Below are 72,089 nucleotides of genomic sequence, written 5' to 3'. Positions count from 1 at the left end.
GGGTTCAAATGTACCATTCAGAAAGAGATTTCACAGTGTGGAGCGATTTCAGAAAATTTCACTCAACTTGGTGGGAAAATGGAAGAACTTTTGTTACATTCACATAGCAGCAACACCAATAGTAAATATTTTTATTCTTTTAAGCGTTGGCAACAGTTTATATCGAAAGAAGGAGGGAAATCTATTCCCGGTTCTCCAATTCACGTTGCGTTATACTTAACTCATTTGCTGGATAAAGGCTCGTCTAAAAGTGTAGTACATTCTGACGTTTACGGGATCAAATGGGCGCATAACATTCAAGGAAATCAAGATTACACAGATCGAAAGTGAAAAAGATCACATTACTGTAGATGTTTTGATAAATTTATGTTCTAAGTACAAAGATTGTAATGATTTACTTGTTAAACGGGATTTAACTATGATTATTTTATGTTTTGCTGGTTTTCTTCGTTATGATGAAGTAAGCACTATTCGTTGTAAGGATAAAGTTTTCAAAGATGATCATTTTTCAATCAAGATATTTAAGAGTAAAACTGATCAATATAGATTAGGTGACTAAATTGTCATTTGTAAAGGAGAGTCAATTGCCTGTCCATATTTATTATTGAAAAAGTATTTTCAATTAGCTATGATTAATTCTGAATCAGATAATTTTTTATTTAGACCAATTTTCAGATCAAAACATACCAAACCAAAACATCTCATAAAACCAAGATGGCGACCTCCAAAATGGCGACCACGACCTGTTCCTGACCGATGCCGGCAAAAATTATTTAAATGCTCATCAAACGCCTTCGGGCACCGAGCCGACCGTGCGAGGGCTGTATGGCCAGTCAAGGTCGTTAAACACTTCCATTTCGTTGATGCTGTTTTATGAGGGGAATTTATTTTTGAGCTAAGGTGCCTAATGAGGGGGGTATTTCTTTTAGCGAAGATGTCTTATGATGTGATCTTTCAATAAGTGAATATGTCTTGTGAAGGGAGTGTTTCTCTGAACGAAGATATCTTATAAGGGGAATATGTCTATGAGCAAAGATGTTTAAGGGGGATGTTTCTATGAGTTAAGATGTCTTGTGAAGGGAATATTTCTATCAGTGAAGATGTCTTGTGAAGGGAATATTTCTATCAGTTAAGATGTCTTGTGAAGGGAATATTTCATTTGTTTTGTATCGTGATCGATCATTGATAATGATGGTTAATTAACAACATGTTAAATCGTCCCCTTTTTTCTCCCACGTACTTACATACTACAGGTGTTGCATGTTAATATATTGAATGATTACAGCATGAATTGACGTACATACAGGTTTAAGTGCTTGATAACAAACTATTGGTATAGGCAGCTTTTTATAAACAAATCCTAAATTTTTAAGGCCGTGATAAACAATTTTGAATTATTAGAGTCAACTTAAGTGACCGGTCAATATTTATTGGGGGGTTGGGACCGGTGCAATTCATATTTCTCCCTTTAAAAAAATCTATGTCCTATCCTCTGAATATACCAAACAAGTGTCCGTCCTATATGAAATATCTACTAAAAAAGTATAATGTCCTATCTAATCTATAAATAAATCTAACAAACCTTAACTTCATTTTTAACAGATTAACATAGATCACATAGTAGTCTTTGAATTTGTCTGGAATTTATATAAATATATCAAAACAGTAGAACTGTAATTCTAAAGGAAGATTTTTACATGAAGAGTAATACTCTACAATATTATAAACTATTTCTATTATCTTGATGTACATGTATATTTTATTTAATCCTACCTTTATTGGAGGGTTTGCATTTGGTTAATTTATGATGGCAGTATATCACATCACTTATTAAAAGCTCCATATTAAAATGATCTCTTTTTACATTTGTTTATTGTCGTTTATTTTGGGGGTTTTTATTAATTTTATGGGTATTTTGTTTGGCGGAGGCCATTTGAGCGCATTGATAGGACATTTGAGCAAAAAAATAGGACGTTTGAGCGCCAAATTAGAACCCATTTGAGCGCCAGAATTTTAACCCATTTTAGCGAAAATTAAAATAGTCATAGCCCATTTTTGCGAAATATTTTAAACCCTTATTAGTCAATACATAATATATAATAAATTTTAAAAAGTTTAATAGACTCAAGACATGTCCATTAAAATACAGCACTAATAGACTCAAGACAGCACAACACAAAACAATGTATAAGTTTTCAATTAAAATACAGAACGAAAAGTTTAATAGGTTAAATCAAATGTTAAAAGTCTGTTCTAGCCTGGAATTTATAAGCTAGAGAACGTACGTAATTGGCTCTAGATATACCCCCTGTACAATACTGTTCATAGAATTGCATTAGGAACTGCTCTTTCTCTTTTCTCGATTGTGGTGCACATTCTCTATAAATACTTTGTCTATCCTATATCGGAATCCATCACAAATTAATGTTTTCCTTTGTTCGTTTCAACAACTTTTAGGAATTTTTGGGCCTAAAAGCTCTTCAACTTTGTACTCTGTTTGGCCTTTTAGGCATTTTTTGATTCGAGCGTCACTGACGTTCGAAACGCGCGTCTTGCGTATATATAAAATTTTGATCCTGGTATCTATGATGAGTTTTCTTGTTTGTTCCTCAATAAATCTTGTTTATTTTGTTGTAATTAAATTTGTATATATATAGCCTAATTACTGCATTCATACATATGCCATAAAAATATTGCTGTCATATCAGTGTTGACAACTAAAAAAGTAGAAGTCCTATCGAAAATTATTTTTTTTTAAATGTGTGTCTTACTGCGTTTCGCACCGGTCCTAACCCCCCTAATAAATATTGACCGGTCCCTAAATGATTGAAATACATGTGTTATTGCACAAATAGCAATACAAGGAAATGTTGCCATTTTTCAAAATGTTTTACTCACAAATAAACAACTCATCTCTTTATGGGATTTTTATTTCTAAATACAAATTAAGATCTAACTGATTCTCCTGTCTCTGTACTACTACTTTTGAATAATAAATTATAAAGGTTCCATAATATGAATTGAAAAGTATGCTTCAGTCACTGAAATCTATATTGTATATATGTGGACCATGCATGAGGTCATATATTTTTAGTGTCTGTTATTTATGTATTGCTTGAAAATGGCTTTGAAAAAGCTCTAGTGACGAAAAAGATATAATCAGATTCAAGCTACCGAACAATAATCCACCGAACAATAAGCCATCAAATATTGAGATATATGAAGCTAGCGAACAAGAAGTTGTATCAATCTAGCGAACAAGAAGTTATATCAAGCTAGCGAACAAGAAGTTGTATCAAACTAGCGAACGAGGAGAAGTATTACGCTAGCGAACAAGAAGTTGTATCAATCTAGCGAACAAGAAGTTATATCAAGCTAGCGAACAAGAAGTTGTATCAAACTAGCGAACGAGGAGAAGTATTACGCTAGCGAACAAGAAGATGTATCAAGCTAGCGAATAAGAAGTTGTATCAAGCTAGCGAACAAGAAGATGTATCAAGCTGGTAAACAAGAAGAAGTATCAAAGAAGCGAACAAAAACTTGTATCAAACTGGCGAATAAGAAGGAGTATCAAGCTAGCCAACAAGAAGATGTACCAAGCTGGCGAACAAGAAGAAGTATCAAACTAGCGAACAAGAAGTTGTATTAAGCTAGTGATCAAGAAGTTGTATCAAGCTGGCTAATAAGAAGGAGTATGGCAAGCCGTTCTCGTCAAAACTATGTTTAAACCATTTTTCGAAAAATTTACACACTGAAAATTACAACAAAGCACACTGAGATTAAGAAACTTCAAAACGCACATTGAGAATTGAGAATTACACACTGAGAATTGAAAATTACACACTGAGATTTCATAAAGACGCACTGAGGTTACAAAAATGAAAAACGCACACTGAGAATTGAAAATTACACACTGAGAATTGAAAATTACACACTGAGATTTCAAAAAGACACACTGAGAATAAATAAACTGAAACACACACTGCGAATTTTAAATTACACACTGAGAATTTTAAATTACACACTGAGATTTGTGCGCACTTTTTATGCGCACATATCTAATCTGAATCTATTACAAGCTTAAAACAACAAGGGGACAAAACTCGTTATACCCTTACCGAAAAAAAGCCCTGCGGCAAACATTTGCCGCAAGTTTGCAGCAAACATTGCCGCAAGCTTGCAGCAAACGTTTGCTGCAAACTTGCCGCAACCATTTTACCATGCAAATGAAGTTTGCGGCAAGCTTGCTGCAAACATAATTATGCAAATTAGATTTGCCGCAAGCTTGCGGCAATTGTTTGCGGCAAGCTTGCGGCAAATGTTTGTTGCAAACTTGCGGCAAACTTGAAGGAACTACACATATACTAATATTATGTGTGAAGACACATTCAATTTATCTCTTTCAAATTACACAGCAACATTTCTACAAAGTCAATTCCTGTCTTTATACAAACAGTCATTGAAAGAATTCTTGCAAACTCGTGAGATTTACGGAAATAAATACATGCATTTGAGTTTTGAAATAGGGGCAGGAGTCATTCTCAAATGACATAATATACCTGTATTAAAAATGAACAAGGTAAAATCTCAAATGTGTTTTGAGACTATAAAGCTAGGTAATAATTGCATTACAGAATTTAACTTAATCTTAATAAACATGGTCATGATGATGCAGTACATCAGTTAAAAATTCAAACTTGTAATAGCTTAAGTTTTTCAATCACACATACATGTATATATAGTTGCTTACTTTATAATTATGTATGATGATAACATTAATTATTTCATTAAAGCATGAAGTTCTATTAATCATTTGTACTTACAAAATTACATACTGATTATCCCATATTATTGAACAAAAATGCCTCCTTGGTCTCTTATATGTGAAATGCATTTCCAAACACAACCAACATTGACCTAGCCACAATTTCAAATTGTTAGCATCCAGGAAGTGCCAACTAGGCATGCCCCAGTCAAAATTGTGTAATTCCTGCAATGTTCTGGCAAACATATAGAATGGTCAAAGTTTTCTGCAATCTTGCGGCAAACATTCTTTATTATTTTAAACTTTCTGGCAATCTTACGGCAAACATTGATGTTTCTGCAAACTTGCCGCAAGCTTGCAGCAATGTTTGCCGGAGATTTGCAGCTAGCGGCAAACATCTGCAAACACTATTTTCTGTGTTCCTGCAAACTTTTTGTTTGCCGCAAGCTTGCAGCAAGTCTGCTGCAAGCTTGCGGCAAACAATTCAGTTTCATAAGGGTAAGTCCTTCGATTTGGTTCCAAATTATTAATAAAAAAAAACTTTAGAAATACAAGAACAAGAAAAATACCCACTTACTCTTATTACAAAATATAACCAAATGGTGAAAAACTTTATTAAAATTATAAGAAAACATTGGAACAATCTGCAAAAGAATGCAGTGAAATTTTTTCTCAAGTGTCTATTATAGCATATATAAACGTAACAAAAATATAAAAGCCTGATTAACTAGCGAAATCAGGGACACATGTTTAATTACTGGTAGTAATGCTCTGAATTATAGGCATGAATATGAGCGATGTTAGTCTTGAAATTTATTACGAATGTTGGTTGAAGGAATCGCATTTCATTATAATGACGAGAGTTCTTGAGATCAAGATCGATATAAATCTGTTGAATTATTCATCTCATGAATATTCATTAGTAATTTGTATATTAATCTCAGTGCGTATTTTTGAAATCTCAGTGTGTAATTAACAGTTCTCAGTGTGTGTTTTCCAATTTATTTCATCTCAGTGTGTCTTTTTAAAATCTCAGTGTGTAATTTTGAATTCTCAGTGTGTGTTTTTTATTTTTTTAAATCTCAGTGTGTAATTTCGATTTCTCAGTGTGTTATTTTAGGTTTTTAATTCTCAGTGTTAATTTTTTTTCGAAAAAAGGGTTTAAATATAGTTTTGACGAGAACGGCTAGCCATAAAGGAGTATCAAGCTAGTGAACAAGAAGAAGTATCAAGCTAATGAACAAGAAGATGTATCAAGCTGGCGAACAAGAAGTTGTATCAAACTGGCGAACAAGAAGTTGTATCAAACTGGCGAACAAGAAGATGTATCAAGCTGGCGAACATGAAGAAGTATCAAGCTAGCGAATAAGAAGATTTATTCCATATTGGTTTTATTTTAGTAAGTTTCTCTATATGAATTTGATTTTAAATAAAAAAGCATATTCACCTGAGAAAGTGTTATTCACCGCGCTAAACGTCACGCGCTTTTACATGCAACGTTATGGTAAAATGTTTCATGTAAAATTTGTTTTGGTATATATATATTTGTCATTAAATACATTTTCTTTTCTCGGAATATCGAATAAAACAATTACTGTCTTTTGTTTCGGTAAATATGGGGTTTAATTGACTTTTGAAAAACTTATATTCACTTCGGCCGTCGGCCTCAGTGAATATCATTTTTTCAAAAATCAATAAAACCGCACATTTACCTTATCAAAAGACAGTAATTGTATAGTATCAAACTAGCGAACACGATGATGTATCAAGCTAGCGAACAAGAAGATGTATCAAGCTAGGGAACAAGAAGTTATATCAAGCTGGCGAACAAGAAGATGTATCAAGCTTGCGAATAAGAAGGAGTATCAAGCTAGTGAACAAGAAGTTGTATCAACCTAGCGAACAAGAAAATGTACCAAGCTAGCGAACAAAAAGTTGTATTAAGCTAGCGAACAAAAAGTTGTATCAAGCTAGCGAAAAAGAAGATGTATCAAGCTGGCGAACAAGAAAAAGTATCAAGCTAGCGAATAAAAAGATGTATCAAGCTAACGAACAAGAAAAAGTATTAATTAAGTTAACGAACAAGAAGTTACATTAAGCTAGCGAACAAGAAGTTGTATTAAGCTAGCGAACAAGAAGTTGTATTAAGCTAGCGAACAAGAAGTTGTATAAGCTAGCGAACAAGAAGTTGTATCAAGCTGGCGACCGAAAAGATGTATCAAGCTGGCGAACAAGAAAAAGTATCAAGCTAGCGAATAAAAAGATGTATCAAGCTAACGAACAAGAAAAAGTATTAATTAAGTTAACGAACAAGAAGTTACATTAAGCTAGCGAACAAGAAGTTGTATTAAGCTAGCGAACAAGAAGTTGTATTAAGCTAGCGAACAAGAAGTTGTATAAGCTAGCGAACAAGACGTTGTATCAATCTAGCGAACAAGAAGTTATATCAAGCTGGCGAACAAGAAAAAGTATCAAGCTAGCGAATAAAAAGATGTATCAAGCTAACGAACAAGAAAAAGTATTAATTAAGTTAACGAACAAGAAGTTACATTCAGCTAGCGAACAAGAAGAAGTATCAAGCTGGCGAACAAGAAGATGTATCAAGCTAACGAACAAGAAGAAGTATCAAGCTAGCGAACAAGAAGAGGTATCAAGCTGGCGAATAAAAAGTTATATTAAGCTAGCGAACAAGAGGGTGTATTAAGCTGGCGAATAAAAAGTTGTATAAAGCTAGCGAACCAGAAGATGTATCAAGCTAGCGAACAAGAAGTTGTATTAAGCTAGCGAACAAAAAGTTGTATCAAGCTAGCGAACAAGAAGTTGTATCAAACTGGCGAACAAGAAGATGTATCAAGCTGGCGAACAAGAAGAAGTATCAAGCTGGTGAACAAGAAAAGTATCAAGCTAGCGAACAAGAAAAATATCAAGCTGGTGAACAAAAAGTTGTATAAAGCTAGCGAACAAGAAGTTGTATTAAGCTAGCGAACAAGAAGTTGTCTCAAGCTAGCGAACAAGAGGTTGTATCAAGCTGGCGAACAAGAAGAAGTATCAAGCTGGTGAACAAGAAGTTGTATAAAGCTAGCGCACAAGAAGTTGTATTAAGCTAGCGAACAAGAAGTTGTATTAAGCTAGCGAACAAGACGTTGTATCAAGCTAGCGAACAAGAAGATGTATCAAGCTGGCGAACAAGAAGAAGCATCAAGCTGGCGAACAAGAAAAGGTATCACGCTAGCGAACAAGAAGAAGTATTAAGCTAGCGAACAAGAAGTTGTATCAAGCTGGCGAATAAGAAGGAGTATCAAACTAGCGAACACGATGATGTATCAAGCTAGCGAACAAGAAGTAATATTAAGCTAGCGAACAAGACGTTGTATCAAGCTAGCGAACAAGAAGATGTATCAAGCTGGCGAACAAGAAGAAGCATCAAGCTGGCGAACAAGAAAAAGTATCAAGCTAGCGAACAAGAAGTTGTATCAAGCTAGCGATTAAGAAGTTGTATCAAGCTAACGAACAAGAAGTTGTATCAAACTGTCGAACAAAAAGTTATATAAAGCTAGCGAACAAGAAGTTGTATCAAGCTAGCGAATAAGAAGTTGTATAAGCTGGCGAACCAGAAGAAGTATCAAGCTGGTGAACAAGAAGTTGTATAAAGCTGGCGAACAAGAAGATGTATCAGTATCACGCTAGCTACCAATAAGCCGTGGAGTGAAAGAGACGATGTATTTCTAGTGGACATTTAGCCAGCGAACAAGAAGATGTATTAAGCTAGCAGACAATAAGCCAGCGAATGAGAAGCTGTTTTAAGCTAGCGAACAAGAAGTTATATCAAGCTAGCGAACAAAATTATCAGCTAGCGAAAAAAAGATGCATCACTGATGCTAGTGAACAACAAGCTATCGAAATAGACAAAGGATTAATGTAGTTATTTCTAGATAACAAAATGTATAACGTAATAACTGTTTTGTGTCAAACATAACTACAGATCTAGAGCATATAGCATGTGTTTTTGTTTTTTGTTTTTTATCTATAATAAAATTGAGAAAGGAAATGGGGAATGTGTCAATGTATAGACATTCTTTATTATTTTCCTTATTTTAAAGTGTCAAATATTTGAAGAATATATATTGCATCTTTTTAAATGATGACTTTGATGAATTAATTGATTTTGAAAAACCCATGCTTCATTAAGAAGAATCCTATATATATCATTTTAAAGTGCACGGCACTTTTAAAATGTATTTTTAAAGTTTATACATGCAATATTTCATATATGAAGAGGAAGACATTTTGTCATTTAAATTCTATTGCAATTTATATATGTAGGACTCTAAAGTGCGATGGGGACGCTAAAGTACGATGGTCACGCTAAAGTGCGATTACATACGCTTAAGTGCGATTCCTCCATACGCGAAAGTCAGATGGTCCGCGAAAGTATAGACGTACGAATAGTACTTGGATTATGACGTTAACAGTCGTTTATACAAACCAAAAATGAATACTTTAGAGTACCATCGCACTTTAGAGTCCTACATATACAACTCTTCATGTTTTTTCAGAATAGATACGTATTTTGAACTTCAAACAACAAATTTATTCATCCCATATTTCAATTAAAGGGATGTTTATTTTATCAAATGTTTCGTGAGTTAGTGTGGGTTGATTAGATATATTGCGTCGTGTTTCAATTATTTTGTAAATTTACTCATGGAAATTTATCTATTTTATTATTTTATCTTATACCAGAACTAATCACTCAGCGTTTTAACGAATAATCTTTTAAAAAATATCCGCTATTTGTTAAACGACCATATACTGACAGCATATCTTAATTCATCTGACAGCATAAAAGTACAAATCTTAATTCATCTACACAGACAATTCGAAAGACAGATAATAATGGATCACAGCTTATGCTGAAGATTTATAAAATGTTAGACATCAAATGACATGTTTTTCAAAAAAGATATCAAAATGAAAAATGCCAAAACAACTTAAATTTCCCAGATGAATATTAATTTTATAAAATTAAAAGAGTTACACATTTTTTAAAAACGATTAAAGTGACACGCACATGTATATCAGCATCCGGTCATTTTAAAAAGGGAGGTTCCCAACCCAAGACAAAAGGGGGGGGGGGTTCCAACTATATGTCTCCATTCAAATGCATTGATCGTCAAAAAAAGGGGGTTCCAACCCCCGGAACCCTCCCCTGGATTCGCCACTGAGGTTCATAATATTCATTTTTTTTAAGCATTGTGACAAATCATAAAAATCAAAACGTATGACCTGTTTCGTGAGATATTGTTTTATGAGATTTGTTGTAAGTTTTTTTTTATTGACCAAATATTACACAATTTTAGAACATTTTAGTAATCAAATAGATCAAAAGGAATATGGAAACCATAATTTGATCAAATAAATGAAAAATATTTTAAGTTAAGTTCAGATGATAAAAGTATTTAAATTTGGCTTAAAAACAAGTTAAAGCAACTAAGACACAACAGAGTGTGATATGTCATAGTGAAATTACATAAATTGTCACTGCTACTGTACCAAGAAAGAGATGCACTAAGGAATAAATGTATCTAATGAGTATGTAATTTTGTTTGTTCCAATTAGTAAACCCATTGCTCAGTCATATGTGATCATTTGTCAGTGTTCAATGGATTTTTTTGTTTACATTACTGCTATATTTGTGAGAAACGTAAATATCATTTAGGTCTCAAACAGGAAATATAATGTAAATTCCCGGCTAGGGGTTTATATGACAAGTAAATGATGAATTTTCTACAAGAAATCTTTGATCAAATATATATTGTGTTGTGTTTCAATCAATCTGTTTGGTTTTGTAGCTGAATTTTTTTTGATAATTACATTTTCGGATGAATAACTTTCAAGTTGAAAAAGGAAATAAGGGAATGCGCACGGTGTCAAAAAGACAACAACTGTGGCCGACCAAAGAGCAGACAACAGCCGAAGGCCACAACCAATGGGTCTTCAATGCAACGAGAAACTCCCGCACCCGGATGCGTGCTTCAGCTGGCGCCTAAACAAATGTATACTAGTTCCGTGAAAAATGGTCGTCATACTTAACGCCGAAATACTACACAACAAATTTAAATTAAAAATCATACAAGACTAACACTGAAAGGCCAGAGACTTGGGACAGCGCAAAATGCGGCGGGGTTAAACATGTTTTTTGCACACACACACCCCCCCCCCCCCCCTATGGCAAGCCGTTCTCGTCAAAACTATGTTTAAACCCTTTTTTCGAAAAAAATACACACTGAGATTTAAAAACATAAAATAACACACTGAGAAATCGAAATTACACACTGAGATTTAAAAAAATAAAAAACACGCACTGAGAACTCAAAATTACACACTGAGATTTTAAAAAGACACACTGAGATGAAATAAATTGAAAAACACACACTGAGAATTGTTAATTACACACTGAGATTTCAAAAATACACACTGAGATTAATATGCAAATTACTAATGAATATTCATGAGATGAATAATTCAACAGATTAATATCTTGATCTGAAGAACTCTTATCATTATAATATGAAATGCGATTCCTCTAACCAACATTCGTAATAAATTTCAAGACTTAACATCGCTCATATTCATAAGTTTGTTGCCTAAAATGCAGATCATTACTACCAGTAATTAAACATGTGTCCCTTTTCAAAAGTCTTCCAACTGTTTCCCTGATTTCGCCAGTTAATCTTTTATATTTTTGTTACGTTTATATGCTATAATAGACACTTGAGTAAAAATTTCTTTTGCAGATTGTTCCAATGTTTTCTTATAATTTTGATAAAGTTTTTCACCATTTGGTTATATTTTGTAATAAGAGTAAGTGGGTATCTTTCTTGTTCTTGTATTTCTAAAGTTTTTTTTATTAATAATTTGGAACCAAATCGAAGGACTAACGAGTTCTGTCCCCTTGTTGTTTTAAGCTTGTAATAGATTCAGATTAAGTATGCTAATTAGATATGTGCGCATAAAAAGTGCGCACAAATCTCAGTGTGTAATTTTAAATTCTCAGTGTGTAATTTTAAATTCTCAGTGCGTAATTTCAAATTCTCAGTGTGTGTTTTCAGTTTATTTATTCTCAGTGTGTCTTTTTGAAATCTCAGTGTGTAATTTTCAATTCTCAGTGTGTAATTTTCAATTCTCAGTGTGCGTTTTTCATTTTTGTAATCTCAGTGCGTCTTTATGAAATCTCAGTGTGTAATTTTTAATTCTCAGTGTGTAATTTTCAATTCTCATTGTGTCATTTTCAATTCTCAGTGTGTTATTTTCAATTCTCAGTGTGCGTTTTGAAGTTTTTAAATCTCAGTGTGCTTTGTTGTAATTCTCAGTGTGTAAATTTTACGAAAAATGGTTTAAACATAGTTTTGACGAGAACGGCTTGCCATACCCCCCCCCCCCCCTTTACATCTCTAGCTAGCCAATGTAGAAAAACAAACACACAACAATACGTACAGCAAAACTCAGTTCAAAAGAAGATTCGGAGTTCGATGTCAGAATAGGTAACAAAAGAAACTAAACAAAATGACAATGATACATATAGATTAACAAAGGACTATACTAGCAAATACTGACATGCCAACTCCAGACCTCATTTAAACTGATTGAGAGAGTATGTCTTCATCATATTAATATCAAGTACAATCCCTCCCGTTAGGTCTTTACTTATAGTATCATACCATCATAAAATATGATACATCTTCTTGTTCGCTAGCTTGATACAACTTTTTGTTCGCCGTAGCTTAATACAACTTTGTGTTCGCTAGCTTGATACATTTTCTTTTTCGCTAGGTTGATACAACTTCTTGTTCACTAGCTTGATACTCCTTCTTATTCACAAGCTTGATACATCTTCTTGTTTGCCAGCTTGATACAACTTCTTGTTCGCTAGCTTAATACTTCTTCTTGTTCGCTAGCTTGATACTATACGTGATGAGGTAAATGTGCGGTTTTAGTGTCATGCCAACAACTGGTTGCAGAATAAATGTGATTATTTTCGATGCAAAGACCCTATTAGTGAATCAATATTGTATTCAAATAAGTGCACTCGGAGGCTTGAATTTAACATGACAGTATAATCAGCAATGTTGCCTTGAGCAGTGTTTTCTTTACCGGGAACCACTGTTATCCTATCCCGGTATTTGGTTTTCTAATTATATGTAGTTATTTAAAAAAAAAAATCCCATTCTATTTTTAGCTTAAATAAGACGCTTCTGAAAAATTGAAAAGTGGAGTCTTGGTGTTGGATGAGTGTTCCATTGTCAGATTTGTGCCTTTGGTAAGGTTGTTTTGATTTGATATTGAATTTACTCAGAAGATGAACGTTCTTATTGGATTTTTAAGATACCAAATTTTGAGTATCATCTTGCGTGCCATATTGACCTAATTTTAGTGGCGCTTCTTTTTTGAATACGAATACGAGATTTTAAATATGAATACTATATGCATGTATGTTGATGTTCAATAACATTATATTTACATAACAAGAGCGTTGATCGGATCATATAGAAATCCCATACGAAGCTCAAATTTAGATTATTTTTGATGTTGGTTTTTATTTTTAAATCGATCAGGCTTGATCTTTTTAATTTCCCCCCTTTAAACCAAACGATTACACAAGCAGTAAGCTTGGTTAACATGGTAAACAATAATACTCAAATCAATTTTATAGGAATGGATGTGCCAGAGGTGCCATGCAGTCCTCGTAGTACACTGAAGAGGAAGCGTTCTGCATCAGATACAACTAAAATCCAAGGTAAGAAATTGCAACCTTGGAGGAATAGCTGAATTAAATTTGAGTACACATGCTTATTTAGATATACTATACATGTAGCTTACATGACTTAATTGAGTATTCAGGGGCAGATCCAGCCATTTTAAAAAAAGGGGGGGTCCAACTATATGTCAAATGCATTGATCAGCCCAAAAAAGGGGGGTTCCAACCCCCGGACCCACCCACCCCTGGATCCGCCAATGGTATTATGATTATAATCATGATAATATAATATATAATTGCTGACAGTATGATCCACTGCATTTGAACTTTGGTGGGTAGTTGTCTCATTTGCAATCATAGCTTACATGTATCTCTTCTCTTTTAAAATATAAAAAAAAACAGAAATGCCAAAATAACCTCAAAGTACAACAGACCTTTCACAAACCCCTTATAACTCCAACTTTTCTTCTAAGGTCATATTAAAGGAAAATATCACAACTAACAACATGGTCCATATAGCCTGATTCATGCACAAAATGGGGTGGGGTTTATAAACCATAAAGGGGTAGGGGGTCAACATACAAATTTGGGTACAGACATCTGCAAATAGGGAAAATAAATTCAAAATAGATAAGCTGAATTAGTTCTAATTCATTGTAATTAATAAAGTGTATACAAAATTTTGTAAAAATCACTTTTTCAGCCAAAAAAGTGCGATGGGGACGCTAAAGTACGATGGTCACGCTAAAGTGCGATTACATACGCTTAAGTGCGATTCCTCCATACGCGAAAGTCAGATGGTCCGCGAAAGTATAGACGTACGAATAGTACTTGGATTATGACGTTAACAGTCGTTTATACAAACCAAAAATGAATACTTTAGAGTACCATCGCACTTTAGAGTCCTACATATACAACTCTTCATGTTTTTTCAGAATAGATACGTATTTTGAACTTCAAACAACAAATTTATTCATCCCATATTTCAATTAAAGGGATGTTTATTTTATCAAATGTTTCGTGAGTTAGTGTGGGTTGATTAGATATATTGCGTCGTGTTTCAATTATTTTGTAAATTTACTCATGGAAATTTATCTATTTTATTATTTTATCTTATACCAGAACTAATCACTCAGCGTTTTAACGAATAATCTTTTAAAAAATATCCGCTATTTGTTAAACGACCATATACTGACAGCATATCTTAATTCATCTGACAGCATAAAAGTACAAATCTTAATTCATCTACACAGACAATTCGAAAGACAGATAATAATGGATCACAGCTTATGCTGAAGATTTATAAAATGTTAGACATCAAATGACATGTTTTTCAAAAAAGATATCAAAATGAAAAATGCCAAAACAACTTAAATTTCCCAGATGAATATTAATTTTATAAAATTAAAAGAGTTACACATTTTTTAAAAACGATTAAAGTGACACGCACATGTATATCAGCATCCGGTCATTTTAAAAAGGGAGGTTCCCAACCCAAGACAAAAGGGGGGGGGGGGTTCCAACTATATGTCTCCATTCAAATGCATTGATCGTCAAAAAAAGGGGGTTCCAACCCCCGGAACCCTCCCCTGGATTCGCCACTGAGGTTCATAATATTCATTTTTTTTAAGCATTGTGACAAATCATAAAAATCAAAACGTATGACCTGTTTCGTGAGATATTGTTTTATGAGATTTGTTGTAAGTTTTTTTTTATTGACCAAATATTACACAATTTTAGAACATTTTAGTAATCAAATAGATCAAAAGGAATATGGAAACCATAATTTGATCAAATAAATGAAAAATATTTTAAGTTAAGTTCAGATGATAAAAGTATTTAAATTTGGCTTAAAAACAAGTTAAAGCAACTAAGACACAACAGAGTGTGATATGTCATAGTGAAATTACATAAATTGTCACTGCTACTGTACCAAGAAAGAGATGCACTAAGGAATAAATGTATCTAATGAGTATGTAATTTTGTTTGTTCCAATTAGTAAACCCATTGCTCAGTCATATGTGATCATTTGTCAGTGTTCAATGGATTTTTTTGTTTACATTACTGCTATATTTGTGAGAAACGTAAATATCATTTAGGTCTCAAACAGGAAATATAATGTAAATTCCCGGCTAGGGGTTTATATGACAAGTAAATGATGAATTTTCTACAAGAAATCTTTGATCAAATATATATTGTGTTGTGTTTCAATCAATCTGTTTGGTTTTGTAGCTGAATTTTTTTTGATAATTACATTTTCGGATGAATAACTTTCAAGTTGAAAAAGGAAATAAGGGAATGCGCACGGTGTCAAAAAGACAACAACTGTGGCCGACCAAAGAGCAGACAACAGCCGAAGGCCACAACCAATGGGTCTTCAATGCAACGAGAAACTCCCGCACCCGGATGCGTGCTTCAGCTGGCGCCTAAACAAATGTATACTAGTTCCGTGAAAAATGGTCGTCATACTTAACGCCGAAATACTACACAACAAATTTAAATTAAAAATCATACAAGACTAACACTGAAAGGCCAGAGACTTGGGACAGCGCAAAATGCGGCGGGGTTAAACATGTTTTTTGCACACACACACCCCCCCCCCTATGGCAAGCCGTTCTCGTCAAAACTATGTTTAAACCCTTTTTTCGAAAAAAATACACACTGAGATTTAAAAACATAAAATAACACACTGAGAAATCGAAATTACACACTGAGATTTAAAAAAATAAAAAACACGCACTGAGAACTCAAAATTACACACTGAGATTTTAAAAAGACACACTGAGATGAAATAAATTGAAAAACACACACTGAGAATTGTTAATTACACACTGAGATTTCAAAAATACACACTGAGATTAATATGCAAATTACTAATGAATATTCATGAGATGAATAATTCAACAGATTAATATCTTGATCTGAAGAACTCTTATCATTATAATATGAAATGCGATTCCTCTAACCAACATTCGTAATAAATTTCAAGACTTAACATCGCTCATATTCATAAGTTTGTTGCCTATAATGCAGATCATTACTACCAGTAATTAAACATGTGTCCCTTTTCAAAAGTCTTCCAACTGTTTCCCTGATTTCGCCAGTTAATCTTTTATATTTTTGTTACGTTTATATGCTATAATAGACACTTGAGTAAAAATTTCTTTTGCAGATTGTTCCAATGTTTTCTTATAATTTTGATAAAGTTTTTCACCATTTGGTTATATTTTGTAATAAGAGTAAGTGGGTATCTTTCTTGTTCTTGTATTTCTAAAGTTTTTTTTATTAATAATTTGGAACCAAATCGAAGGACTAACGAGTTCTGTCCCCTTGTTGTTTTAAGCTTGTAATAGATTCAGATTAAGTATGCTAATTAGATATGTGCGCATAAAAAGTGCGCACAAATCTCAGTGTGTAATTTTAAATTCTCAGTGTGTAATTTTAAATTCTCAGTGCGTAATTTCAAATTCTCAGTGTGTGTTTTCAGTTTATTTATTCTCAGTGTGTCTTTTTGAAATCTCAGTGTGTAATTTTCAATTCTCAGTGTGTAATTTTCAATTCTCAGTGTGCGTTTTTCATTTTTGTAATCTCAGTGCGTCTTTATGAAATCTCAGTGTGTAATTTTTAATTCTCAGTGTGTAATTTTCAATTCTCATTGTGTCATTTTCAATTCTCAGTGTGTTATTTTCAATTCTCAGTGTGCGTTTTGAAGTTTTTAAATCTCAGTGTGCTTTGTTGTAATTCTCAGTGTGTAAATTTTACGAAAAATGGTTTAAACATAGTTTTGACGAGAACGGCTTGCCATACCCCCCCCCCCCCCCCCCCCCTTTACATCTCTAGCTAGCCAATGTAGAAAAACAAACACACAACAATACGTACAGCAAAACTCAGTTCAAAAGAAGATTCGGAGTTCGATGTCAGAATAGGTAACAAAAGAAACTAAACAAAATGACAATGATACATATAGATTAACAAAGGACTATACTAGCAAATACTGACATGCCAACTCCAGACCTCATTTAAACTGATTGAGAGAGTATGTCTTCATCATATTAATATCAAGTACAATCCCTCCCGTTAGGTCTTTACTTATAGTATCATACCATCATAAAATATGATACATCTTCTTGTTCGCTAGCTTGATACAACTTTTTGTTCGCCGTAGCTTAATACAACTTTGTGTTCGCTAGCTTGATACATTTTCTTTTTCGCTAGGTTGATACAACTTCTTGTTCACTAGCTTGATACTCCTTCTTATTCACAAGCTTGATACATCTTCTTGTTTGCCAGCTTGATACAACTTCTTGTTCGCTAGCTTAATACTTCTTCTTGTTCGCTAGCTTGATACTATACGTGATGAGGTAAATGTGCGGTTTTAGTGTCATGCCAACAACTGGTTGCAGAATAAATGTGATTATTTTCGATGCAAAGACCCTATTAGTGAATCAATATTGTATTCAAATAAGTGCACTCGGAGGCTTGAATTTAACATGACAGTATAATCAGCAATGTTGCCTTGAGCAGTGTTTTCTTTACCGGGAACCACTGTTATCCTATCCCGGTATTTGGTTTTCTAATTATATGTAGTTATTTAAAAAAAAAAATCCCATTCTATTTTTAGCTTAAATAAGACGCTTCTGAAAAATTGAAAAGTGGAGTCTTGGTGTTGGATGAGTGTTCCATTGTCAGATTTGTGCCTTTGGTAAGGTTGTTTTGATTTGATATTGAATTTACTCAGAAGATGAACGTTCTTATTGGATTTTTAAGATACCAAATTTTGAGTATCATCTTGCGTGCCATATTGACCTAATTTTAGTGGCGCTTCTTTTTTGAATACGAATACGAGATTTTAAATATGAATACTATATGCATGTATGTTGATGTTCAATAACATTATATTTACATAACAAGAGCGTTGATCGGATCATATAGAAATCCCATACGAAGCTCAAATTTAGATTATTTTTGATGTTGGTTTTTATTTTTAAATCGATCAGGCTTGATCTTTTTAATTTCCCCCCTTTAAACCAAACGATTACACAAGCAGTAAGCTTGGTTAACATGGTAAACAATAATACTCAAATCAATTTTATAGGAATGGATGTGCCAGAGGTGCCATGCAGTCCTCGTAGTACACTGAAGAGGAAGCGTTCTGCATCAGATACAACTAAAATCCAAGGTAAGAAATTGCAACCTTGGAGGAATAGCTGAATTAAATTTGAGTACACATGCTTATTTAGATATACTATACATGTAGCTTACATGACTTAATTGAGTATTCAGGGGCAGATCCAGCCATTTTAAAAAAGGGGGGGTCCAACTATATGTCAAATGCATTGATCAGCCCAAAAAAGGGGGGTTCCAACCCCCGGACCCACCCACCCCTGGATCCGCCAATGGTATTATGATTATAATCATGATAATATAATATATAATTGCTGACAGTATGATCCACTGCATTTGAACTTTGGTGGGTAGTTGTCTCATTTGCAATCATAGCTTACATGTATCTCTTCTCTTTTAAAATATAAAAAAAAACAGAAATGCCAAAATAACCTCAAAGTACAACAGACCTTTCACAAACCCCTTATAACTCCAACTTTTCTTCTAAGGTCATATTAAAGGAAAATATCACAACTAACAACATGGTCCATATAGCCTGATTCATGCACAAAATGGGGTGGGGTTTATAAACCATAAAGGGGTAGGGGGTCAACATACAAATTTGGGTACAGACATCTGCAAATAGGGAAAATAAATTCAAAATAGATAAGCTGAATTAGTTCTAATTCATTGTAATTAATAAAGTGTATACAAAATTTTGTAAAAATCACTTTTTCAGCCAAATTTATCTTAATAGGAGAGATAAGATGTCAGGAATTACATGAGAAGGAAATTACAAATATTGATAGATTATATACTGTCATTTGTTTTTTTTTATTTTCAGGTCCAGTAGCAACAATAGATTTAAAAGGCCCATCAAAAGTGGAATATGGGAAAACAGCTTCTTTGGTGGCTAAATGCAATATTGGATCACTTGATGCCTCCCACTTTACTGCCAAGTGGCAGCGCATTGAAAAAGGGAAAGCAGAAGACTTAGATTTATTGTTGAATAAATATCATCTCAGTACAACAGATCTCAAGCAAGCAAAACTGGTCATTAAAGATGTTTGTCTTGCAGACAAAGGAACTTATCAGCTTCTTTTGTGTAAAGACGATAACTACATCAGCAGTCAGTTTGTGCTTAATGTGCACATAAAACAAGGTACACATAGTTTTTATTCATATTATTGAAATACTTGTATATATAACTGTTTTAAAAAGAACTTTACTTTTGTCAGGAATAAAATTTATGAGAAATTAAGCATGTTAAGCATGACAAAAAAAAATAAAACATCATTGATGATTGTGGACTTTTCCATATTTGAATTATCTTACCACAATGACACATTGTAATACACAATATTTATCATCATTTATACAATGGCAGCTGAACATTTCAATCTTGTTTAAATTATGTTATAATCAAATGATATTTTTTCATTGTTTCGTATTCCAAACACTTTAGAAATTTTTTAATATATATAGCTTGGTGCCAATATAGAAGAACATATATACATGTATGTAATAAGTACTTATAAAGATGTCTTCATCTGAGCATCATGAGCATGTTGATTGGATTTGATTTTGGTATTTTAGATGAAAAGAGAAAAATACTATATAAACTTCTGAATGACAGGGGAACAGAAGCTTTGAGATGTTATTTTGATACCCGTGTTCCAGCAAGCCAACTTAGCATTCATTTGTCAAAATACCAAAGTGACATAAATTTTAAGCGGCATTGTAACCAGCATCAAATGAAGATTCTATTTCCAGTAGGTATGTATCACATGGTATAGTTTTAGTCTATTGGCCCTTATCTCAATTTCATGGTTCAGTGACTACTTGACATAAATCTAACTGATTTTCAACACAAGATTCACTGATGATCAAGTATAGCAGACAAGAAAACTGCATAAATTGATATTAGTTGTAAATCCTAAATATGTTATCCATGTTTGCTGCTGAATATATAGTTACATTGTATTTTTTCATGCAGTTTCTCAGCAACTTAAGCTTTAAGAAAAACTTTTAAAAAAGTCTGTCACCTCAAGTTTACATGGTATATATGTTCTGGACCATATGAGTATTTGGACCATACGCGTATACTCATATGGTCCGACCGTAAACATATGGTTGGACCATATGAGTATCATACTCGTTTGGTTATTAACGGGCTGGACCATATGAGTATTTGGACCATATAGGTATTTATTTCAAATAACATTATTTATAATTCAAAAACTACGTAAAAATCAAATATTGATACCATAGTTAGTTTTCATCTCTAGTTACATTCTTACATGTAGGCTTGGGTGACATTTACTTCCACACGGTATCATGGCTTTTTTGCATTTGCAAGTCTTGGTTTTGCACGACCCTTTTCATGTACACCTTTTGTTTGTGAGTGAAAAGCTAGTCTTTTTGCAGCTGCGTACAGTGATACCGAGGTCTTTGGACATTTTGATGTCTATGGTGTTTTTAAAAAGTTCTAGATCTAAAATTTCCTAAAAATTACTGCAATACACCATATTCACAAGACATTTTAAATAAACTATGTTATCTTCCAGTGACTTCTTGTGTAACAGTTCATAAAGAAATTTTTGAAATTAAATTATTTAAGTCGACATATTCATAGTGCCATTCACTCGTTAATAACAAATCGGTAATGACCACCGGCAATGACCTTCGGTATAAAATGTGTTTATCATAGTTTTGACAATTAAGTAAAATTAACTTTGTGAAACTTCTTTTTTTTCTTTAGCTAATCTTTTTATTATAAAATAATAATAAAATTACCTATATGATAGCGTCTTTTTAATGAACGGTCATACCCCATGAAGAGTTAAGAAGTATAAAAGTAAACTGTAACAGAATGTTAATTACCCCGACCATACGCGGACGGTCGGACCATATGAGTATATACCCATATGGTCATGACCATACACGTATGGTCCAAATACTCATGATCCGGAACATATACATGCATGCTGCATATATTGCAGTTAATCAAATTATTGTTTTTAATTTGCTGTATAGCAGGTGAGATCACATCCATAAATTTATGTCCTTCAAGTTCAGTTGTTATATACAATTAAGTTCAGTGAAATGAATGCCTCAAATTATTATTTTTTTTGATAGATTATAAGAACATTGCATGAGTCGAATGTCATTTTGATTTTTTAGATATATATCCTCTACTTTGAAAGCAGGTATTGGTGGCCTTGTGCTTTTGTCTGCTCTATGGTCGGGTTGTTGTTTCTTTGACACATTCCCTATTTCCATTCTATATCTTATTTGTAGAGAAATCTACCCTGGCTATCCTTTTACGTCTTTTAGTGTCAACTAGAATGAAAGTATTTTACTATTGCCTTCAAAGTGGACAATAGATATTCATAAAAGAGGGACGAAAAATACCAGAGGGACAGTCAAACTCATAATCGAAAAAAAAACTGACAATGCCATGGCTAAAAATTAAAAGGACAAACAGACAAACAACAGCACACACGACACAACATAGAAAACTAAAGAATAAACAACACGAACCCCACCAAAAACTAGGGGTGATCTTGGTGCTCCCGAAGGGTAAGCATATCCTGCTCAACATGTGGCACCCGTCATGTTGCTTATGAGATAAGAAGATCATAAGACATGTCATAAAAAGGTTTTAGGAATGCTTCGCAATACAGACCCCTGGACATTAACTGTATCAGAAAAGGACAAAACACACAAGCATAAATGAATAATAAAAAAAGTGATGAAAAATTATTGAGGTTAATAGCATCTGTTGCAATAATAGAAACATATCTTTATTTTTCAAATTGGTACAAGTTAAAACCATTTTTAAGGAAATATTTTGTACAGGTAAGAGCATGTACGAGGTACTTTTGTACATGTTATAACTTGTATTTTTGCATTATACAAGTTATAACATGTACAATATTTTTGTACAAGTTATAACCTGTACAAAATCGCAACTTGTACACGACATATATACATAATTATATGCATTTATCACTTGAACAGTGGGATGGGTATGTAATCAACAAATGATTAAATGTGATTTTTTTTTAATGTAAGGTCAAAGGACTTAATATTGTGCAGAACCCTAATTACTAACCAAAATATGATTCTTTTGACATGTTTGAGATTTATAACATGAAATACCATGAATACAAAACTTCCCATCTAATTTATTTTAATTATTTCAGGCAAAGCAGTTTCATCAAATGAATTTGACATCAGCTTGCTCTACAAATTATGTAGAAACACATTAGGACTTATTCCACCAAAGCAAGGATGGAATTGTTTACCAAATCCTGGTGATTTAACTAAATCAGATGACATTGAAAGGCTTCACCAACACAGAAATAAGGTCTCTCATATGGGACAAGGAAAGTTGGAAAATTTCAATAAGGAATTTAAAGATTTATCAGAGGTAGGTATGAGAAAAAAGGAATTACATATTTATTATCTCTATAAACATAAGACTCTGCATACTTAACAATAGTTAAAGAAAGTTTGATTATTTTATTGTTTCATAACAATTAATTTCTTTAATGGAGCTGGTAAAGCAGGTTTGAAAATTCAATAATCTCAAAAAAAAAGGCTGATATTACTCAATTTATTTCACTTGACTGGGTGGAGTTTATCTAGTTCGCTCATAATAAACCAGTCCATCTATATATATATAGATAGATGTTTTAGGATACACTCATCAATGCATTGTGCAGTCAATCTTTTGTAAATTCCTTTGAGGTCACTGATAGGTGATTAGAAATCAGAAATAACTATAACGGAAATCATCGTAATCACACACATTTTCAAATCGATTGTCCTCATGCAAATTAAAACGTAAGCTCAGCGCGATCAGTTGAAATAACATTGGTAATAAAAATGTTTCAACTGTCCTCACATGTTACAGCTCATCATTGTCATGCTGCTTGTAGTATAATTTGGAGGACAGATTAAACAAATACAAGATGAACCCACAGTGATTGAGTCGGGTATCTCTGATTTCAGACAGTATTGAATAAAAGCTATATTCTGAGTCTGACAGAATTACAAAAGTTCCAAAGCAACGAATAATCAATGCATGGCTGTAAAAAAGTAACAACAGTTTTGGTATACATCATACCAATAAGCATACACGTGACAGTACAAAAGGCAGAGAAAAAACAATTATTCACCAAAGTACAAAATGTATTTCGACTTTTTTCCCCTTTTAACCTAATTTAATATCATTTACATTTTGACATCCTTGTTTTAAATTTTTACGAAAAATACACACATCTGTATTGCCTTTTTTTATATTTTGTAAACAAATTTTAACTTGTTATAGGCCATAGTAAGACTTGGAGGGGGGAAATTTGAGAAAGAAGTAAAAAGAATTAAGACTTTAAAGATTGATGATTTGGAGAACGATAGAATTCACAATATTGAAGATATTACATTGGAGTCATTAGAGCTGATTCGCAGTATTAAAAAAGACACAGTGAGTATAGTATATCAGGACTTTTTATGTATAGTTTACATGTACATGATGTAAAAGTTTGCAATGAGGTCAGTTTAAAGGAAACATCTAATGATAATTTAGTATTTTGTGGTGTACAGTTGTATAATCATGATAATTAGCAATTAACACCTCTCATTCCATGTAACAGTTTACATGTTATATATTATTTTATTCTGGTGTCACCTAAGTTGGACAAAGGTATACAGAAAAACATATTAGTTTACATTACATTGCATATATGTAGATTTGTTGAGAAAGCATTAAATATGAGTTTTTTACAACGGTATGATCAGTATAGTCGACAGGTTAACATCAGAGAGAATCCAGTTTGTCATTTATAATTCTAATAAATTGGCACAATATTCGAAGTTTAGATTTCTGTTTTTGGTTCATAATAACATTAAATTTTAAAACATTAAAGTTCGTTGGGTATTTCTTGTCAATAAGTAGTGTTCTATCTGTCAAGAGACTGCTGCATTCCATTACATAGTGGTATTCGTCACCTATAGCAACTCTGCACAAATGACACTTTCTCTGTTCTCAGGGAATGTTTTGCCATCTACCATTTTCAATCGGCAGTTTATGGTACATTGTCCTAAACCGCGACATTGTTATTACATCTTTATCATCAAGTACGTTAAGGTAGTGTTCGAAATTGTGTGATGTCTTGTATAGGCGATAATTCAGGGCTTTCGGCGAATCGTTTACCTTTATGACCATGACTGTGTAAACTGATCTTCTAGTCTTTGTTTAATTATCGATTTAATGTTAGGTGATGTGTTTTGAAATGACCATAAGTAAGAGAATCCACAATTGTCTGGAATACTTTTCATCTTGTCTAACGATCGCGATCGAAATGTTGTTTCTTGTGCTAACTTGAAAAGGTATCTAAACATTACAGCAGCGAGCTTTCTTTCTTTAGGGAGCTACCATTTGATTTTTATGGGGGGGGGGGCTAGGATGAAATTTGAAAAAAATAGGCAGGACAGGAGTTTTCAGTAAAAAAAAAAGGCAGGATGAGACACTTTGCCAAAAAAAAAGGCAGGATGACAATTTAGGTAAAAAAAGTCAGGATAAACTAATAAAAAAAAATGCAGGACCGAATAGAGTGAAAAATAAAAAGGCAGGACAGAGATTACAACTAAAAAAAAATGCAGGACAAAATTTTTCATCCTAGCCCCCCCATAAAAATCAAATGGTAGCTCCCTTACCGGTAATCAACTTTGTCCAATAAGATATAATTCTAGTTTTTATATCTATTTCTAGGGGATACAGACCCAGTTCTCCATAAATGAAGTTGTTTTGAGTAGATGGCTTAAGATGTAAAAGTAGCTTAAAAAATTTAGTTTGAACTCTTTCTAGTATATCTAAGTTTTCGTAACCCCATATTTCGCATCCATATAGCAGAATAGGTTTTACCAGTAAGTCAAACAAATCCACATGGCATCTTATTGATAAATTGTGAATTCTTCCCTTCCTTAAAACTTCGTACATTGCACTTGTTGCTTTGTCCTTTAGATGTTGTTTGCATTGTTTAAAGCTGCCTGTTTTGCTGAAAATAATTCCTAAGTAGTTAAAGTGTTTTACAGTTTCAATATGATTATTGTTGAATCGGAAAAGTGGAGGGTTTGTAGTTCTTCCTTTTGAAAAAATTAAGATTTTAGTTTTAGAAACATTTACTCGCATCTTCCAGGTCTCGCAATACTTTTTAAATTTGTTAAGTGCATGTTGCAGTTGGTCAGGTGATTCTGCCATGATTACAGTGTCGTCTGCGTAGAGAATTATGAATAATTTCATTAAAGTTCCAAGTTTTTCTTCTATATCTTTACTTATTGTGTTCATACCTAAAACATTTTCCGAGATGAGATAGTCTTCTAGGTCATTCAAGTATAAAGAAAATAAAAACGGTGACAGATTTTCTCCTTGTCTGACACCTATTTCACAAGCGAAAGGTTCACAAGTTTGACCATTATAGCTCAAGCTGGATTTAATATTCTGGTACATGCTAAAAATAGTATTAAACATTTTCCCCTTTATATTGGTGTTCAACATTTTAAACCATAAGAAATTACGATTAACCGTATTGAAGGCCTTTTCAAAGTCTACAAATGCGCAAAATAGTTTCTTTCTTGAGTGTTGTAAAACTTCAATTAGAGAGTTCAGAAGAAACGCACAATCAATTGTTGAGTATTTTTCTCGGAAACCATTTTGATTTTCTTTAAGAAGAGATGTTTGTTCGGAGAATCTTTTAAGGGGTTCATTTAATACCGCTGTAAAGACTTTTCCAAACAGCTCACAATAGTTATTGGTCTGTAATTTTTGGGGTTGCGTTTGTCACCTTTGTTCTTGTAGACAGGTTTTATCATTCCTTGGACCCATAATTGTTTTGGAATTTTTCCGGAGTCGAAAACTAGGTTGAAAATTTTCACATATATGTCGATAAGAACATAAGCGGATGTTTTTAAATATTCATTAATCAGTTTGTCTTCGGCGCATGCTTTGTTATTTGTTAAAGTTTGTGTTTTAAGGTTAGTATGAGGGAAGCCATTTACAATAAGCCAATGGTATTAAGTTATGCAGTCATACAAGCATTGGAATATCTCATTTCCTTGAAGATTTTCATTTGTATTTGACTGTACGATTACATACTGGCACAATATATCTCTGTGTAAACTGTTTATTTGTGATTTGGCCGTTATCTTGAAAGCTAGAATAGATAAAAAAATATGTATATTGAAATAAAAGCATCTATTACATAGCTCTGTTTTATAGGTTGATATTTAATCAAGTCATTACATAATAATCTTGTAAATCATGATAATTAAAATAACTGACATATTGGATTTACTTTAAAAATGAAAAATGATGACATATAATGTATAATAATTTTTTTGCTTTGCTTTCAGGAAGAAACAAAAAAAAGTCAAAGAAATCAAAATGGGGCACCATTCTTCTTGTGTAAACTTTATAGGCAAAAAGTATGCCATGATTGTGGTGGAAAATTTGACAGGCCAAGAAAGCCTCCAAAGAATTTTGTTTTCAGACGAAGAATACCAAAAGATTATTTTAATACTACAGGAAGATGTTTATCATTTAGGAAAGTGCATTATCATATTGAGTGTGTTGATGCTAAAGAAAACACCAAAGTACCCCCTAAAGAAGGAATCACTCTTTCAAAATCACACTTAGAATATTTTGAAAGTCTAGGGCATCACAGTTTGTGTGAATGTGCTAAAAAGTTAGATCTTATTGCTGTTTGACTGTAGTTGACAACCATAATGCTGTAAAATCTTAAATTTAAGTATCTAGTCATAATGGATATCATAATGAAATGGTGTAAATATAAATCAAATTATAAACAATTTACATTTTCTTTTAAATGAGATGAAATAACAGATGACAACCAAACAATAGAGTATATATTTATAAACAGGAGGAAGCACATTCAATTTATGTTTCAAATTTATTTTAGCAACTTTTTGTTGGATAGTTTTCTCTTTCTTATTTTAGCAACTAAAGTTAGAAAATATTCTCCTTTAAAAAAAAAAAATATATATATATATTCTATTTATACCCCTGAGCTTTAAAAAAGTTGGGGTATACTGTTTTACCTCTGTCCATCCTTCCGTCAGTCCATCCATCTGTCAGTCCATCCATCTGTCAGTCCATCCATCTGTCAGTCCATCCATCTGTCAGTCCTTCCATCAGTCCGTCCATCAGTCTGTCAGTCCATCCATCTGTCAGTCCTTCCATCAGTCCGTCCATCAGTCTCACGATTACTTAAAAAGAATGTTTGATGAATTGGTTTCATTAAATACCTTCAGAATAAGAAAATAAATATTGTTTTCCTGCTACATAGCAAATGGTATAAATTTTCAGTACGTTTCTTTTTAAATTTATATTGAAAAATCATGAGTTATCTCCCTTTAAATTTTTATAATTCAGATTCCATATCTCCTTGTTAATGTATATATATTGGCTTAGGCTACATTCAACATTAGAGAATCAAGAATAAATATTCTGTGTGATGAATCTTAACTACCCAACACATGCCTAAAAATAGAAAAATGAAAATTGTTGTTTAACATAGATCTGCAAATTTTTAGAATAGTTGAATCTGACATGCAGTAATGTTCAGAATGTTAAAATCTACCATCTGTACATTTTGAAAAAAACAACACTCCTTTAGAATGTTGAGGAGTACATCATTAGTTATGATGATACCATTTATTTTTGTGTTATGGCTATTATTTCCTGGACTGTTTAAATAGAAAGACTTAAATTGCAAAAACATCTACAAGGAATTATCTAACAAATAAGTGAACATGATTGTAAGAGTTGTTGCCTTATGTGACCATTTTAACTCTTATATTGGGTAGACTGATAATTTTAGACATGTTGAATTATTTGTAGATCTGGTCAAGGTGATTCATCTTTGATATTTTGGGTTTTTAACTTTAAAAAAATTGCAAGAAACTCTATACATCAATATTTTTGATAAGACTTTAATACACAATATGAAATGCATTTATTTATTGGATTGGGAAAATGAAACAAATCATTCAAAATTTAATTAGCTACAAAGTGATTTTTTTCTTAAAAGCATTTCTTCTGAGAATAATAAGAATAAAAAAAAATCATGACATCAAAGGAACCAAATAATGCCTTCTGAGAATAATAAGAATAAAAAAAAATCATGACATCAAAGGAACCAAATAATGCTGATTACATAAAGAAAATGTGTGAGTCAAGTCTGTGTGTATGATGTTGATATCTCAGCTATTACAAATGTACCCGACAATTTTAAAGTTTATAATAAAATTTAAAATTTGTATGTTTAATTTATTATGTCATAGTTCTTCCTTGGTGCCCTTTTATCAAACAAAATGATATGAGATACACTAATTATTCTATGTTGTTTTGTGTCCTGATGTTTATTTCATGGTTGTTTTTTTTTGTATTTTGCCATGGCATTGCCAGTTCTTTTTCTTTTTCCAATTACAAGTTGAACTATTGCTTCAGTATCCCTTGTCTTTTGTTTGTAGATATAAGGTTTTGTCAAAAAACACACAACAGAAAATATATAGAGAATATCATATGGCTTTTTCAATATCGCATCCGTATCAACCTGAGACACCAATATAATCCCAAGAGCTCTGCTTGAAGGTTGATATGGTGTGTGATATTGAAAAAGCCATATCATATACACTTTATTATATACATATACCTCAAGTGGATGTTTTTTATGTAACATGACGTCATACAGATTATAGGTTTGACATGACGTCATACAGATTAGGGATTTGAAAGCCTTTGCAACAGTGACTGCAATCGATGACGTGACGTCATACAGATTAAAGGTGTGATAAAGCTTTTGCAACCGTGCTGATATCGATATCATCACGAGTGGCTGATACAGCACGCTTGCCAATGATTGTATTACACATACAATTTATCTGTATTTACTACTAAGTATATAATAAAATGATTAATATTATACAAAACAAACACAAAAAATTACTAGCTAAAATTGATTGGTTATTTGTTATTGGTTGCTAAAAATCTAGTGGCAAATATTTCATGGAAGATCAGGATGATACAAGCTATTAAAGACAACTAAAGAATGAATACAATATATCAACATAACAGACGTTGTAATCAGAAGCAGTGTTAAAATTAAGGAGAAGTGGCAATGTGACACCAGGTACTATCCACCATTAACCAATGACTTGAATTTTATCAAGTATGGGTTCTACCTTCAACAATAAGTAAAATCCATACCTTTTAGCACATTATAAAAAACACCAACATGAAAAAATGAAAATGAGACAAACCATGTAACAATTAAGACGCCTGATTTGAAATAAATGGCAAATTAAAAGAATATGCATCCAGCAACATTAAGCAACAGCACAAAGTCAACTACAGGTATATTTAGTGTATTGCATGATTGTAATGTGTACATGCATTTCTTCTTTGGTTTATATGACATTGACCTCATTTTCTTGGATCATGTTAAGATTTTGTGATATTTGTAGTAAAGCTTTATATTTAGGACTATATCAACATATGAATGATTAGTAAAGAAGGCGGGACATTTCAGCGTGTATACACTCTTGTTGAACTATAAAAAATAGTCTTATTTACATGTAAACATGGTACAATGTATGTATATGTTTATATACCTATTTGTATAGTTATATAAATATATATACAAATGATCATTATAATTCTTGTGTTTTAGGATAACTATATTGGTATATGGGGTCCTTCCAAGGTATACATGTCAAGTTACATCTGATATTGACCTCCTGTTCATTAGACACTATTAACTTATTGTGGTTTGGTCTTTTTCCAAGACACATAAGGTATTGAATGATAGTAAGGCAAACATGTCCGACCAACAGGTTTCCTCTAACCATGACCTTGGTCCTTACATAATGTTTTGTTTTTGTGGATTGTTTATTTCTTAGATACATTGAGCAATAGGTCCCATTATACTTTGTTGGTGAAGTGACTGTTAGGGAGCTACCATTTGATTTTTATGGGGGGGGGGCTAGGATGAAATTTGAAAAAAATAGGCAGGACAGGAGTTTTGAGTAAAACCGAACAGAGTGAAAAATAAAAAGGCAGGACAGAGATTACAGCTAAAAAAAAATGCAGGACAAAATTTTTCATCCTAGCCCCCCCATAAAAATCAAATGGTAGCTCCCTTAGGTGTACATGTCTATCTTATGACATTAACCTCATTTTAAGGTTCATTGGTCACTGTTTGATATTCATAGTTTTGTCAGTTAATCAAATACTTAAAACAATACTAGTAGATCAATTATAATTGGTGTACAGAGTTATTGTAATCCATTCATATCTGTCTGGCATTGTAACTGTTCATATGACCTTGACCTCAGTTTCATGGTAATCATGATTTCGTAGTTTTGTAAGTTTATCAGAGCAATATGTCAACTATATTTGGTCAAGGACGTATATGTTAGTTACACGTCCTTGATTTGGTGTATAAAATGATTGTAAAATGCTAATTTCTGTCTGGTAGTGTTCATCTGACCTTGATTTCATGTTCATGAATATAAGTTATATTTGTAGTAAAACTTCTATTTTTTTGAGTGAAGACTTTCATCATAACTTTTAGAATAAATAAAACAATGGGACATTTCACCATTTAAACTATTGTTACAAAGAAGAGGGAGTGTAGACACAAATTTTTACAGGACCACACAGATTTCACTTGAACAAGGCACTGAAGATGTTACCAAAATATTTTTTTATTGACATCATAGTTTCAACAGATATATTGTATTTCCTACCCTTACATGTCCACCTCTTTATGTATTAATAAAATAGTTTGTGCACCAATTATTTTCTCACTGTAAATAAGTCCCTGCACATGATCACAGTTGCTTACAGTAATAATGTACTGTTACTCTAGATAGTGGAGGAAAGAATATGAAGCAGAATTCACACACATAACCATCTCAGAAACATAAAAGAAAAAGTTTGTGTGGTAATATGTTGTGTTTTGAGTACAGTTATTTATCTATAATTGTTTTTTTTTGCCATGTGTTGTCTAGTTTATTTTGAATATTTTCGAAGTTTGAATGTCCCTCGGTATCTTTTGCCCCTCTTTTGCAACCATGTTGACCTATTTGTAGATCATTCAAAGAGATCTATTAAAATCTATTAAAATAATTATAGTTGATCTATGTATTGTTTGTACATTAAAAAAAAAGTCATTAAAGGTATGAGGCTTATAAATTGGTATTCAAGATATATATAAATGCTGATCTGTGTGCATTTGGCTTAGGCAAATTAATGTAAGAGAACGGAAACAAAAAAAATCAGCAATTTTTCAAATAGTAAACGGACATCACTCTAAAACAGTGAAACTGACACCACCAAAATTCAAACTTGATCTGCGTTATGTGGTTTTAGGCATTGTGTATAATTTTCATAACATTTGGTTGAGGCAAACTAAAGTCACAGAACAAGACAAAAATTTCATCAATTTTTCCATTTGTAAAGGGGCATAACCCTAGAATGGTTAAACTGATGTAACCAAAACTCAAACTTAATCTGTGTTTTACGGTACTAAGCACTTTGTATGAGTTTGATAACATTTTTTTGAGGCAAAGTGAAGTTAGAGACCAGAATCAACTATGGGACGGACGTACCTACATAGGGAAGGACAAGGGTATTATTTAATGCCCCCTCCACTACGGCGTAGCCATAAAAAAGTCACAGGTATTTACTGGTATTCCTGTTGAAGTCAGAGATGAGTTGTCAATTGTTTTTATTTTTACATTGAAAGTAGCTCTATCTCTCCATCTTGTTTAATTGGATGAAATCTTTTCTTCTGGTCCACTGTGTTCTCAATAAGTTGTTTACGTGCCTGTGAAATGTGTGGAAGAAAGTCACATGTTCCCTTAAGACGGTTCATATCTTCATCAGATAAACATTGAGGTAATGTCATGTGATTCAGTACCATCCAAAGCATTAAAACTGATGACATGTTTAAAGTTTCATATGTTGATTCTGATGGTGCTTCATTCCACAGAGGTATCGGTTCTCCATAGTTTCTTAATAGAATATCATTCTCACAGTCATACATATATATATCAAAATGATTTTCAGTCACTGCCAGTGTTGGTATTAAAGATGATGTGCATTTTTTCTCTTTTGTTTTTTGCAAAGATCTTTGGTAAAAGGAAAAAGTAATAACTTGAGAAATAAATTTTGAAATATTTTTCCTGTTTCGCAGGGCATGGCTTGTATTATTGTGTTCAGAATCACTTATATCAGGTCCATCCATTTCCTCTAGATAACTATTAATATTGTCATCGGATGGGTACACAATGTTGAAGAAATCACCACCCTGTGTATAAAGTTTAACATCAGGCCATCCATAAAATAAATACTCACTTCCTGTAATTATAAATTATTGAAAAATTAATTGACTACATAAAAAAAAATCCTAATGATTTGATTAAATAAAAGATGTTAAATAGTAACTATTCTAAAGTGATATATGTATTTTTTAAGCCTAGCACTGAAAGATTTATATTAATTTTATCTTATTATACATGAATACTAAGCGATTACATGTATAAATAATTATTGTTATATTATAATTATTGTGTATAACTATATGGGCTTTGCTCATTGTTTAAGACTGTACAGTGACCTACAAAATGTATACAAGTAGTTGTTAATTTCTGTGTCATTTGGTGTCTTGTCTTATTCGCAATCATACCACATCTTCTTTTATATATATGTTAGAATATTTGTATATTATAAAAGAAGATTGACTTTTTCTATTCATCTGTTGCAAGGCTTGTATATTTTTGTTACCTAGTGAATTCTGAAAATGGATAGAAAATTACCTGTTTTTAATTTGTATCTTAAATTTACATGATCTAATATAAAGTTCTATAAACTTTAGTAAATAATAAAAAGCTTGTAAGCACTGAAGGGTAAAGATTGCTTCTATTTACCAGTGGGAAGAAAAATTATAAATATTGCAGTTTATAAGCATTGGTTGCTGGATGAAGGAAGATAACTCTAATTTTTAAAGATGACTTTAAACAATGACATTAATATTTTTAGAACAGATATTAAATGCCTGCACCTTGCAAAAGTTATGTTATTTTCTAGACATGTATAACTAACATCATTTTTTAACTTCAATATCTGAGCATATATTTCATTGATAAATTTTGGAAATGTTCATGGATAAGACGAACAGAAATTAAGAATGTTATGATCAATTCACTATATAATGTGAACATGTATCTTTAAGGTAGTGATCATAATAAGGGAGCTACCATTTGATTTTTATGGGGGGGCTAGGATGAAATTTGAAAAAAATAGGCAGGACAGGAGTTTTGAGTAAAAAAAAAGGCAGGATGAGCAACTTGGTAAAAAAAAAAGACAGGATGACAATTTGTGTAAAAAAAGTCAGGATAACTAGTAAAAAAAAAAGGCAGGACCCAATAGAGTAAAAAATAAAAAGGCAGGACAGAGATTACAACTAAAAAAAAAAGCAGGAAATTTTTTTTCATCCTAGCCCCCCCATAAAAATCAAATGGTAGCTCCCTAAACCTTTAAAGATTACGAAATCAAGTTTAGTTGAAGTTAGTACCATTGGGTTTTAATTGCAATCTTCGCCCAAAATATATACTCCAAAATAGGCCTTAAAAAAATGTACATTAACATTTCACAAACTTAAGCATGTTAATTAACAATTAAGTATTACAGCTAATTGGATTGATTGTGTAGGTAAAGGTAATATCTTTGCTTATCATGCTTGCTAGCTGAACTGTGAATTCATAATTAGGTTAGGTGAACTACCATCCTTTAAGAGTAGACTATTTTGACAGGTAACCAATCTATCTGTCTGTACAACTAGACTACTTAGGAAGGTAGTATATAGGTTACCTAATAATGACTTCACAGTTCAGCTAGCTAGCAAGCTAACCAAAGATATTACCTTTACCTACACTCGATGCAATCGTCTGTAAATATAATTTCTGAGTAGTTGAATTATTGTATTGCAGTCTCATTGGTATTTATCTCTAAGGCAGCAACCATTTGATTTTCTGGGGGGGGGGGGGGGGGGGGGGCTATGGTTTTTTTTGGAAAAAAAAGTTTGTTTCCAGTTTTTGGAGAGAAAAAAAATTGTTTTTGATTCTGAGAAAAAAAAATTGTTTGTTTCACCCTCAGCTGCCACTATATGTAATGCTAAAATTGAAAGAAAAAAATTGTTTTCGACTTGTCATGAAAAACATAAATTGTTTTTCGCCACAGGCGAAAAACAAATTTTGTCCAGAAAAAAAAACCATAGCCCCCCCCCCCAGAAAATCAAATGGTTGCTGCCTAATCTCCCTTAAAGACCAAACAGCCTATTCTATAAGAGCATCAACTAACACAACTTGTTAGTGATATAAAAGCTCTATGATGTTGTTTCTAGCAATGAAATCAAAGCGCTGTAAGCGCTGAAGGCAGTTAACCAAAAACCAAGACAACCGTAATTATGAAAACTGTGGCAATGTTGCCTCAACATTAAACATTCATGTTTATCTAATGATGTATTTATTAAGGCAAATAATTTATATGTTATCAAGGTTTCAAAAGCAATGCATATATCAATGTATATTTTTTTATGGTGAGTCTGCAGTGGTACAAGTTCCCAATGATTGCAGTTGTTCTACTTGGTAGTTAACCTTGGTTTTATTTGACTGCTAGAAGTTCAATTTGACGTAGTATGAACATGTAATAGTATGAATGGACTGGTTTCCCTGGAAAGAAAACTGAGTTTGTGTTCTATAGTACAAAAGTTATGAGACACGAATCAGACAAATGTTCACTACAACAGGGATCAAAGATGAGGTCTGACTGACTTGCCCATAGTAAATGTAAATGATTTGTTATTTTGTCCCTTACATATGAATATATATAATTTAGGGGTGGGGATCTCAACGGTTTTCAAGTTCTCAAACAGGTAGGGGTAGGTAGAGGATTTAGGGGGCAGGGGGCCCGCCCCCCCCCCCCCCCCCCTTTTTGGAAAAAATTTGGTTGCTTATATAGGGAATCACTGAAGCGTGACTGGAGCGGGCCCCTCTTAGGTCAGTCAGTGGGCCCCACTTATGAAAATTTCTTGATCCGCCACTGGGGGTAGGGTGACCCTAGGGACTTCCACTACATTTCATTTTATTTGTTATATTGTCCCATACATGAATATATATGGTTTAGGGGTGGGGATCTCATTGGTTTCCAAGTTCTCAAACAGGAAGGGTAGGGTGACCCAAGGGACTCCCCCTATATTTCATTTAATTAGTTATATTGATCCATACATGAATATATATTGTTTTGGTGTGGGGATCTCGACCGTTTCCAAGTTCTCAAACAGGAGGGTTGGGATGACCACAGGGACTTCCCTTATATTTCATTTGATTTGTTATATTGTCCCATACATGAGTAATATATATGGTTTAGGGGTAAGGATCTTGACCATTTCCAAGTTCTCAAACAGGAGGGTAAACAGTGACCTCAGGGACTCCCCCTATCTTTCATCTGATTTGTTATATTGTCCCATACATGAATATATATGGTTTAGGGATTGGGATCTCGACCATTTTTAAATTCTAAAACAGGAGGGGTGGGGTGACCCCTAGCGACTCTTCCTCTATTTCATTTGATTTTTCATATTGTCACAAACATGAATATATATGGTTAAGGGGTGTGGATCTCGACCGTTTCCAAGTTCTCAAACAGGAGGGGGTGGGGTATCTCCAGGGACTCCCTCTATATTTCATTTTTTATTTATTATATTGTCCTATACTGGAATATATGCAGGGGCGGATTCAGACAGGGGGGTTGCGGGCTTGCACCCCCCTTAAATTTGCAAGCATGGGTTGTTCTCAGCTTAATAATGAAAAATTCCGATAATTTTACCTCAATTTTTTTTTATTAAGCTGAGAACAGCTCAGCGAAAATTTAAGTTTGCGCCCCTCCTAACCTAAAATCCTGGATCTGCCCCTCATATGGTTTAGGGGTGGGGAGCTCGATCGTTTCCAAGTTATCAAACAGGAGGGGGTAGAGTGGCCCAAAGAATGCCACCTATATATCATATGATTTACTTACATTAAGGTATATATAATATAGTTGCATTATTTGTGAAAATAAAGAATGAAACTTTCAGCTACTTTAATTGACCCTTCAAAATTGAGAAAAAACAAATAACCCCTCGAAATTGCAGTAATATGTTTACACTTTAAAAGCATCTCACATGCATTATCATCATTTATCATTTATAAAGAAAATTTAGACTGTGACCATGAACATGTATATTGTTTATAGATATACTGTTCCCAGCTGTCACGTTGTATTGGATTTTTAAATTAAAATTTATCAAAAAGTAATTTTTAGTTTCTGAATAAAATATTTTTTAGCTTTTACTTTCTTTTACATATATCTTTTGGTTTACAATACTAGTGTTTATATTCATTTACCATGCATAGATGTATTTTTTCACCTGCTTGGATTTATTTTGTAAATGATCGTCAAACCCGGAATTATCCTTATCCGCTTCCGGAATCGAATCCGATTTTGTAAAATTTTGTCTTCACGGCCGCCATTGTTATGTGTTTACAATGTTGTTTTTGTCAATCAGATACGATTTTACTCGAATTTATACAATATTTGTCGGCGATTTTCTGTATAAAGCTAGCGGTTGAACAAAATGAACATCGCCGTCACGAATAATAATGATAAAAATAAGTTTTTAGCTCGTTTAATTGGAGACTTTGGTGAACATGGTGAAAAGGTTTGCAAAGTAATTTCTTATTTTCTTTCAAATGTAAAGGCGACTACGTCGGGCGTAGCTAGAAACCAAATATCCTAGTCGAAATTCCGCTTGCAAAAGTGGAAGGTCTCGGACCACCGCTAATTTGCACACCTGCCTCCAAATTGAAAAGCTACAAAAATTTCTTTTTCTAATTTGAAATTGCCGCCAACAGCATGAACAGTTGAATTATATAATAGACTACTGACGTAGTTGCGGTACTTCGAATCACCGAATAACACTGTTATTATCCGAATAACACATGTAATGACCGAATAACTCTTCAAATATCAATATTAACACATTTGAGTGACTTTTAAACATATATTATTGAATAAAATTATAGTAGAAGTGTATTTTATAACCGAGAGCATTGGGCAAGAAAATCGGACAACGCAAAAGAAAGATCAACGAGAGAACAACAACCTTCAAAAAGAAAAAGGACTGATTGTGTATTTAAGTACCGGTCTTTGTAAGAATCATGCAGGTTCCTGTTGATGGGCGATTCATGACCCCTCTTCAAATGTCTTTATATTTTGTTTATGATGAAGGTATGGTATGAAAATAAGTTTTCTGTATTAATTTTTTCTTTTCAACTTTGGTTGCCATGGAAACCATCCTTACAAAATTTTGCCTAAATACGTCCATAAGTAGCCTTTGAAAATTGAAATATAATGGATTTTAAAGAACCATAGAAATAAAGTCAATCAATACAAACAATATGTATATTTACAGTATTGACAAACACAACCCCAAACTATACAAAAACGTTAAAATTTTGAATTTACTAAATGGTTTGTTTCCATAGCAACCATTTAAAAATGTGTTAAAATTCGAAAATGAAAAATTTTAAAAACTTTAAAATTTTAAATCTGTTTATCTCCCAAGACCAACAATACCATGACATGTCATTGACAAATTTTGAAAGACCACATTCTATATATTCAGAAAATAAAAAGAAAGTCGTGTGTTTTTTTTTTCTTTAAAAAAATAATTTTAGTCAAAAATTGTCAATTTTCACCATAATTCAGATTACCAAACAGATGAATACTGAAACATTTTGAACTTAAAAAGCTAAAACATTCCATTTATGTGTGCATTCCTGACACAAATTTGGTAATTATAAATGAGAAAATATGATTGATAGAGATATTTTTGTAGAGAAGGACATTTTTTTCTTTCTGGGCATGGTGCCCCCCCTTTTTTTCAAAATTCAAAAAATTATTAATAAATTTAAAAGATGGAATTCAATTGTGAACATTTTGAGCATTAAAAAATGAAATTTCTTCAAAGGGTGAGGGCAATAATAGAACCCCCTACACCATTTTTATATATTAGATTTTTTTTTAGAAATGGGGAATGTGTCAAAGAGAGAACAACCCAAACAGAAATTTAAAATCTTTAGATTCTATTTCATGGTCTTTAAAATTGACTCTAAAGAACCTGAATCGATCACCTGTAATTTTTGGTTAAATCTTGCATCAATGATTATTTGTCCCTTCAATATATATCAATGAGTGGCTTAACAATTCCATTTAAATGTTCTTTGTATCTGTCGTTTTTTCTTCAAAAGCAAAAAATGAATTTTACCCCTATGTTCCATTTTAGCCATAGTGGCTAAGTTTCTTGAAGTACAAGGAAATAAAAAACTAAATTTATACAAGATTATAACTCCCAAGTTGGGCTGAAATTGATTAAGCATATTCAATATCAAAAGAAGATTTTTTTTTAAAGGAAGCAAACTAGATGAACAAATTGTGAAACATTTCTTTAAAGGGCTATAACTCCATACGGATTCAATTGACAATTCTGGTCATATAAACTTATTTGTAGATCCTACTTTGCTGAAAGTTGTGCTGTTTACAGTTTATCTTTGTCATTAATAATATTCAAGATAATAACCAAAACTGCAAAATTTCCGTACAATTAACAATTAAGTGGCAGCAACCCAACAATGGGTTGTTAGATTCATCTGAAAATTTGCTCTTAAAAGGCTTTAAAGTTTGAAATATGAGCTACACACTGCATTTTACCCCTATGTTCTTATTTTACCCATGGCGGCCATGTTTTTTTACAAAATAGAAAATAGAACACAAACTTAATTCTAGATATCCTAAGGATCATTCAGTTTATAAGTTTTACTGGAATTGGTTAAGTAGTTTCAGTGGAAATGTTTCAAATATTTTACACTGGACAGACGACAACGGAAGCAAAGTGATGGCAAAATTCACAGTTCCTTTGAAACGGTGACCTAAAAAAACTACGTCCGTTCTATCAGAAATAAACTGAAAATAAAAAATAAAAAATTTGTACCATCGAGAGCGCTAACAAGGCAACTTTCCATAAATTTTAATATTTTTAAGGGTCATAACTCTTTTAAAAAAGTCAATTGTCCATGATTATAGAACTCATCCGAGATATTGTTGATATTAATCTAGTGTATAAGTTTTATTAAAAATCTGGCAAGAATTATACCTGTGGGAGCGTTAAAGGGGCTATTTTCCATAAATTTATTATTTTCAAGGGTTATAAATGTTTTTATTAAAGTCGATTGACCACCAATATCTAACTTGTTCGAGATATTGCTTATAATAACCTAAAGTATTAGTTTCTTAAAAATCTGACATAATTTGTACATGTGCGAGCGCTGCAAGGACAGCCAGATGGACACAAGGACGGATGGCAATCAAAATTTTAAGCAGACCATGTTTAAACGAAAAAAATTAAGTTCTAATTTCGATTTTTATTAATTGAAAAATTTTTTGGTCGCATATTGGTATCACGTTGGCGTCGTCGTCGTCCGAAGACATTTGGTTTTCGCACTCTGACTTTAGTAAAAGTAAATTGAAATCTATGAAATTTAAACACATGGTTTATTTTAATAAATATTCAGTTTATTGCACTATTGGTTGTTAACAAATACCCTAAAAGGTACAACTATCCCAGATAGGTTTATCCCTGTGTGTGAATTATCCAATGAACCAGGGGATTCACAAGATAAACTTATTATAAGTTTCAAAAGTGGTTAATAAATTATTACAATCTATATAGTTTACATAAAAGAAAGGTTGACATTGATTCTTGGTGTTTTGGTCCCAACAGTTTAGGAATTAGGGGCAAAAAAGGGCCCAAATAATAAAATTGAGAATGGAAATGGGGAATGTGTCAAAGAGACAACAACCCGACCAAATAAAAAAACAACAGCAGAGGGTCACCGACAGGTCTTCAATGTAGCGAGAAATTCCCGCACCCGGAGGCGTCCTTCAGCTGGCCCCTAAACAAATATATACTAGTCCAGTGATAATGAACGCCATACTAATTTCCAAATTGTACACAAGAAACTAAAATTTAAATAATACAAGACTAACAAAGGCCAGAGGCTCCTAACTTGGGACAGGCGCAAAAATGCGGCGGGGTTAAACATGTTTGTGAGATCTCAACCCTCCCCCTATACCTCTAACCAATGTAGTAAAGTAAACGCATAACAATACGCACATTAAAATTCAGTTCAAGAGAAATCCGAGTCTGATGTCAGAAGATGTAACCAAAGAAAATAAACAAAATGACAATAATACATAAATAACAACAGACTACTAGCAGTTAACTGACATGCCAGCTCCAGACTTCAATTAAACTGACTGAAAGATTATGATTTCATCATATGAACATCAGGCACAATCCTTCCAAATAAGCATTTTTCTTGGTTTTCGCACAATAACTTTAGTATAAGTAAAAAGAAATCTATAAAATTTTAACATAAGGTCTCTATGACCACAACAGGAAGGTTGGGATTGATTTTGGGAGTTTTAGTCCCAACAGTTTAGGAATTAGGGGCCAAAAACAGGTCCCAAATAAGCATTTTTCTTGGTTTTTGCATAATAACTTAAGCATAAGTTATTAGAAATCTATGAAATTTTAACACAAGGTTTATAACCACAAAAGAAAGGTTTGGATGGATTTTGGGAGTTTTGGTCCGAACGAATTAGGGGCCAAAAGGGTCCAAAATTAAACTTTGTTTGATTTCATCAAAAAATTAATTATTGGGGTTCTTTGATATGCCAAATCTAACCGTGTATTCAGATTCTTAATTTTTGGTCCTGTTTTCAAATTGGTCTACATTAAGATCAAAAGGGTCCAAAATTAAACTTAGCTTCATTTTAACAAAAAAAGAATTCTTGGGGTTCTTTGATATGCTGAATCTAAACATGGTCATAGATTTTTGATTATGGGCCCAGTTTTCAAGTTGGTCCAAATCGGGGTCCAAAATTATTATGTTAAGTATTGTGCAATACCTCTGCGGTCGTATAAAGCTGCGCCCTGCGGAGCATCTGGTTTATTTATAAAAATACTATTTTTGATATAACAAAAATAAAAAAATAAAATATTTTTTTTGTCTTAAATCAGTGGTTTTGATAAGATAATAACACTCTGTAAAGATTAGACAAATGGGACAGTTTTAATCTTGGTACAGTGTTTCCAATTTCATTATCTATGGAAAATACATTGCCTTGCATCGTTTCTTTTGTGGACTAGTATACTATTGCACAGTCAGATTATGTACACATAATAGCTGTTACTATTTACCTCCCATGTAAATCGACATGTATCGAAACCTTTATCCAAACACTTATTTGTCACTATGTCGATTTAACTGTGCTAAAATTGAAATTGAAGAAGAACTACAGAACCTTTCTTTTTATTCTAATATATAATAATCTAACTTATCTAAAAGATTTGAAATAAATGCGGAATGTGTCCATTGGACACAGATGATGCTCCCGCTTCCATTATGGCATATCATAAAAGTCATAAACGGACATGACTGAAGACACTTACCAATTGTGTACTAACTTTTATGGTGATAAGAATTGTGTAAAAGTTTCGTAACATTTGGTTGAGGCAAACTAAAGAAAGAAATACAAAACAAAAAATTCAGCAACTTTTTCCCTCTATAAAGAGGCATTGCATAGAACAGTGAAAGTTACACCACCAAAATTCAAAGTTGAAATGCATTTGGTGGTTTTAAGCATTGTGTATAATTTTAATAACATCTGGTAAAGACAAACTAAAGTTAGAGAACAGAAACGGAAATTCAGCAATATTTCTATTTGTAAAGGGGCATAACTCTTGGACGGTTTAAGTGACACCACCAAACTTAGTCTTGTTTTATGGTAATAAGCAATGTGATTAGGTTTCATAATTCATTTGGTTGAGGCAAACTAAAGATAGAGAACAGAAACCAACGTTGGGACATACTGACGGACGGACAAGGGTTAACCTTAATGCCCCCTCCGCCACTGCAGGGGCATAAAAATATGTAAATATAACAATTGATTAAATTAGGCAAAATTCAAGAATGGCCATTGCACATGGTGTCATAAAGGTTTGAGAATCAAAACAGTATACAATAGTTCGGACCAGCAAATTTTCCTCAGGGCCACAAGGATAATATTTTTGAGAACCATAAAAAAACGCGATTATTCTGGGTATACAAATAATAATTCAGTTAGGTTTTAAAAAAAATAATATACAAGCTGTCCTTTTCCACCATATACAATAGAAACATTGACAAATTCTTGCACAATTAATGTAGATCGTTGGTATATATTTCCTCAGATAGAACATGTAGAATTTGTATGTCCCCATTGTAGCAAAGGGGGCATTAAGTTATACCCTTGTCTGTAAGTACGTCCGTTCCAGAGTTATACCCTTATACAAATGGAAAGAAAATGCTGACTTTTTTGTTTCCGTTCTCTAACTTAAGTTTGCCACAACCAAATGTTTTGAAACTTATACACAATGCTTATTTCCATAAAATTCAGAACAGTTAGAATGTTATTGGTGTAACAGGTACTGTCAATAAGTTATGCCCCTTTAAAAATGGAAAAATTGCTGAATTTTCCGTTTCCGTTCTCTTTTTTTCGTCTGTCTGACATAGTTCATCTTACCCTGACCTCATTTTCTTAGAACATTGATAATGTTAAGTTAATATGATACTTGTATTAAAATCTTTACATAACACTTACAGAGTTTCAAAAGTAATTCAATTATAAATAAAACCAACCAGACATTTCAGGGTGAGTCTTCTTGTTTAGCAGATCTTAGTCTAGGGTTAAAGTTTTTAAAGCATCAATCTGTTTCAAAAACCAACAATGAGTTGCATTAAATTGTTACTGTAACTTATTTATAGCCATTTTGAAAGAGAAAGTATCCTGAGCTATTTTTTTTTTAAATGTTCATTAAGATTTGTTTTATAGATAATCATGTTATGCTCATTGTTGAAGGATATACGGTGATCTGTGGTTGTTTATTTCTATGTCTTTGCTCTCTCTGGTTGAGAGTTAATTGTCTCATTGACAATTACAACACATCCTCTTATCTTTATACATAGACTTACTAGTAATTAAGTTTTGGATTCAACTTTATTCTTTTTCACTGACAGCATCAGTCTTAGACATGACAACGGGTTATGCGTATTACCATTTTTTTTTTAAACTTCTGAGAAATCTTACATATAAGATTGAAGGGAGGGGGTACATATGCTGCCCTCAACTTTAGAAGTTGTGTTATGCTTAAATTCTTAAAATACTTAGTTCACAAGTAAACACAATGAGATACCACATTTCTTTCAACAAATTTTATAATTTTGAAAAAAAAAAAAAAAAAAATCGAAAAAAAAGGGGGGTGCACCATACCCAGAGTGATGATTTTTCATTTTGTACAAGTATATCTTCATTTATCATATATTCTCCTTTAAAATTAACAAATGTGTGTCAGAATTGCACATATAAATGGAATGTTTTAGCTTTTTGAGTTCAAAATTTTTGATTATTCATCTGATTGTTAATCTGAATTTTGGTGAAAATTGACAATTTTTGACTAAATTTTTTTTTTTAAAGAAAAAAAAAACACACGACTTTCTTTTTATTTTCTGAATATATAGAATGTGGTCTTTCAAAATTTGTCAATGACATGTCATGGTATTGTTGGTCTTGGGAGATAAACAGATTTAAAATTTTAAAGTTTTTGAAATTTTTCATTTTCGAATTTTAACACATTTTTAAATGGTTGCTATGGAAACAAACTATTTAGTAAATTCACAATTTTAACGTTTTTATATAGTTTGGGGTTTTGTTTGTCAATACTGTAAATATACATATCCTTTGTATTGATTAACTTTATTTCTATGGGACTTTAAATTCCCTTATTTTATATTTTCAAAAAGGGTCTTTTTTCACATATTCAGGCAAAATGTTGATTTGATGGTTACCATGGCAACGGGCATAATACAGGGAAAATAAAGACAGAATTTTGACCATCTACCAAAGTTCTTATGATATAAGGCAAAAAAAATTACTTCTGTGACATGCCATGAATCACCTTCTGCATGATTTTTACAAAGACCGGTACTTAATACTATACATGTATTACATTATTATTACAGCAGTGGGTAAATTGTGACTTAAATTGTTTAAAAGAAGTTGTGTTATCTAATTGTATTTTATTTATACTGCAATTACTTTGTTTGATTAATTCTGTTTTACTTATTGGTAAGTATATTGTGTGCTCAAACTGTTCATTTGAATTCTGTTTTTTAACCATGTTGATAACTTTTGTTTTCTTTCTTCTTCATTCATTGGTGAGTAAGTATGTATTGTTCATGATGTTCATGATGTTCATTGTTGTGTTCATTTGTATTGTTTACATTTTTCTATATTGTTCATGTTCAATTTCATTGTGTACATTTCGTATGTAGTTATACTGGTAAGTACATGTTTACGTTGCAGGTTCTATTCTCTTTTTTCAATTATTATAGTGTTTAAGTAAGTATACAGTTTTGTTTATGCAATTTATTTGTATTGTGTTTAATGTATTTTTCTTTTCTTGTTTCCCATTGCTGTTTTATACACTTGATACATAATGCATGTATAGTATTTTTGCGCATGTTTTCAGGTTGAACTGGATGAATATATTTTTTAACAATTCTAAATAAAGTATTTCCGCGGACTATGACAGATAAGCCCGTGCCTTGTGCAGGATATCTTAATAGTTATAAATATTTTACAATAAATTCTAAATAAAGTATTTTCGCGGACTATGACAGATAAGCCCGTGCCTTGCGCAGGATATCTTAATAGTTATAAATATTTTACAATAAATTCTAAATAAAGTATTTTCGCGGACTATGACAGATAAGCCCGTGCCTTGTGCAGGATATCTTAGTAGTTGTAATTTTTTTACAATAAATTCTAAATAAAGTATTTTCGCGGACTATCACAGATAAGCCCGTGCCTTGTGCAGGATATCTTAGTAGTTATAAATTTTTTACAATAAATTCTAAATAAAGTATTTTCGCGGACTATGACAGATATGCCCGTGCCTTGTGCAGGATATCTTAGAAGTTGTAATTTTAGAGTTTAAAAGGGGGCTTGGTTAACATCCATTTCTAAATTAAAAATATAATAATATGATAAAGATAATAATTTTTTTAATAACTAACTAAAATTAAAACAAAAACTAATTTAAACAGTTTACTATTCCATATTTTATTTTAAAAAGCCCACCCTCACATTGTTCATTGCCTTGTCGTGGCGTGAGGGCTCCACTTAGGTGGTCCAAGATGAACACGTTGAGGGATTGTATGCAATCTTTCTTTTATTCATTCCATACGATTTCCTTGGTCGCCATCTTGGAAATACACACCGATATACATAAATTTATAATGATCAATATTAACTTACCTGCAACTTGTAAATCATTTTTAGGTTATAAAATACACTTCTACTATATTTTTATTCAATAATATATGTTTAAAAGTCACTCAAATGTGTTAATATTGATATTTGAAGAGTTATTCGGTCATTACATGTGTTATTCGGATAATAACAGTGTTATTCGGTGATTCGTGTTACCCACGTAGTTGTACTACGTATTGATGACAAACAATATTCCTACGACTTTTGTCATTTGGGAAATCTAAACTGCTTGTCTTAAGAGATTTTCGGCGATTAAATATTTCATACAATTGTTCTTTGACATCTTAGCTAAAAGCACGAGTCATAATGAACTACACAAGGATTTTTAATAAGCACTACTTCCTATGTGTAACTTTAAAACTTTTGGATAAATCGACGATCATTTAAGGTTTTTCTTGTCATTTTTTTTGTAATCCAGAATAAAAAGTATTAAAAAAGTGTTCAATTAGTTATATATAACATAGTAACAAGCTAGATAATAACAATGGCAAGTATTTCAGGATTTATTGGGTAGAACACAAATCTAGGGTGCTCGCATAATGCAGCTTAACTGCATAAAAACGTCAAATTATAACGTCCTATTTCTCGTTTTTCATGAATTCCAACATGGTGTACGTTTAAAAATACGTCTCCCAAGAAAAGAGGAATTTTAAAAGCGTTGCGCTGATATCTTGTGGAAATTTAACGCAAATGGACACAAAAGATACTACACTATATTTAACCTTCATTCTTATAAAAATAATAAAATACGAATTTTGATCACGACTTTTTTGCGCCAATCTGCATCTCATTTTTTTATTCTTTCACATGCATATAGATTTTGTCTAATATTTGCGCTGATCTGCATTTCATTTGTTATTATTCTTTCACTTGTGTAGATTTTGTCTTTCATTTGTGCCGCTTGTGTACAGGTTACCGGGGTTATTAGAATGGTGAGAGTTATATTTATGTCCAATTTATGTTTTCTGGTCTGTGTGTCCATTTGTCTGTTCGTTCTTCCGTCCGTCTTGATTCAGGTTAAAGTTTTTGGTCAAGGTAGTTTTTTGATGAAGTTGAAGTCCTTTCAACTTAAACTTAGTACACATGTTCCCTATGATTTGATCCTTCTTATTTTAGTGTCTTTTGTTCAACCTTTCAAAAATTGAGTATTCAGAAGGTCAGGCCGATGAAAAATATTCCTAGAAGTTTTGACATACTTGCAACGTATGCATGTTACTAATATCTGGATGATTCTCGTAAAATAATGTCCGATCTTGCAATGTTCAAGTTAAAATTTATTTATACTACTTGTTTGACAAAATCTCATAATAAAAATGTTTGACAAAATCTCATAATAAAAATAAAATTTTGACAAAGGGTCATTGTCGTTTGTCATTTGCTTCATTTCAAATTGTCTTAAGAAGAAATGATAAACATGTCGGCTGATCTTACTGAAACTTACAGCTAACTTTCTAATGTATGTTTAGCTTGCTTGCTTTGTTTGTATATTTTGTATAATTACATTTTGATAATGTCCAATTGAATTTAAATATCATACATACAGGTTTACATACCTATATATGAAGATGTCAATCTTAATTACAAAGCTTGAATAAGCATTTATACAAACAAAGCATGGAAGCCAACCAAAGTTTTACCCTACATGCATTAGGAAATTAGCTGTAAAGCAAAACATATTAATCAAATTAATACTCAGCAAATATGAATTGAAATCAAAATGTTCAGTGTTTAAAAATTAATTGTTGTAAATTTAACTTATGACAAAAGCAATTGCTCTAAGAATAATATCCAACATAAAATCTCTCCCTTTTCATTTAGCTACGACTATGACCGGAAAGATTGAAAACCAATTTTTCATTTTCAATGCCGGCAACAAATTTGTCTTTGTTTTAATTTCCAAAATTAGCAATTTAGATTTATAATATTTTATCCTGTTGGAGAAATCTGACTTTGTAGTTTTCAACAGAAAAAATATTTCTAAAATTAATTTTTGAATTAAAAACTTTTTGTATTTTATATAAACTGTCTGGTTTATTCAAAACATGTGAGGTAGTAATAACAGGGATTGTATTTTATGATAGATGTATAACGTTTTAGAATCAAAAACTTTAATTCATATATTATACCTATAATTTTAATTTCCTTATATCTTAAAAGAGGGACGAAAGATAAATTTTCACAAATAATGAATTCACAAACTAGATGGAGTAATTTCTATACAGTCATCTTAGTCATGAAAATATAATGGTATAAAGATGTCCGTCCATGCTTTTGTATGTCCGTCTGTCAACATTAGCAAATGAGTTCGTTACGGCAAACTTCTGAAATTGACATGAAAAAAAAACCCACATGAACCAAGAATTATACTTGCAGGTTTGATATAAAGTATTTTTTTGAGAGTTTATATAACAAGCAAATATTATGCTAATATTCAGGAAAACATGAAACTGAGGTTGCTATAGGGACAAAACTTAGTCGGTGACCCCCAATTTTTTTCATCATATTTGGTTCCTCAAATCATGAAATACCTTCACACAAAATTTTAAGGAAAAATCAATGGTAGAAATGAATAGGCTGTTTTGTCTTTAATCACACTTACCAATTCCAGTATTTCCTCTTATCTCCCCTTAATCACACTTACCAATTCCAGTATTTCCTCTTATCTCCCCTTAATCACACTTACCAATTCCAGTATTTCCTCTTATCTCCCCTTAATCAGACTTACCAATTCCAGTATTTCCCAAAAGTATTTCATCATCACAATATCTGCAAGGACACATCTCAAACTTTGACTTGTCAGTATTGTTATTGGCTACAAATCTTAAATATCCCCCTACAGATGTCAGCCTGGAGAATAGGTGGTTTGTTAAGATGGTTGTGATGTATAATTCTTCACGAATTTGATTTGGTATATAACGAACTTTCTGAAGGCACATTTCATGAAACTCTGAAAATTTAAAAAAAAATGCATAAAATTTTATACATCATTGTACATGAACATCGATCTTTAATGATTAAATTGAATGTGATAGGTTTTTTTTTAGCATGACTGTTTAGTCTTTAAATTTATTAGTTTATACACCTAACATGTTAAACATTGTTAAACAGTCAGGGGACTTGCTTAAATGAATGATGTTCTAAATCACTGATTCAAGTAACATTATTTCCATAAATATTGAAATTAAGAGTTGTCTTTCTTTAATAATCACCTATTTTAAAAGTAGTACAAAATAACCACTAGAAGAAGTGATTTAATTTTACTGTAGCTTTAAATATAGATTACTAATGATCCAGGGACTAATTATGTTTCTAAACTTATCAGAACCAACATCTGTGTTGTCTAGGATGACCAGGTCATGACCTTGTACTGAATCTAGGATAATGACATAAAAATCACTTGTTTAAGTATCATACCTCAATTTTCTTCCCAAAAATCACTTCTTTAAGTATCATTATCTTAATAACCCCCACTAATTTCAACCCCCCCCCCCCCCCCCCCCCCCCCCAGTAGAATTCTATTACATAATCTGAAAGATGAAACCTTGAACTTTACAGGAAAAATACTCCCACTGCTGGGGAAAATCTGTCAAGAAAGTATCAGTTCATTATGTAAAGCCATTATTACAGCATTTTTTTCAACTAAAATAGAATTTGCAGCTAAATGATAGCATCAAAGGCATAAACCTTGCTACTTAAAAGAAGCAAAAAATACATTTTTTTTCAATTTTACATGTACTACACATGTACTAATGAATAGATATTATTTAAACCTATGTGTTTGAAATGTTGGTAAAACTATATATACAAAATTACATTTTGAGACAAAACTTCAAATTTGCTACTCAAATAAGTGATTTAAAAATCACTTATTTCAGTAAATCCCCTGACTGTTAAAAGCAAGCTTAGATATTGCTTCCATCGTAGTAAACAAAAATTGTTGTGTTGTGTTGTGCTGTTTTGTTTATTCTTTTCATTTTGTTTGTCAGGAGTAAAGCAAGTTACCCTTAAAAATGGAATAAAGTATATTAAGAAAAATTTAGGGGAAATGAGTCAAGATACATGTACATTTATTATGACTCAATAGATACATTTCTAATACATTTGTACTTGCTTTAATATAGTGTAAAATTTCTCAAAGAAAATGATTGCATTGGAAGATCAATCATTGAATGCATGTATCTAAGACTACTATAGCATGCTACGTACATTGTATGGTTTCAGCATGTATACATTTTGTATGTACATGTATGAATAGCGTAAAAGGGTTATGTTCATGCAAGTGTTTGCAATTCACATGTTTTCGTACTTGAATTTCTTTATTCTGCCTATTCTTTGGTGCACATACCACCCTAATATGGTATCAGGTCCATTCACCCTGAGTTCTTTCCCCCATAGAGAAGATGTTGGCCCTGGGTTCTTTCTCTATATATATATACTGTATTAGCAGGTTATTTTGCAGGGTGCAAATTTTCACTTATTTTCACAGGTCGAACAAAATCGCCAAAAATAAATTTCAGCCAATTTAAAAGTGCACATGCAAAGGTACATGTATTGATAAAAGTTGTGAATCTGCCAAATTATTTTGTATACCTTTTTTAATGAAAAATTGCTAATTGTTAACAAATATCAATAAAGATAAATACGCTGTATCCCAGTATTCTACTATCAGTGACTATGCAAATCAAAGGGAAAATAATTAATTGGTTGTAGCAATTCAAATATTTGTGAATTTTAAACATTTTCCCTTTAAATAATAAACATTCTGCAACTAAACATGTATAACAATGAAAAAAAATAAAAATAATTTATACCTTAAGGGCAAATGGAGCGGACCCTGAAGAGAGAATTGACACTTGACGAGCCAGTTTTACTGCGAACAGGTACAAGGGCTAATGTGAATCAGGGCGACAGATTCCTTTGCAACCTTCCAGATTGAGTTTAAAGAAGCATAATAAATGAGACTACAATATAAAACTAGATGTGTCTAAGCGACACGAATGGCCCTGTCCCAAAAAGTTGAAAAATCTGCAATTTCAATAACACATGTGGACACAAACATGATGGTGCAAATGTAGCCTCACATATCAGCTAAAAATCTGGAGGGGAATAGAGAAAAAATCTGTATAACTGTGATTTTCAATAATTTATCAAAGTCCAAAGCCCATAACTTCAGCTACAATGTATAATTAGCGGAGCGATCAGAACGAAACTTAAGCTTGACTTATAACTCATCATGATTAACTCACATACCAAAAATCAGCCCAATATCTGAAGGCGTTCAGAAAAGAAGTCCCTATTTTAAACCGTGATTTTCAACAATTTCTCAAAGTCCAAAGCCTGTAATTTGGCAAAAATTACTGGAGCAGAACAAAACTTAAATTTGATCTGTAACTCATCATAGTTAACTCACATACCAAAAATCAGCCCCATATCTGAAGGTGTTTAGAAAAAAAGACCGTATAAATGTGATTTTCTTTCAACAATTTCTCAAAGTCCAATGCCCGTAATTTCGGCAAAAATTAGCAAGCGGAACGAAACTTAAACTTGATCTGTAACTCATCATGGTTAACTCGCATACCAAAAATCAGCCCAATATCTGAAGGCGTTTAGAAAAAAAATCTGTATAATGGTTTGTTGCGGAATGACAGAATTACAGAAAGACGGAATTACAGACAAGGGTAAAACTATATGGCACCGACAACTTCGTTGCGGGGCCATAAAAAGAAGATGTTGTTTTGATTGCCAATGCACATTTTATACTTGGTACATTGTACATTTTTGTACATCTTAATTTTATGTGACATATTATGTTTTTCAAATGGTGCAGTATAGGTACCTTTCTCTGCTATAAATCCATACTTTAAAATATCAGTGACAATTTTTATTCTAGGATTCCATCCATCATCAACCCGCTCATCTTTCAGGGCCTTGAAACTTTTTTCAAATATTGAAGAAAATTTAATTTTTGGAGTAAAAAGTGAAGTAATGCGTTTCTCTTCGTTTAGGTTCATAAATGTTGCGTTATCATCTTCACAATATTGTGAAAAGTCAATATATGCATCCTGAAAACTTGTCCCCAATACAAATCCATTTATACGATATGGAGCAAGTTCAACATCATCAAAATTGTCAAGGCTGTCACTTATGTAGCTATTTACATCATTTTTAGTTAATCTATGGGTACTGTGTTTTGTGCTTGAAAAGGAACAATGAAAAGCTGATGATACTAGCCGTAGAGAACGTGCGAATTTAGCTCCACAGACAATCATCGCAGAAAAGATCATAACAGAGAATTCATGTATAGGGGAAAGTAACTACTTTTTTATGTTCAAATCCTTATCTGTATATATGAATCTCCTATCAGGTGCACCTAATTGTCACTTTCCGTCCAATACACTCGGCTCTCAGAATTTGTGAGTATTGTGTTCTTTTAACACTATTTTCAGTCACCTGTATACAACAATTGTAGATATAAATTCTTTGTTTGAATGAAGAAACAAATCATACGTTGTGCGAAGAACCACATTCAGTGGTTCCTGCCGCCATTGCACCGAAAAGTAGATCATATAAAGGCTAGAATTGTCTATCGATATGTCTGAAGTTGGTTTTGGTGTTTTAATATTTCAATCTGTCTGTATTATGACGGTTTCCTATAGTGTATCCCTAATGGTCGACTTTTTAGTACTCATATGAAGAAAACTTTCCTTCAGCATACAAAAAAGATATTAACTATTAGTTTTTTAGTTATCACAAATTTGCAATGCTTTTAAAGACCGTGGATATATTATCATGTCTTTAAGACCTGGTATGGTGTTGTTTTGTTACCCTTCCTTGCATTCCTTCTAGGCACCATTTTCTGTAGAAAAACTCTGTTTGATTAAAAGGTGAAGCACTTCTTCCTTATTTTAATTGCTCATTTAATCCGGGTAATGTTTACCAGAAGACAAATGGCAAAAAAGGAAACTGAGAGCAGAACACAACCAAAGACCACAAATGCTTCTTCAGCACAGCGAAAAATCCTGCTTTAGGTGGCCCCTAAACAAACATGTGTATTAGTTCAGCGAAAATGGACGTCAAACTAAACTCTAGAAATATATACTATACTGAACTTTAATTTTTAAAAAAACATGCACGACTAGCAAGGTCAGAAGTTCCCGACTTGGGACAGACGCAAAAAGTGACAGGGTAACTAGTTCAGCGAATATGGACGTCACACCAAACTTTGAATCATATACTGAACTGAAGTTTTCCAAACACATACACAAATAGCAAGGCCAGAGGTTCTGACTTAATTAGGACAGGCGCAAAAGCGGCAGGATCAAACATGTTTCGAGTTACCTCAAACCTCCTCTTTTCCTAGCATATGCAAAATAAATAACCACACAATAAACAAAGTTAAAAAGAAGTCCGACCAACAAAGGACTGCTAGCACTTACTGGCACTTACTAGTTCATCAATATGTTTGTAGATAGACTTCACAACTAGAACAAAATACGTCATAATCATATTCTATTTCTTTGTAGTTTTGCAACAATGTCATTGTATTCTTTTCAATTGCTCACATGACTCATGACCAAGAAGTGTTTTAGAAAATTCTACATTCGCGTGACATAAAGGCATAAAATCTGTGAAGGCTTATTATTAGAACAGGTATACACTCAAACTTTACAAATTTAAAATGATGTCTTTTTCTTAAGCAAAATTTATAAATATAAAAATGTTAATATTAATATGCGATTGAAAGTTGTCAAATTCTAACATTGATACGCTTAGTAATACAATTTACCAGCTAAATGATGTTTTCTACAAATGTTAACGTACAAAAACTACACATGTTAATGGTATTGTACATAACTTTTTGACAATAAAAATATTACATCTTTAATTTGCACGTTCCTACATCAACTAAAAGATGGCTGAAAACAAATTTCTAGTTTTATTGATATGTGTAGCTTTAATTTGTGGATTTGTAAATGGTTATAGTTATGACAGAATATGTAAGTAAATTTTATTCTGTTTTGTACGTACATAGTAATTTTCGATCCATGTGAATAAAACTCATTGATTTTTTTTTGAATGATTAACATAATCATTGAGTACAACACTCAACATTGTAATGTAATCTTAATCATCAAAACTACAAACAATTTTGTCAACATAACAAAGATGCATATGGCAGCAATTGTTTGCACCTGTCCTAAGTCAGGAATCTGATGTCCAGTAGTTTTCATTTGTTTATGTGGTTCATAAGTGTTTCTCGTTTCTCGTTTTTCATATAGATTACACAATTTATTTTTGGCCCTTTATGGCTTGCTGTTCGGTATGATCTAAGGCAGTTGAAGACCTTACCTTGACCTTTAATTGTTTACTTTTATAAATTGTGACTAGGATGGAGAATTATCTCATTGACACTCATACCACATCTTCCTATATCTATGTATGGACATTTTATTGATAAAGGACATAAGCAAAACTGAAAAACAAACGAATGTGTCATTAAATTAAGACGAAAAGGCATATAGACAAAGTGCGTTAGCCAAAAAAAAAAAAAGACAAGAATACTAAAAAATTACAATTATAGTACAACACAAGGGTAGTATGTTTTTATAAATACAGAGCCACGTCCAAATGGACGGAACAGGTTTTAAAATATTAAAAGAAAAATAACAAGAACACCATTACACACAATTAAGATGATAGTCAACGACAGTACCTGTCATCTATATTAAAAATATTATGTTTTATTTGTAAAGTTGATTTGAAATATTTATAAACAAGCTCCATTGAGTGAACATCTCAAAATTTACAAACATTGGTTTATAAACAAACATGTAAATTTGAATTATTGTAAATACTCTCTTTTTTATATAAATTTTACTTTATTTTTGGTAAAATGGACAATCCATAATTTGAGAATATTTTACCAAAAATAAAGTAAAATTTATTTCCTCACATATTACAGCGTACCAATCTATTCAATTGACAACAACAACTCCTGGGGGTTCAGGAAGAGTAGGAGCATGTTCACTATGTAGACAAAGGTGCGATTGTGCCTGTGTAAGACGAACTTGTGTTGATACATCATGTTGTGACTTACCAGGACGAATACCTCAACCACCAAGACGAGTACCAATGACAACAATCTCCACAGCATCACAACCTACAAATGAAGGAATACATTTGAGGGTCCGACATTCTAACTTCCTGTATTTCTGCGAGATGGAATTTTAACAATTTATCACAACAAATAAGAACAATAAAAGTTATCGAAGGAGATATGGTTGTTTTGTTAATTCTTTAGTTTTAAAACATCTTTTAAACAAAATTATAATTAATCATTAAGTCGAAGACATCGATTCACAATACCCCACCACGGGAGGCTTTAGTATACAATCATTATACTGTGAAACAGACGTAAAAAGACGTGATCCCGATTTATCTCAAGAGATCACGTGCAACAGATAACAGAATGGTTCCTTATATATTCATACATAGACCCGGCATAGTATCTACACAAATCTCTTCAATTGTTAAACATGGAGACTTTTGTATTTTATCAAATAAGTGCTTAAACATGTACACGACAGTTTACTCGGAGCACTGATAACAACTATCTCTATTAGATCTCGTGTAGATTTATGATAGATTAGATTACGGAAATTAAGACAATAAGACTTTTCATTATGAATAATTAAACAAAGGTGTTGATCTACTTGGTCAGTTTCTTTAGTGTGTAAAAAGACTATCTACAACGTAGACCTGAAGTGCACGTGTAGTATAAAGTTAGTAGAAAAAAACCTCTTATGAAACAAACATATTTCTACAATGTTAGATACGAAAGATATCGGCCTCTGATGAGGGTTTACCGGAGAATACTAGAAAGAACCCGAAACATCGCAAATAAAGTTCTAAAGAATTAAGCAATAATTATTAAATGTACGTAGTGTCAGGTCAGAAATGTTGATACCATACCATGAATAATAAAGTGGCTGTATAGTCATTTTATAAAACACTATCTTCTTCTTTCAAAGTATTTTTCGTTAAGAATATAACGAAGATATAAGCCTCTAACAGTTAATTCTGTAAAACTTTAATCAGGCGCAATATACTAATAGTTATTAAAAGTACCAGGATTATATAAACGTTTCATCGTTGTCTTTATCCATTTTGAGAAACCAAATGCATTTAAAGGTATTCACGTAAAATTTATCATCTAGTCCTCATGAGAGCAAAAACATGACACGTATGCACTGCGCAAATACAAACAACGATGGTATCTATGATGATTTTATTTGAATAATTAACTTATAAAAATTTAAATTCAAATTATTTTAATTATTATTTTATTTTTAAAATACTTTGAAGGTTTAAAATTGTCAAATTCTATTTCACGTGTTCTAAAAAATACAATTAACTAGTCAAATTATGTTTTGTTTTCTATACACGTATACATAGAAGACTGAAATTAATGGTGTTGTCCATAATACAGGATGTAAGTATTCAAATAAGTTATGTAACATTCATGAGTTTAGGTAGTATTTTTATTATTAAAAGTTTCAATCTCCGTTAAAGATGACTGCAACTAAATTTCAACTTTTTTTAGTGTTTGTATCTATAATTTATGGATTTATTAATTGTAACGAGAAAGGTAAGTACGTAGTATTCTATATTAAGTTTATTTTATTTTACATTTTATATTCAAACAAAATAAATATTGCTGATTCATTTATTTTCTTGGTTACCAATTTTAGGATTGAGGATTTATTGTACTTTTGTGGATATTTTATTTTGTTGGTTTGCAAAAGTTTGTTAACAAGCATTAAAAAAATAATACTTCTTTGAGCAATTCCATTCGTATTTCATTTTTACCCACGAAATTAATATAAATGCGTTTCCCATTCATGATAATTAATCCACATTAAAAGAAGGGTAACAAGAAATGCAATTTTGATTTCACTGACTAACACGTACAATCAAGAATTCATAGTTTTGATCCAAGAAATATTAAACTACAACCAAACAAAGTGGTTCCGCAAAAAACACGAAATTAATAAAAAAAAATATGTTTCCCATTCATGATAATTAATCCACATAAAAAGAAGGGGAACAAGTAACTGCGTTTTTCAATTTACCGACTAACACTTGTTATTAAGAGTTTATAGTTTAATGTATTTTAATCCAAGAAATAAATAATCTACACCCAAACAAAGTTGTTTCACAACCAACAATCACTCAAAGGTAACATATCATTGCCGACATTATAAGGATACCATTATAAAATGTATGCCAATCTGTGGGAGAAAACTTTGACATAGAAACAATTACCTGGAAATACAAAGAGAAAAAGAACAAATCAAACAAATGTTATCATAAATTGCGAATAAGAGGCAACAGTGCTTAACTAAGGTTAATAAGAGGCAACAGTGATTTACTAAGGTTAATAAGAGGCAACAGTGCTTTACTAGTGCTTTTTATGACTTTTGAACAGTGGTATACTACTGTTGCCTTCAATCTTAAGAATTCATTTATCAATTTGATATAGTCAATAAAGTCAACACCACATATTCAATATGATGTGTTATAAACTCACATGTTACTTTTTAATAATGATAATAACTTTTCTTTTTATTTGATTAATAGCGTACCAATCTATTCAATTGATAACGAAAGACACAAAGAACCCGACAAGGCATACGAGAAATGTTCGGTCTATTAACAACTGTGCACAGTGTAAAGCAATTTGCGATTGTGAGTGTATAAGACGAACTTGTGTTGAGACTAGTTGTTGTGGCGGACCCTGACACAGAACGTCTTACTGTCTTGCTTATCTTCAAGGAATAATGTTATACAATGTATGAGAACAAATAAAAGCGACAGCAGTTAATAAGCGATGTATTAGTGTGTTTATTTTTGTATTATAAAGTTTTACGTATCTGAAAGAGGGGCCGAAGATACAAAATGTAAATTGGAAATGAATGGACAACGCCATGGCAAAAAAGAAAAAGACCACTGTTAAACAATTACTAGAACACACCCGCGAAATCGCGGGCATTCAGAGCGGAGTTAAAAGTATGTAAAGTGTTGTTAGAAGTTTTATACCTCCTCCTTCATTTCTAAAATTTCCAATTTTTGGTTTTCTATCAATTTCAATATGAACATACATTTAGTTTGTTATGAGCATTTAAGTAAGGAGCCTGTAGTTCATTGGTTGTCGTTTGTTAGTGTGTTACATATTTGTTTTTCTTTCCTTTTTTGAACATAAATAAGGCCGCTAGTTTTCTCGTTTGAATTATTTTACATCGTCATTTCGGGGCCTTTTAAAGCTGAGTATGCGGTATGGGCTTTGCTCGTTGTTGAAGGCCGTACGGTGACCTATAGTCGTAAATTTCTGTGTCATTTTGATCTCTTGTGGAGAGTTGTCCCAACATGGCAATCATACCATATCTCTTTTTTTGTAATCAATGAATTTTGTAAAATATTTAATGAATGGAGAATTTCAGAAAAGGTATCAAAAGTTCACATGATTAATTTTAGCGCTTATCTGTATATTACTATATAAATAAAGTGTATTTACTTTCAATTCTTAGTTTAGTAATCGATCCATGGTGGTCAATTGACATAGTATACAGACCCTCTCCATTTAATAAACTCTGAACAGAATTAAAATACACTTTATTCGTACTATTTGTTTGTTCAAAGTATACAGAAAAACGCAAACCGGAAGTATAATCTGACTTAAAATTTCGTCCAATGACGGGACAACATCCGGATGCCTTTTTTCTCGTTTTTCTCCCAAAATAACTCAATCTGAATAATCATATGAATGGATGACAAATGCGACTATGCACTGTATATATGTTACAGTAAATAGGTGAAATTAGGAATTACACGTAATTACTAAACATTTCAGTAAATACCTGTAATCACTAGTCAATTTAGTAATTACCTGTATTTACTAGCTGTTTCAGTGATAACAGGTATTTACTGATTTTTTTGGTCATTTTTACAGCTATTTACTAACTTGATATTTTTTGTTTAAAAATTAAAGACATAATTCAAGATATCAAATAAGAAAGTAAGGGGTAGGGATTTTTAGGGCTTACTTAAGGATCAAGGATAATAAGGCACATTAAAAGTGCATACTCTTCAGTGTTTGTGAATTGAAACTGGAAAATAGTTGTTTTATAAGTTTTGAAACTCCCTAAAAATCATTTTGAGCATGCAAGACAGTGATATCAATCCAAAATTGAGAAAAACATTTTTGAAAAATTTATAGGCAACTTATAAATTAGCCAGCTATTTTTTTAAGATAGACATTAGATTATGGCAAACTTGGTTAAATGATCTTGATAATTCTTAAAATCTCATAATTTTGTTATATAAAAATCTCCATCAGGCATACTCTGCATATCAACTTGGCCAATAACATGAGTTAAATTCCTTTTACTAAATAGGTTTAACTACGACTTCTTTTGTCAGACATTTGCGATGAAGCTGACATTCTTCACAAACAAATTTATACAAATTGATGGCGGTAAGAGTCACATTTTCATATTTTCGTGTTTTTATGAGTTTTTCAAGACCTCCAAACTTAAGCTTATATACCCCCAACTAAATTTTATCATCGTTTCTTCCTGTATAAGAATGATCTTTTTGTGGATTGAAAAAGTCAAGTAAATGATCCATCCCTTTTGTTTTACTGTTAATGTTGACATTCTTTTACTTTTCGACGAGCCTGCGTTTTTTGTTGCAAAAGCGAGACATAGCGAACCAACCTAATAATTCCGTCGATAGCGGCGTCCACAAATATTCGCTCTGTGGTTATATTTTCTAAATTTTGATAAGTTTCTCAAATCATCCTGGATTTCTATCAAACTTGAACGATGCTTTAGTTGTTATGATCAACAACAAAAAATTCAAGAAGTAAATTTTGTAAAAATAAAATCAAGTTTTCCTGTATTTTACTTATAAAGGGACTGTTTTTTTGCCAGTTAACATTACATTCACACTGTGGTTAAATTTTTTTAAATTTTAATAACTTTCTCAAAATATCCTGGATATCTACCAAAATTGGACAGAAGCTTGTTTATGATCAGAAGATAATATCTAGAAATAAAGTTTGTAAAAAAAACTATACTTTTTCGTATATTACTTATAAAGGGACTGTTTTTATGCCAGTTAACATTACATTCACACTGTGGTTAAATTTTTAAAAATTTTAAAAACTTTCTCAAAATATCCTGGATATCTACCAAAATTGGACAGAAGCTTGTTTATGATCAGAAGATAATATCTAGAAATAAAGTTTGTAAAAAAAACTATACTTTTTCGTATATTACTTATAAAGGGACTGTTTTTATGCCAGTTAACATTACATTCACACTGTGGTTAAATTTTTTTTAATTTTAATAACTTTCTCAAAATATCCTGGATATCTACCAAAATTGGACAGAAGCTTGTTTATGATCAGAAGATAATATCTAGAAATAAAGTTTGTAAAAAAAAACTATACTTTTTCGTATATTACTTATTTAAACGGACTATTTTTTGTACAGTTAACATAACATACACTCTGCTGTTTAAGTTTAGATTTCATAAACCATCCTGAATTTTTTTTAAATTTTGTTAGAAGATTCTCACAGAACTACTCAAAAGATAGTATATAGAGGAAAATTATAAATATTTGTTTTCCTATTTTTGTTGGGCCTGCGACTCACAGCAAAAGTAGGCAAGACACTGGGTTCTGCAAAACCCATAAATTTTGATAGCTGAATACTCACTGATTATCTAATTAGTATTACCATAACTTTTGATCAGTTGACCATATTACAACATTGTTTTAACAGTTAGTAAATAGGTGTAAAAATTCATTTTAAAATCAGTAATTACTTGTAATTACTGGGCAGTTTTAGGAATTACTTGTATTTACTAAGTGCATCGGGAATTACATGTAATTCCTAAATTTTAGTAATTACATGTAATTCCTAATTTCACCTATTTACTGTAACATATATAGGACACAGAGTCGTGTTGATTAATTTATTGTGGAAAGAAGAGAAGCGACACCAAAAATGAGGTCTTCTCGTTTAATAGTATAGATATATAGAACACAACATACAAAATCATAGTCTGAGCAAAACGAACATCATCAAAATTGAAGTTTATCTCTGGAGCTTCTGAAGGGTAACTAATGGATAATAAATGAAACGGTTCTAACATTGATGAATCTAACCTATAACAGTTTTATCAAAAATTGTTTTTCGGTATTGATAATAAAAGAATGTGGTAATACTGTTTTGGTGAGCCTTTATCGTACCTCCCTATTTAAATTCAACAGGAATGCTCACAAACATAAGAGTAAGACGAAAGATATCAAAGTACAAAATCAGGTCGAATCAATGTCAATGTAAAATAAGAAAGAATAAAAAAACATAAGATTATATAATGCAAGATTTGAAAAAAACACCTAAAGACTGAGGAACACGAAACTTCAACAAAAAGCGGAAGTGATACCAGGTTAGCAGGTTCTGCTCCACGTGTGGCATTATTCACGATCTCAAAAATGGTGGAAAAGTGTATGGTTTAGTCAAAATAATTAGTACCTCGTCACAGCATAAATTGTAAATAACCTTTTATAAGACCTTAATAAACATGATACATATTTGAACTAGTATCTCGTTTCATATAAGTGTTTGAAATTCAAGATTATATACACGTCATAAAATACGTCCCTTTCTGTGGTGTGTTGTGCTGGTATTAAAAACTCCGCTGTTAAATAGTCGTAAATCGATTGAGCAAAAACAAATCTGGATAATAATTAATACCATGGGAAAACATCAACTATAATAGGAATACAACGGAATAAACGAAACACTGAACCTACTTCAAAATAACGCCTAACAAAGAGACTATTTGTTAACAACTGCCATATTCCTGACAAGGTACCGAGCATTTTGAAAAAAATGGTGGATTGAAACTGATTTTAGGATTAGCCAAACCTCCCACTGATATGGCAATGTTAAAAAATACCGCTAAAATGGCAACATCACGAGACAGGAGAAATAAACACAAGAATATTCCGGACAGAGAAATACATAATTCAAAATATAGTAGTATATTATAATATTTCAACTACAGAATAACAATGAATACCTTTCTTTAATTAAGAATAATTCACCATTTCACCACAATAGTATTATGATGCGCCATAAAAAGTGACGTCACAGGGATTTTTATTTTTAAATGGAATTTAAAATTGGGTTTTTGTAACGGTGTTGTTTTATTTATATTCTTACCATTACAAGAAAACAGGGTTGGAAAAAAACCCGGGTTTTATGAGTATTGCCCAGCCCAGTGGGAAATACTTGGAAAACCCGGGTTTTACTGGGTTTTAATGGGTAAAAATCGGCAATACTGGGTAATACAAAATACTGGCCTGAATTTTTAAAGTTGATTCAGTGATCAAACTCAATTGCAATACACTTAAGATATTTATTAACACATTTTGATTTATAAATTAGTTTACTTGTTCGAGAGTGATAATACAAGTGCATGTATATACATTTGAAAAAAGTACTATTCTTGCAACTATGAGACAAGTAAACATGTAGGCACACATTACACAAATATTAATGAAAAAGGCCTTTATCAGTATTTCTCTTCTGAAAGTCTATTAAATCACCCTCTCGTCTATATTGGTCAAACTGTTAACATAAATTCAAAGAATTGATTTTTCAAATGTAAATATCTTACATTAAGAATTAACAAGAAAATGCAAGAAAAAATCCTTTTGCATAATTTATATGTACATCACTAATTAATAAGTAATTATTCAGATTAGGACATTGATATGTTTATATAACAATATTCAGCCTTTTCATTTCTATGAGGGTTAATGACTTGACCCTGTAGGGTGTTTATTTAGCAATATGATTGCATAGACATTTAAATTTATAATTCACATAACCACTGCCATAAAATGCTTTTTTTTTTAAGTTTGGATAGTTGAAATATTACATGGAAATTAACAAGGTATCAATAATCCTAAAATATTTAAATTTTGTATTCTGCCTACATAGAAGTTGTGGAGAAAAGAATAAAATTGAATTTTCAATCTTCTAGAAACATGACTCTCAATGGTTATCTTTATAAAATGTATATATTTAGCTATAATACTATGAAACTACAACAAGACTACTATTTGTGTTAAAATAAGCTTAAAAAGTCTTATTGCCCAGTATTACTCAGTATTACCCAGTATTACCCATTTCTGGGAGTATTGCCCAGCCCGGGAAAAACCGGGAATTCCCGCTTGGGTTTTCCCGGGCGGGTAATACTTTGCCAACCCTGCAAGAAAAGTAATATTGTGTTAATCGAGCCATATATGTTCCCTAGATAACGCAATTGAATTAAATTTTGTCAAACAAAGTGTGGAAGTCCATAATGGTGAGGTAATGTGTCAATAAGAAAAGGTCAGGGTAGCTTTGATCCTTAACCCCAAAAAAGTTGAGTGACTTTTACTATTGAAAAAACTGAAAAGCAAAACACTACACATGTCATTCTTTCAATACTGAATGTCACGGCATCAACTAAAATGTATGTTCAGGTGTTTACAATTCGTGTAATGTGTATGAGCTTTTGTTTTAGGCATGAGATTAGTAGCCTTTTGTTTTGAATTTTCCTCGGAGTTTGGTATTAATGTTTTTTACTTTTTTCCATTTCGAGTAATGCCTGTAGTTAAATATTGACTCCCTAATACGTTCAGTATTGATTGTCGTATACATTAATTGATTGCAATAGAGAAAAAAAGAAACTTCCAGAAAATATTTGTGCATTGTTTCGAAAAGCTACACGAATCTAGCGTAGATGTCGAAGTTTAAAAATTATGTTTGCATTCTAATATGATTTCATCTTTCTGAATAAGGGAAGATAAAACATAATTGACAGTATAAATCGTCTTTGGCTCTTTTTTTAATAAGACTCCTAAAAACAGTCTAAAACTCCAGAAATTATGACTGAATTTTGTAGCTATGATATTATTTACTGTGAATTCATTATTATTTGTTGGATACCAATTTTTGTGGATTTCGTGGGAACAGTTAAACCACAAAATTCAATGTTCAACGAATACCAAATTTTCAATAGGCTTGTATGAATACTTCGGCAAAACAACGAAATTCAATATCCACGAACATGTTAGTTTTCAGCAATCCACGAAAATTACTTCCCACGAAAATAAAATGAATTCACAGTATAGAAATTTTCAGATAGTTTTTAAAACAATTTTGACATTTACTCAAATCATTATTCCTCATACTAAAAAGTTGGCGTATTTCAATCCAATTTACAAATGATATTTTGTTTCTTTATTTTTCATTTTCTTTCCTCAATATTTTGCGTCTTGACTTAAAGTTGTTTTTGTTTGTTGTTTGCTGTTATATATGACTAAAAATAGAAGACTGTAATTCAGTAAGTTTCTTTTGTTTCAACTGAGCGTCAGTGGTGAGTCTTATGTAGACGAAACGCCCGTCTGGCGTATTATGTTATAAGACTGGTACCTTTGATAACTTTTCAATCTGTCATATACTTTTTATCATAAATGGTTGTATGCAAAAACCATATGTACTAGCAGTAAATAGTTCCAGTATGTCTTTTTATGCCGGTACCTTCACATCTCGCTATATGGTTTGGGTTCGACTCTTTGTTAGAGGAATAACGGTGACCTTTAGTTGACTGTTCGCCACTGGTGGATAGTTGTCTCATGACAATCATACAACATATCTATATTTTCATCTCAAGAACAATGTTTCAAGTATTTGTATTCCGTACCGAATGTACGTTTAATATCAGCATTTTCATGAAAATATTAACGATAGCACTGCTATGATTTTACTGGATCATAGTTCTATCAAGTATGTTTTAAAACAAACGCAGGATAGCAATGGGTGTCACATTACGAAAACGTATTTCTATAACCAGAAACTATGACGATTAACTTCATAAAAAATAGGCATCCGATATAAGTTATTTCCATAACAAAATAGCGCGACGTGAGACTAATAGATTGAAATGCCACACCATGAAATAGGAATAAAGTTTCATAATCATGATATATTAATGATCAGTGAAACAACAATACCTAATTCGTAGTCAAATTCAAAATAAAAAGGAAAGTTCTTGAAAACTGTTATAATCAAACGCTATTATTCAACTAAACAAGTGAAAATCAATTGCCATATTCCTGACTTGGTGACTAAACCTGATTTTATAGCTACTCAAACCACTCATTTTAATGTAAGTCATTTAAAGTTCCTTTGTAGTGTGCACATCAGTTAGTATCGTGTCAAATAGAGTATGTACACAGCTCAAAAATTAAGTAAAAATAATTATCAAGTAGATTCTCAAACAACGAAAACACTATCGTTCATCCTCAGAACTGAGAAGTACAGCAAACAACGAAAACACTATCGTTCATCCTCAGAACTGAGAAGTACAGATGACAGCCAATGATACTATAATAATATAAAAATGTTACACTAGTTCCTCAAATACAACATTCTAAAGGTGTAGGAAAAGTTTATATTTAGTACGTTTTTGCCATATTAATGTCACTTTCAGTCATACTTTCTAGCTCAAGAATTATGTTTGTGATTTTAATTTAACACTTGTAACTGTCAACATATAGTTTTCTGTTGGAAAAATTGTTATAAGCAATGCCATACTATGTTATCCTATCCTATGGCCGTTATTCGGTAAGGAATACATACTTTAATACTAGTATTTGGTTTTGTTCAAATGATATTACAGAATACTTCTACTAGGAATTTACATTATGAAGGAAATTTTGTTTTAGGGCAGAGTGTTTCTACAAATGCTAATTCAATAAATCCTCAGCTATTTGTTTTACATATTCATTTCTCTAATTGGAATAAGCAATATAATCATTGCTCTTCAGAAAGATGAGTGTAAAGGAAATGTGCGATCCCTAAGATCAAAACATCATTTTTTTTTATTCCCATGAACACTATAATAAAAACATTCCATAATTACAATGGTTTAAAGATACCGAGATGTCGATTTACATGTGTGCGACACGGGATATAGGAATAATAATGATCCGATACATTTGAGGATACCCTAAAATATCTAAACGTTCGAGAGTATAAAAACCAAAGGGCCTTCACAGAATTCCAGACAACTTGTAAAGTTCTTCATTTTCATTTCTAATTGACATTATTTAGAGGTTTTAAGTTATTATCAATTTGTTTTGTTATAATTTTGGCTATTATATTTCTCAATTGAATTGTGTCATATTTTTCATGTCGGTTTAAAACGGACTATATGGAATGGTTTGTTCTCATTGTTGAAGGCCGTACAGTTGCCCTTCATTGATAACATCCACTTTATTAAAACTTTGGTAGCTAGTTATATAAAAATTGACTCATTGGCTAAATCATACCACATTTACTTTTTATATATATAAATTATATCTACTGTGCTGTATGCATTCTATTTAGAACAATAAACCAGGTAAATGTTGTTTTATATACACGTAGAAGTATAAGAAATTGACTTGTAAAATTAATGATGTTGTAAATAATGTTTTGACCGGTTTATTAAAACAAGAAATGTAATGTTAATGTTTTTTGTAATAGCGCCTATGTTGTATAAGAGAGGGACGAAAGATACCAAAGGGACAGTCAAACTCATAAATCTAAAACAAACTGACAACGCCATGGCTAAAAATGAAAAAGACAAACAAACAACAGCACACACGACACAACATAGAAAACTAAGGAATAAACAACACGAACCCCACCAAATAACTAGGGGTGATCTCAGGTGCTCCGGAAGGGTAAGCAGATCCTGCTCCACATGCGGCACCCGTCGTGTTGCATATGTGATATAAAATCCGGTAAATAGTCTAAGTCGGTAGGTCACATCCATGAAAGGGAAGGGGATTGTAGTTACGACGTAAGGAACATATCCAATATCATTTGTGAAACCTTTATATCATTGGTTTTAGTGTCAGTTAGAGATGGCTGAAACTCAATACCAAGTTATATTAGTTTTCATATCTATAATGTGTGGATTTGTCAATAGCTACAGTAATGACTCAAAATGTAAGTTTGTAGTATTCTATATTTTTAGTATATTATATTTCTTTTATTTTACCTTGAGACAAATTTGATTTTAATCAAAGAACTTCTTATACGTCTTCTTCAAATATGTAATTTTCTATATAATGTTATCCGGAAGAATGATCTACATGCTATCACCTGTTATTTTAAGAATTATTAGTATATTCTATTTTATATTTTACCTTCAGAGAAAGTAGGTGATCAAGTAGCAGCCATTTTCAATTTCACAACTAAAATTGATAAAGGAAATGGGGAATGTGTCAAAGCGACAACAACCCGACCATTGAGCATACAACAGCCGAAGGCCACCAATGGGCCTTCAATGAAGCGAGAAACTCCCGCACCTGGAGGCGTCCTCCAGCTGGCCCCTTAAAAAATGTATACTAGTACAGTGATAATGGACGTCATACTAAACTCCGAATTATACACAAGAAACTAAGATTAAAAAGCATACAAGACTAACAAAGGCCAGAGGCTCCTCACTTGGGACAGGCGCAAAATTGCGGCAGGGTTAAACATGTTTATGAGATCTCAACTCTGCCCCTATACCTCTAGCCAATGTAGAAAGGTAAACGCATAACAATACGCACACTAAAATTCAGTTCAAGAGAAGTCCGAGTCCGAGGTCAGAAGATGTAACAAAAGAAAATAAACAAAATGACAATAATACATAAATAACAACAGACTACTAGCAGTTAACTGACATGCCAGTTTCAGACCTCAATTAAACTGATTGAAAGATTATGTCTTCATCATATGAATATCAGGCACAATCCCTCCCATTAGGGGTTTAGTATCAAACTATCATAAAATATATGAGAAGAACATAACCCGTGTCATGCCAACAACTGTTTTTTTTAAATAAATGTGTTTACTTCCGATGCAAGTTAATCAACAGGTCTTAGTCCAAGCAGGAACATATATATTAAGAAGGGTATATATAACTTTATATATACAATGTTTATAAATGTAGATAGATATATGTGTGCATATCTATGTATACTAGTAACCCATAATTATTGGCTTGGTAACAATCCTGGATGTTAAACCAATAAAATATCTTGTCTTATCTTATCTAGAGAGAGTCGTATTGAAAATTATTTAATCCAAATGAGCGACTCTCTTTAAAAAAATAAGCAATTAGAAGTGATATTCATAATAGTGCAAGGTGCTTTTTAGCTCACCTGGCCAAAAGGGCCAAGTGAGCTTTTCTCATCACTTGGCGTCCGGCGTCCGGCGTCTGAGACCTTTTGTGTTATAAACTTTTTTAGTTCTTACAGTATGATTCAAAATGTACGTTTATAAGCACGTGTGTTGTTTAGTTAGTTTGTGATCAAAGAAGTGTTTCTCATAAATTATTGTATGTTTCTATACAAGAAGATATTATCACTATATATATAACGCATATGACCAATTTTAAGGTTTGCTTAAGTGTGAAATGAACAACAAGCTACAAATAAACACAAGTGGTTTTGGTCGTAATAAAAGCACAAAATCTAGGTATAAACCTTACTGGAACAATTACTGGAACAATGATTTGTCTTCACAATGGTCTAAAGTGTGTGCATGTGAAAAGAAATGGTTGCGCTGTAATGGTCCGAGCGGCACAAAACAAAGATTAAAAACAGATTATTGTGTGGAAAGGAAGACATTCGATCGTCTTAACAGAAAATATAAGCGGCAACACCAAATAACAGAGCGAAAGAAATTAGAAGAAAAACTATGTACATCAAATCAGCGCGAATTTTGGAAGTCTGTTGGTAAAATTGGAATCGCAAGTGAACGTAAACCATGTATTCCGATGGCGGTATTAGGTCCAAATGGAAATGTAAATACGAATAAAAACGACGTTCTTAATAAATGGAAAAGTGACTTTCAAAATTTATTTCAACGCAATGGTGGAGATAATAGCCAACTTAATGCATCTACTTTCAACACAGAAATAGACGTTACGCCGCTAAATCAACCAATTTCACGAGACGAGGTCGTTATATAATGCCGTAATAAACGCTAAATTACGAAAGGCCACGGGAATAGATGAAATTCCGACGGACGTTTTAAAGAATGACGCGGCAATAGACTTACTTTATCAAATTATCAGTGGTTGCTTTAATCTTGGAAAAGTTCCGTATCAGTGGAATAGTGGTATCATCAATCCAATTTTAAAACCGGGATCTGACGACGATAGAAATCCCATGAACTACAGGGGAATCACTTTGGTTTCCGTGCCGTGTAAGATATATTGTTACATTTTAAACACGAGACTTAGCTCTTGGCTGGAAAATAACGAAATTCTGTGTGATGAGCAAAATGGGTTCCGCCGTAACCGTAGTTGCGAAGAACATATTCACACGCTTCATTCTATTCTGAACGACAGAAAAATATCAAGAAAGTCAACTTATGTATGCTTTGTAGACATGAAGAAAGCTTTTGACACCGTCGAACATCATCTTCTGTGGTTTAAATTACAACGTGTTGGTGTCCGTGGACAGTTCTTATCTGCGATTCAATCCTTGTATAATGACCTAAAATGTACCGTTCGTATCAATAGTGACCAGACCTCTTGGTTCAGTGTAGATGCCGGTGTGAAGCAGGGCTGTATCCTATCGCCCACTTTGTTTTCAGTATATATCAATACTTTGGCAGATCGTTTAAACTCTCTAGAATGTGGAGTGCATATTGATGATTTCCATCTCAGTTTATTGCTCTACGCGGACGATATAGCGCTAATAGCTCCAGATAAAGAAAGTCTACAACGTATGTTAAATGTAGTAACCGAATGGTGCGCTGAATGGAAGTTATCCGTAAACATTGGCAAAACTAAAATTGTCCATTTCCGTCCACAGTCACCCATACGTTCAGATTTTACGTTCCGATGTTCTGGAAAAATTATTGACTACATTGATTCATACAAATACTTTGGAGTGTGGATGGACGAACATTTAATTTTCGTAAAAAATGCAAAAGAACTGGCCAAAGCAGCGAGCCGTGCTTTGGGTGCTTTAATTACAAAAACTCAATCCATGGGAGGGATGACTTTTAAAGTGTACAATAAACTATATACGTCCGTTGTTGAACCAATTTTACTTTATGGTAGTGGTATCTGGGGCACAAAATCGTTCAGTGCCATATCAGCAGTACAAAACCGAGCATGTAAATTTTTCTTATCGGTGGGAAAGCGCATATCGAACGTAGCTTCACGCGGTGATATGGGATGGACTTCACCAATAACAAAACAACGAATAAATTATTGTAGACTTTTGTGCAAATTGATCCGTACTGACCAACAAAGAATTTCCTACAAAACTTTTAAATGGACGTCTAGAAGAGGAAAGGGTTGGTCATTTGAAGTGCATAAGATTGTTGATCGGATCAGACTAAAGGATCCGACGTATGACTTAACATTATCGACTAAATCAGTTATGCATATGATAAGTGAAAAACTATGTGAGCTGGACAACACAGAATGGTATGAAGAACTTTTTGATGACCGTCGTAATATAAAAAACGGAAACAAATTGCGCACTTACAGATGTTATAAACAATGTGTGAAAACAGAACCTTATGTGCTTTTAAACATTTCTAAACAGGAAAGGCGTGTTATGGCTCTGTTTCGCTCCGGGGCTCTACCGCTAGCGCACGAAACTGGCAGATACTCCAGGCCGCCTATATACACCCGTAGAAGATAGACTTTGTTTGTTTTGTGAAAGTTGCAGTGTAGAGACTGAAAAACATTTTCTGATGGAATGCGCACTTTATGACGATATTCGGTATAACCTTTTTCATGAATGTTCAAAATTAATTCAAAATTTTCACAGCCTTGATATAGATAATAAATTTATTGAAATTATGAACTGTTATGATATATACAATATTTCCTATGCAAATTTTTATATAAATTTTTCTGGCGAAGAAAATTGTTTAACAGCTCTTTATGAAATTTTTACTAGCTTCAGAGTTTTATCATTTTAATTTTACCAGGAAAGTCAGATTTCGACAATTTTTATATACATGTATATATATATTTATTGAATTTAGTGATTTTTTTTTGATTTTTGTATTTTAATGGTGATTTTTTTGTGACTTGTATGTTTTTTACGGAATATATTTGAATTTTTATAGAATTTTAAGCTTTTTAGTGTCTCATAAGTCGTTTTTATGGCTGGATATTGATTGTTTTATGTGTATATATTTATATAATGTTGCTTATATTTATGTCGATCAATATGTGACACTTTAATAAACTATTTACTTACTTTTTTATATATATATAGTCGCGTTATTTTATCTTATTAACACCTAAGATTGTACATGTACGTGTGAAGGTAAAACCTTATTCAAATGTAATTATCAAATAGCCACTGGTCAGCGGCTAACATCAAACGACTTTGTAATCTGATTTTCTTGTGAAAAGTGAATAGAAAAGAAATCGTTAATCATTTGTTTAAATTGTTGACTTACTTATCACCTTATCCTGGAGATTTAAAGAAGCCTGGGAATAAACATGGATTTTCCGGAGGATCGATCCAAAAGATATATGTTTTATTTGTTTTCGTACAGAATGTGCATGAAATATCTGTCCCTGAGCGTATAATTGTAATCAATCAATTGACCTAAAAAGATAATAAAAATAATGCACAGAAAAACATACGAAATGATTGATTTAACTCGTTATTCTAAAAAGGTAGTTACAAAACTTAA

The 72,089-nt window shown here is 32.2% G+C and overlaps 2 protein-coding genes and 2 long non-coding RNA genes across 4 annotated transcripts; 3 read left to right on the top strand and 1 right to left on the bottom strand.

Moving 5' to 3' along the window:
- Positions 1 to 18,118: 18,118 nt before the first annotated feature.
- On the top strand, positions 18,119 to 27,454 carry LOC139500948 (uncharacterized). The gene is made up of 7 exons (XM_071289875.1): positions 18,119 to 18,225; positions 18,619 to 18,702; positions 19,471 to 19,788; positions 20,223 to 20,402; positions 22,835 to 23,061; positions 23,965 to 24,117; positions 27,045 to 27,454. Exons 2-7 carry the CDS (start codon positions 18,621 to 18,623, stop codon positions 27,396 to 27,398), a joined length of 1,314 nt encoding a protein of 437 aa, XP_071145976.1. The 5' UTR covers positions 18,119 to 18,225; positions 18,619 to 18,620; the 3' UTR covers positions 27,399 to 27,454.
- Positions 27,455 to 32,426: 4,972 nt separating this feature from the next.
- On the bottom strand, positions 32,427 to 52,565 carry LOC139502281 (uncharacterized). The gene is made up of 3 exons (XM_071291710.1): positions 52,085 to 52,565; positions 48,974 to 49,195; positions 32,427 to 33,075 (listed from the first exon to the last, which is right to left on the bottom strand). Exons 1-3 carry the CDS (start codon positions 52,530 to 52,532, stop codon positions 32,450 to 32,452), a joined length of 1,296 nt encoding a protein of 431 aa, XP_071147811.1. The 5' UTR covers positions 52,533 to 52,565; the 3' UTR covers positions 32,427 to 32,449.
- A 1,496-nt stretch (positions 52,566 to 54,061) lies between these two features.
- On the top strand, positions 54,062 to 55,524 carry LOC139502282 (uncharacterized). The gene is made up of 2 exons (XR_011658774.1): positions 54,062 to 54,245; positions 55,211 to 55,524. It is a non-coding gene; the product is annotated as an uncharacterized lncRNA (long non-coding RNA).
- Positions 55,525 to 56,752: 1,228 nt separating this feature from the next.
- LOC139500595 (uncharacterized) lies at positions 56,753 to 58,136 on the top strand. The gene is made up of 2 exons (XR_011658311.1): positions 56,753 to 56,896; positions 57,889 to 58,136. It is a non-coding gene; the product is annotated as an uncharacterized lncRNA (long non-coding RNA).
- Positions 58,137 to 72,089: the final 13,953 nt, after the last annotated feature.

This window comes from Mytilus edulis, chromosome 13 (assembly GCF_963676685.1).
Source record: "Mytilus edulis chromosome 13, xbMytEdul2.2, whole genome shotgun sequence".
NCBI classification, from domain to species: domain Eukaryota; kingdom Metazoa; phylum Mollusca; class Bivalvia; order Mytilida; family Mytilidae; genus Mytilus; species Mytilus edulis.
This window is presented reverse-complemented; position numbering and strand designations above follow the sequence as displayed.

Coding starts and splice junctions, on each gene's coding strand:
- LOC139500948 (XM_071289875.1), top strand. CDS start 18,621: ATGGATGTGCCAGAGGTGCCATGCAGTCCTCGTAGTACACTGAAGAGG. Junction 20,403..22,834: donor GAAGATTCTATTTCCAGTAG/GTATGTATCACA, acceptor TAATTATTTCAG/GCAAAGCAGTTTCATCAAAT. Junction 23,062..23,964: donor AATTTAAAGATTTATCAGAG/GTAGGTATGAGA, acceptor AACTTGTTATAG/GCCATAGTAAGACTTGGAGG.
- LOC139502281 (XM_071291710.1), bottom strand. CDS start 52,532: ATGATCTTTTCTGCGATGATTGTCTGTGGAGCTAAATTCGCACGTTCT. Junction 49,196..52,084: donor TGGATTTATAGCAGAGAAAG/GTACCTATACTG, acceptor TTAAATTTTCAG/AGTTTCATGAAATGTGCCTT. Junction 33,076..48,973: donor TTTGGGAAATACTGGAATTG/GTAAGTCTGATT, acceptor TTATAATTACAG/GAAGTGAGTATTTATTTTAT.